Genomic DNA, 72089 nt, shown 5'->3' with positions numbered 1-72089 from the left:
AAGTTTTTGGTTTTCTCCGGGTTTTGTAATTCCCGCAAAAAGGTATGTTAATCCAGAGGTTTCGAAGAGATCGGGTGGAATGAAGCCTCTACCCCTGTGCCCAGGTCTTACCTGACCAAGACCCAAAGCCTGATAATTCTGCCTTCTGCCAACTTACTGCCATCATGTCTCTGCCTGCCGCATGAACTGACCACATCTCTACCTGCTACCTGTACTATGGACCGTGTTCGTACCTACTTCCAGGACTGATATTTTGGCTGTGCTGTCTTCCTGCTTCCTGGACCAATGCTTTGGCTGTGCTGGCAATATCTCTGCCTGTAGTGACTATGGACAGTATTCCATCCTGCTGCCTGAGCAATTTCTTTCTATGTCGCTGACCACATCCCTGCTTGCTGCCTGGACCAATGCTCTCTTCTGTGGACAATTGCACTACTAAAACCACAGGTCATTTTTTTTTTTTTACCCTTTGCTCAGCAGAATGTATTTTTGGGGAGTAATTTTTGGTATGTACATGCTATGAGTTAGAAGTCTGACTGGATGTAGGGCCTCTTTATCTGATATATGGACAACTTTGTATAAATAAAATACACTTTTCATTGTCTTTCCACATTTCCTGAAAACTTGTGGAAGAAAATGACATGTTCAAAAGACTCATTATATCTCATAGAATATACATCGGGGTGTCTGCCTTCCAAAATGGGGTCATTCTGTAGGTAATTCAATTGTCCTGGTGCTCCAGGGCCTTCAAAAGTATGATAGGTAGTCAGGAAATGAGATGTGTAATTTATGCCTCCAGAACACCTGTAGGTGCTACTTATTGATTTAATTATTTCAGGTACTTATATAGAGCCATCAATGTACGCAGCGCTTTACATATATATTGTACATCCACATCAGTCCCTAACCCTCAAGGAGCGTACAATCTAAGGTCCTTAACTCACATTCATACATACACATACAAGGGACAATATAGATAGGAGCTAATTAACCTACCAGCATGTCTTTGGAGTGTGGGAGAAAACCGGAGTACCCAGAGGAAACCCACGCAAGCACAGGGAGAACATGAAAACTCCATGCAGAAGGCACCATGGTCGGGAATCGAACCCATGACCCATTTGCTGCAAGGCAGACATGCTAACCACTAAACCACTGTGCTGCCCACTTGGTACTTGGATGTTGGGCCTCTGGGTGTGACCAAGCTGTGGAAAAGTATGTGGTATCCCCATACTCAGGAGGAGTAATAGAATGTGTTTCAGGGTGAAGCTGCAAGTATGCATATGCTGTGTGAGAGAAATAACCTGTTAATGTAAAAATTGTGTGGAAAAAAAAACAATTCATCCCACCCCTTCCTGTTGAAGATCCATCCCTTCCTCTTTAGGCTCCACCTCTTCCTTCCCATTAGAGCTCCACCCACTGCCAACATCCATGGGGCACTATTTCTCTCACTGTCACATATGAGGGGACACTATTCCTCCCACTGACACCAATGATGGGGCACTATTCCTCCCACTGACACCAATGATGGGGCACTATTCCTCCCACTGACACCAATGATGGGACACTATTCCTCCCACTAATACCAATGATGGGACACTATTCCTCCCACTGACACCAATGATGGGACACTATTCCTCCCACTGACACCAATGATGGGGCACTATTCCTCCCACTGACACCAATGATGGGACACTATTCCTCCCACTGATACCAATTATGGGGCACTATTCCTCCTACTGACACCAATGATGGGGCACTATTCCTCCCACTGACACCAATGATGGGGCACTATTCCTCCCACTGACACCAATGATGGGGCACTATTCCTCCCACTGACACCAATGATGGGGCACTATTCCTCCCACTGATACCAATTATGGGGCACTATTCCTCCCACTGACACCAATGATGGGGCACTATAGCACTATTACCCCCACTGACACCAATGATGGGGCGCTATTCCTCCCACTGACACCAATGATGGGGCGCTATTCCTCCCACTGACACCAATGATGGGGCACTATTCCTCCCACTGACACCAATGATGGGGCACTATTCCTCCCACTGACACCAATGATGGGGCACTATTCCTCCCACTGACACCAATGATGGGGCACTATTCCTCCCACTGATACCAATGATGAAGCACTATTCCTCCCACTGACACCAATGATGGAGCACTATTCCTCCCACTGATACCAATGATGGGGCACTATTCCTCCCACTGACACCAATGATGGGGCACTATTCCTCCCACTGACACCAATGATGGGGCACGATTCCTCCCACTGACACCAATGATGGGGCACTATTCCTCCCACTGATGCCAATGATCCTTAAATTGCTGTGCTGACACCTGCTCCAGCTCGGGCTTCCTCCCTCCCCCATCCACAGCCAGCATACCTGGCTGCAGCAGCACCATCTGCTTTGCCCAGATCCCGGCCACACACAGTTACCTTACTGATCAGCTGCCTTCCTTCTCCAGCTGCTCTCCTCCTCTTCACCGGCTCGGACTGGCCCCTCACATGATCGTTGTGCTGCTGCTTGGCTCCTCCTCTCCAAGCTCCGCCTCCTCGCTGGTGATTGGCCGCCTTTGTACCTTTCCTGAGCTATAGATCCAGTGACCAATCACTGGTGAGGAGGCTGAGCTTGCAGAGGAAGGGACAGGCTGCCATAGGCTTCCCAGTACTCTTGGGGGTGTGGCCAGATGAGAGGGGTGGCATGTCATCCCGCCCACATCCCAATCAAAATCCAGGGAGATGGAGACACTGGACAAGACACCCTCTCCACCCCTCCTACAGCAGCGCCTTGTAGACCGGATCAAAGTGGAACACAGAGCCGCGGACAAAAGTAAGACACAGAAGCCCCTGTCCCTTTCCCAGGGAAGTGTCCCTTCTGTAAGAAAGGGGGTGGCGGCACCACTGCGCCACCCCCCCCCCTGAAAAGTGCCACCCTAGGCAAAAGCCTTTTTTGCCTTGCGGAAAATACGCCCCTGTTGGTACCATAGCTTGTGGACTCTATAACTTCCACACAGACCAAATAATACACACAGATTGGGATTATTTTTATCAAAGCAATGTAGCTGTATACATTGTGGCCCAAATTTATGAAGAAAAATTACTTATTTACAAAATTGTATAACAGAAATGAAGAAAAATTAATTTTTTTCAAATTTTTAGTTTTTTTTAATGTGTAGCACAAAAAAAACCCCAGTGCTAATTAAACTCCACCAAAATTTGTGTGAAAAAAGGAACAAAAATTTAATTTGGGTGCAGCGTTGGATGACTGAGTAATTATCATTCAAAGTGTGAGCGCTGAAAGCTGAAAATTGGTCTGGGCAGGAAGGGGGTGAAAGTGTCCAGTACTGAGGGGGGTAATATAGACCGACCCCTAATAGTGATCCCAGGATTGCTGGAACCCGCCGCATTGTGAGATTTGTAGTCATGGATTTAGTGTGATGTACAATCATTTCTCTTGTTGCTGTTATCTAATGATTATTGTTTTGTATCTTTCATTATATAGGGGTATCTTCCAGTATATTACACAGTTGGGATCTTTTTAAGGTCATCAGAGAGTGACTATGAATGGCTTATCAACCGACTAAAATCGGAGCTCTTCCATAACACAGAGGTAACCGTCCTTCCTCACTACATCTCCAACAATGGCGAGGAGCAGTTCAGGGAGGCCGTCTCTCGGTGCACGTTCGGTATTTTGTATCACACCAAGAAAAAAGAACCAGACAACATTGAGGACAACATCGACTCTTTATATGATGAGGAGCTGAAATCTCTGTGTGATCGCCTAGGTAAGAGGTCATCATATACCGTATTTTTCGCTCCATAAGACGCACTTTTTTCCCCCAAAAAAGGGGGGGAAATGTCAGTGCGTCTTATAAAGCAAATATAAAGCGGCCGGTCCGGTATTTCTGCCGCCACCATGTCAGAATACCGGGCCAGCCGCTCAGCTGTTCTCTCCTGCAGGGCTTTACTTGTTCCTCGCTCCAGCGCTGCACAGTCTTCCCGCGCTGGCTTCTTTGACAGCCAAGTGCCCACTGCGCATGTGCTGCGCTTTGTGAATGGTCCGGTGTCTTCTGGGACACATGGCAGGTCCCAGAAGGCTCCGGGCCATTCACAAAGCGCAGCGCTTCTCGCACATGCGCAGTGGGCACCTGGCTGTCACAGAAGCCGCCCCGGGAAGAAGAGGAAAGGACAACTCCGCGAAAGTGGGAGCGGGTACCTGTAAATTCCGGCACCCACTCCCCCTCCCTCCCCAAAGGTCAGCAGTCTCTGGTCATCTCCTTTACTGTCTGCAGTCTCTGGTTATTCCCTGCACTGTCTGCAGTCTCTGGTCATCTCCTGTACTGTCCGCAGTCTCTGGTCATCTCCTGTACTGTGTCCTCAGTCTCTGGTCATCTCCTGTACTATGTCCGCAGTCTCTGGTCATCTCCTGTACTGTGTCCGCAGTCTCTGGTCATCTCCTGTACTGTGTCCGCAGTCTCTGGTCATCTCCTGTACTATGTCCGCAGTCTCTGGTCATCTCCTGTACTGTGTCCGCAGTCTCTGGTCATCTCCTGTACTGTGTCCGCAGTCTCTGGTCATCTCCTGTACTGTATCCGCAGTCTCTGGTCATCTCCTGTACTGTGTCCGCAGTCTCTGGTCATCTCCTGTACTGTGTCCGCAGTCTCTGGTCATCTCCTGTACTGTGTCCGCAGTCTCTGGTCATCTCCTGTACTATGTCCGCAGTCTCTGGTCATCTCCTGTACTATGTCTGCAGTCTCTGGTCATTTCCTGTACTATGTCCGCAGTCTCTGGTCATCTCCTGTACTGTCCGCAGTCTCTGGTCATCTCCTGTACTGTCCGCAGTCTCTGGTCATCTCCTGTACTGTGTCCGCAGTCTCTGGTCATCTGTACTGTGTCCGCAGTCTCTGGTCATCTCCTGTACTGTGTTCGCAGTCTCTGGTCATCTCCTGTACTGTGTCCACAGTCTCTGGTCATCTCCTGTACTGTGTCTGCAATCTCTGGTCATCTCCTGTACTATGTCCGCAGTCTCTGGTCATCCCCTGTACTATGTCTGCAGTCTCTGGTCATCTCCTGTACTATGTCCGCAGTCTCTGGTCATCTCCTGTACTGTGTCTGCAGTCTCTGGTCATCTCCTGTACTGTGTCCGCAGTCTCTGGTCATCCCCTGTACTGTGTACGCAGTCTCTGGTCATCTCCTGTACTGTGTCCGCAGTCTCTGGTCGTCTCCTGTACTATGTCCACAGTCTCTGGTCATCTCCTGTACTGTGTCCGCAGTCTCTGGTCATCCCCTGTACTGTGTCCGCAGTCTCTGGTCATCTCCTGTACTATGTCCGCAGTCTCCGGTCATCTCCTGTACTATGTCTGCGGTCCATTGGTTCAGAATATTTTTTTCTTCTTGTTTTTCGCCTCTAAAACCTAGGCGCGTCTTATGGAGCGAAAAATACGGTATGTGGCTGATTCATAACACAGACGGCTACATGGGCTGATGTTCCATCATGTATGATTCGGGTAGTAGGGTTCATCACTGCCCATCCCCCACACACAATCATGGCCAAACATCTTGTCCCCCCGGCATTTGTCAGATAACGCCCCACTTCACCCAGAAAATTGCTGCAATGACAAATGTTCCGGCATTCTGGTGTCATTTCTTGTGTTTGTATTGTATGACACCAAAAAGTGGAGAAACAACAAGCCAAATCTGACACCTTCCACGCAAAACTACAAAAATGGACCCCAAACATCCTACTACCCCAACTACTACACCTCCTACCACCCTAACTACTACACCTCCTACCACCCTAACTACTACACCTCCTACTACCCCAACTACTACACCTCTTACTACACCTCCTACTACACCTCCTACTACCCCAACTACTACACCTCTTACTACACCTCCTACTACCCCAGCTACTACATCTTCTACTACCCCAGCTACTACACCTCCTACTACCCCAACTACTACTATCCCTACTACACCTCCTACTACCCCAGCTACTACACCTTCTACTACCCCAGCTACTACACCTCCTACTACCCCAACTACTACTATTCCTACTACACCTCCTGCTACCCCAACTACTACTATTCCTACTACACCTCCTACTACCCCAACTACTACTATTCCTACTACACCTCCTGCTACCCCAACTACTACTATTCCTACTACACCTCCTACTACCTCAACTACTACTATTCCTACTACACCTCCTACTACCCCAACTACTACTATTCCTACTACACCACCTCCTACCCCAACTACTACTATTCCTACTACACCTCCTACTACCCCAACTACTACTATTCCTACTACACCTCCTACTACCGCAACTACTACTATTCCTAATACACCTCCTACTACTGCAACTACTACTATACCTACTACACCTCCTACTACCCCAACTACTACTATACCTACTAGACTTCCTATACCCCAACTACTACTATTCCTACTATACCTCCTACTACCCCAACTACTTCTATTCCTACTACCCCTCCTACTACACCTCCTACTACCCCAACTACTACTATTCCTACTACCCCTCCTACTACTGTTCTTACTACACCTCCTACTACCCCAACTACTAATATTCCTACTACATCTCATACTACCCCAACTACTACCTGTCATGTCCCTGGATAGTGAGCTTGGCATGAAGAGGCAGGCCTCTCGCACAACCCCGGCTCAAGGACCGCTGATCGTGAGACAGTGGCCGCAGGGGCACGGTGAGGTATGAGTGCCTGTGATCTGTCCAGTAATAGCTGGTAAGCAGATGAGCTGCAGAGCAGGCCGGAGGCAGAGAGCAGGATTCTAATTCAGCCGTGCTGGATGGATGGATCACCGAGAGCAGCGTTCTGAGGATGCAGGGTCAGAGGAGCCGGGTTCTGTATTTTTCAGGCAGATCAGGCTTAGGCGGCAGGAGGAAGCGTAGTCGGGTTACATTCTGGGTCAGCAGCCGAAGATCAATCAGACAGGAGCGGAGACAGAAGGGTAAATCCAAGGCAAGCCACAGGTCAGAGCAGGTAGCGGTCAAGCGGAGGTCAGGAACAAGCTGGTTCGGTATCAGAGGACAATCACAGGAATTGGAACACAAGCAGACATGAGACCATATGGCAATGGAACATCTACTGCAGTCAATTTAAATAGCCCTTTGGTGGCAGCATTAATGCATGAATGCGCATGTGTACATGTGCTTGCATATGTCCAAGCACCCACACATATGCTCGGCTCATAAGAACTCTGTGCATGCGCACATTTGTGCACTGCGGATCTTTGCCTGCACTATGGGCAGGCCTTTCCTGACATTGCCCCCTCCCTATGGTCAGCCTCCGGATGCCCAACTGGCTCCTTTTCTGTGGGTGATTATTATTATACAGTATTTATAAAGCGCCAATAGTTCGCTCAGCGCTGTACATTACAAAGGGGGACAGAACATGTGACAGAACAATACCAATACAATGCAATACATGAGGGGATTGAGGGCCCTGCTCCTTGGAGCTTACAATCTAGGAGGGAGGGGATGGTGGCACAGGAGGAGATAGCTGTGGGGGATGGAGTGGTAGGAGGAGTGGAGGAGGTCGGCAAGTTAGCAGGGGGTGGGGTAGGCTTCCCTGAAGAGGTGGGTTTTCAGGGTGCGCCTAAAGGAGAGGAGAGTAGGTGATAATCTGATGGGTTGGGGCAGGGAGTAAGATTCACAAATTAAGTCTGTAGTATGCACGGTATGTGCAGGTTCTCAGGAATTCTCCTCTGGCCCATACCCTTTACATTTAATCAGGTATTGTGTCTGCCCCCCCCCCCCCCTTTTTCTACAGTCCAAGACAGCCTTGACCTCAAATTCCTCCTCTCCGTCAATAATTATAGGTTCAGGGGGCCTTGACCTCCGATCAGAAAAGAGATCTGGAACTGCAGATTTAAGTAATGATATGTGGAACACTGGGTGGACCTTAAACAGATTCTGGTAATGCTAATTCATATGAGCCATCATTAATTTTGCGTCTTACCGGAAATGGTCCCACAAACTTAGGTGCTGGCTTCCTTGAAGGACATGGAATCTTCAGGTTAGTTGTGGCGAGCCAGACCTGGTCTCCTGGCTGCAGGGTCAGTTCTCCCCTTCTTATTTTATCAGAAACCGTCTTGTTATCCTCCTGGGCTTTTGTGACAGACTCCTGTAACAACTTATCGTTAGTATAGAAGAAACTCAAGGTGTCTTGAGCAGCAGGAACAGAAGTTTCAGTCACAAGGTAAGGCAGAAAGGTAGGGTGAAACCCATAGTTAGCAAAGAACAGGGACTGCTTGGTGGCTGAATGACTGGAGTTAATGAATGCGAACTCCGCCAGCAGCAGGAACGATACACAATCATCTTGGACAAATGAAGTGTAACACCGGATGTACTGCTCCAGGGTCTGATTAGTTTGTTCTGTCTGTCCTTTGGTTTGTGGGTGATAGGCCGAGGAAAAAGATTTCAATTTTCAGGGTTTCACATAGTGCTCTCCAGAATCTTGTCGTAAACTGCACCCCTCGGTCTGAAACAATGTTTGCGGGAATTTCATGAAGCCTGACAATTTATTTATTAAAGACCCGAGCAGTTTCAAAAGCAGAGGGTCTATTTCTCGGGGGCAGAAAATGGGCCATCTTTGATAATTAGTCTACTACCACAAAGAGGCGGTGCAACCTTCTGAAGGTGGGAGCTCCACTACATAATCGATACAGATCATCTTCCATGGTCTGTTGGGTACAGGCAGAGGTCTTTGCAATCCTCAGGCTTTATTTCGGGTACTGTTATTTCGGGTACAGATGGTGCATGCATTTACATAGGCTTTACAGCCTTTTCCCATATCTGGCCATCAGAATGTATATTACATTGTGCTAATTCTGCCGTCTTGGAGACTCCAAAGTGGCCCGCCAAAGGGTGGTCATGACAATATCAAGGACAAGGGTCTGCATCTTTTTGTGTACAAAACTTTGCTCACCTATCCATAGAAGGCCATCCTATTCTGTCTCTCAGTTTTACAATACACCTACCATTCGATTTTTAGACCGATCATTTCTATGTCTGTGGGCAAATATTCAAAATCAGCCAGGGATCAAATACGCATTAACTTCACTGTAAGGAAAAATATAAAGGATGACTGCAGTCCACTGCTCCCTACAGATCACATGACAGTACAATAGAGATAATTTGGAAAATACTACATCCATATCACTAGATAATTAGGAAAGAGGTACAATATGCAAATTAATTCTAAAACTACCTCATTGTGCCTCCCAATGACTTTAATGTGACTACAGACACTTGGAATGTTACTGTAGCACCCTCCTAGGTAGGTGTTAGGATTAGGTAAATTTAGTTTTGGCTCACTGTATCCAGTGGAGCTGCGGTTTGTTGTCAAACAAATTTAATTTGGCTCACTGTAACCAGTGTGACTATGTTGATTAGTCTGTTCTGTGTTCCAGTAGTTGCAGGATTGATTGCTTCACCCTGAGTAGTCCAGAAAGCTCTAGAAGCTAGTGGGCAGGAAGAGTCTAATCAGCAGCTAAATATTCATACAGCCCTGGCCAATCCCCGGGGAGGGTCACCCAGATGGTAGCAGGGAGTCTGTATAAATACTCTGAGACAGAGAGCAGTGAAGTCTTTTTCCCTACAAGGAAATCAAGCCTCTGGGGCCTGCAGGGTGCTAAGGGTGCCTGCAGGGTGCTAAGGCCTTCGGTGGGCTAACTGGAGGCATGTTTTGTTGGAAGCTACAGAGAACTGACTGAGGGATTGTTGCATGAGGATCTAGTCTGGTATCACAGGGTGGATGTGTCTTGAGGATCCTGGAAAAAGGCAACCCATTTTCCAAGAACTGGAAAGAGAGAACCTAGAGACCGTGGGCTGCTGCCATCCCTCGTGTGTTAGGGTCAGCTGTGCGTGTAAAAGGAACATAGTGTCCAGTGTTCTAAAGAGCTCAGTGTATTTATTCCTAGTGAAAGGACTTTGCTTGGACATTTCACCGGAGGAAGATCAATCTCCTCAAGTTGCTACAGGCTCATAGATTTGGAGTATCCCACTCAATTCCCTAACTCTATCCAAGTTACCCTAAAGTAAAAACACCAAAAAGAACACCCCTGGACTGTTCATTGAGCCAAAGAGTGACTGTGACCGTGTGCCTGGCTGTGAGGCAACTACTGGGGAGAGAACTCCATGCAATCTACTAAGCGGCTCCTGTGGGGAAAGTGCTCTGCTACCATAGATGCCCCATTACCATCACCAGAAATGGGAGGAAACAAATGACAAATGTATCTTCAAGAAAAATGTGACTAATAGATGATGATGATGATGATGATGATGATGATGATGATGATGATGGTGATGATGATGTGATGATGATCTGTATATACAGGAGGGAGAATGTAATGCTTCTTATGAATACTTTGTGTGTCTACAGGGCAGGATAATGTGATCATAGTAATGGATGATGTGGAGGACAGCAGTGATCAGGAGAAGATCCGGATATTGGAATGTCTTGGTAACACAGGAGAAATGCACCAAAATCTCTCTTTATTTAGTCAGCAGGTAAAACAGACATTGTTCTTATCTCTAATGGAGATCAATAAACATCTACAACAAGGTGATGCAGAAGGTAACATTTCAGCATTTTAAACTTACACATTCTGATTTTACTTATTTTTCATTCTTTGGATTTATATTTATTTGGTTTCTCATTAAAGGTAAAAATTCCTGTTTCCTTTAGGCCCCTTTCACACGGGCGGATCTGTTAGCGGATCCGCTTGCTCAGCGAGGGATCTCTCCACTGATTCCCACTGAGGAAGCGGAAGACAGCTCCGTCTCCACTTTACTGCTGCAGAGCAGACACAAACACTGCTCGCTGTCCTCTGTGTATGGGCAGTTGGATGGAAATGGACCGCCTGGCCATTTCCTTCTGACTGCCATCAAATCCAATGGAAAGAAAGGGAACAGATCCCCATCTGTCTTTGGAGGATCAGATTAGATGTTTTTGGGTGTAAACAAACACATGTCCATTTACACCCACCGCTCCATAGAGGTTCCTAACTGATCCGCCTGAAAACCTGGTAGGCAGACTTGATTGGATTGTCTGAAGGGCCCTACATGCTGACTATCAAATCTGTGAGTGCAGAAAATTATATAATCACGTATATATCTGTGATTTTGCATTTCCACGAACCATACCCGTGCCTCCATTGGCTGCGTCAGCTGTTGATCCCCGGGTCCTGGCAGGTGATTCCCCGCTGGCACCCGGCAATCGCCGAATATCACTGATGGGGAGAGGTCTGTATGTAAACAATACAGATCTCTCCCCTGTCAGCTCCAGCACACACATACACAATATTAAAACCGCACACAGCACACAATTATCCCTTTGATCGTCCCAGATGTTAACATCTTCTTGTCCATTGTCAGTGCTTTTTATTAGCACTGATCACTGTATTAGTGTCATTGGGGATGTCAGTGACACCAAGTCAGTTCCCCCCCAGTGTCAGAATGCCCGCTGCAGTCCCGCAATTAAATACCACCAAAACAAAACTCTAGTTGTGTGAACAAAATTATAAAATTTTAGTTTGGGCGCAGCGTTGCATGACCGCGCAATTGTAATTCAAAGTGTGAGAGAGCTGAAACATGAAAATTGGCCTGGGCAGGAAGGGGTAAAAGTGCCCGGTAAGGAAGTGGTTAATAGCAAACAATCAAAAATATTGTTTTTTTTCTCAAAATTGTCGGTCTTTTTTGTTTATAGCGCAAAAAATAAAAACGCAGAGGCAATCAAATACCACCGAAAGAAAGCTCTATTTGTGGGGAAAAAAGGACATAAATTTAATTTGCGTGCAGTGTTGCATGACCGCGCAATTGTAAAGTAACATAACAACGTATCACAAAATATGGTCTGGTCAGGAAGGGGGGGAAATCCTTAGGAGGGCAGGGGGTTAATAATAAAAGTTCTATAAAATCTTGGCCATTTTTGCACCTACAACTTACATTCTTCCTTCATCCCATCCACTTTCTCTCAGCCACTGCTTCCAGTACCAGGGATAGATGACGTGGATCCCTGCTGGGACTATACAGGCAGAGTAGGATGGATCACCTCACCTGTGGACATGTGCTGTTGACAGCAACTGCCACTCTTACAGCATGGAAAGTGATAGCGACAGTTGTGGATCTGGCATGCTATAGGGAGTCCTCTGTGTTCCTGAGCTTTTACTTTACAATAACCATGGGATGTATGAAATGTTCTGTGAGCTGGTCAGGGAACAAGTGGTGAGCAGGACATCTCAGACCTAGTGTGCCCTTCAAATGCCAACACCCGGGGAAGGACACAAGAGACTCAAACATGGTGCTCTGTGATGGTTTATTACATGGAGTCCTCCCATACTGCAGGAGCGCCATGACACTTATTTGCACATTTATGTTCCTCAATTTAAACTGAAAGTAAAACGTTTTTGTTTTGGATAAAGTGGAGAGGGATTAGAACCCTTGAAAGGTGAAAATGCTATAATTTTATATCCAAATACCCTCAAAGGTGTTCACATGCAAAGACAAATGCATTACTATATTCATATATCAGCCAAGGATTGAACCTCAAGACCATAATGAGAACAGAGAAAAACATTTAAATTGCTCTTAAAACCCGAACATCTATATGACTCAATAAATCATAATAAGGCCATATAATTTTTATCAATCTATATATCAAGCAGTCTAAAACCTAAATTCCCTTAACAAGTAGCAGGGCCCTGGACCCGGCATAAGTCATCAAATGGGCTATTATCAGGCATAACCAGGACTTTAATACATTACATATCTACATTCAGGAGACTGATCGGAATACACTGCCAAACAGGAATTGCTACACATGGATCAAAATTCATCTGGTCCCAGCTGAACGGCTGAATTTCAATCCATTTATGGCCAGCTTTAGCAGGGGATGTGTTGGACATCTGCAAAAAGACCACTGCGTCTACACAAAGGGAATATCCTCATTAGAAGAGATACAACAAAGATGCCATTATTTTGTAAGCTCTTATGAGTAGGGCCCTCTTAATCCTCTTGTATTGAAATGTTTTGTTGCTGCATTGTCTCCCTTTATATTGCAAAGCGCTGAGCAAACTGTTGGCACTATAAACTGTAAATTCTGTATAATAATAATATTATTAATAATATTAATGTATGATTATGGGGTACCTGTTTTATTAGATGTTCCTGGCTCTGTGCAGATATAATAAGCAGCACCTGTCATGTCCATTTCCATAGTACGGCTAGCTTTCTATTTTATTTATGAATCTTTCAAAAGTTTGATCCCACAAGAAAGAGCAAGGAAGATATGTTATTATAGATACTGCTTGAGAACGTACTTGAGGAAAGCCATATGTGTATATAAATGGGGTAGGAATCATACAACGTATATAGCCCATAATACTCATCTACCTTTTATGTGAGGTCCCCATTTTTCCTTATTAGGTGACTGAAATTCCTTCCAATAAAGGGAGCCCTCCTTCTCTTTGATCATAGGTTTTCTCTATACAACATAGAAATACACTCACCGGCCACTTTTTTAGGTCCACCTGTTCAATTGCTTGGTAATACAAATTGCTAATCAGCCAATCACATGGCAGCAATTCAATGCATTTAGCCCTCTAGATGTGATGAAGACGACTTGCTGACGTTCAAACCGAGCATCAGTATGGGGAAGAAAGGGTATTTAAGTGACTTTGAACGTGGCATGGTTCTTGGTGCTGGATGGGCTGGTCTGAGGATTTCAAAAACTGCTGATCTCCTGGGATTTTCACGCACAACCATCTCTAGGGTTTACAGAGAATGGTCCGAAAAAAGAGAAAATATCCAGTGAGCAGCAGTTGTGTGGAGGAAAATGTCTTGTTGATGTCAGAGGTCAGAGGAGAATGGGCAAACTGGTTCCAGATGATGGAAAGGCAACAGTAACTCCAAAATCTCTGAGGAGTGTTTCCAACACCTTGTTGAATCTATGCCATGAAGAATAAAGGCCATTCTGAAGGCAAAAGGGGGTCCAACCCGGTACTAGCAAGGTGGACCTAATAAAGAGGCTGGTGAGTGTAAACTATTTAGAAGTACTTTGGATCACCTTTATGGGTATTTATCCTGAATACCTATAAATGGTAAGAACAGTTCCATAAAAAAGAGACAATATTATCCCAATAAATTCAACTCCAACTGTAACATCCTCATGTAACACCTCTCTTCAGACTTGAAAATACACACCTTAATACCAGCTGTCTTCTGACAGTCACACAAATGGGTCCCTTTCTCTTTTTCACTGGCATTGGTAGGTCATCCTCACTGCTGGATAGAATGGTGTTCATGTTGTGACATCTGAATGCTCTTCTATGGAGTGTTCCACTATGAGCCCAGGTGATGGGTTCTCAGGAATGCTGGGTGTCATTCAATCTGAAAGAGGAGCATTGGATGGGGACATAGAGGGCAGTGCTGGATCATGGAGAGGGTAAGTAGTGGAATGCTTAGAGGGATAGGGGACACAGAAATGTAAAAATTATCCTGACCCCACAATCTGTTTTACACTAAAATGTTGATACTAAAGCTGGCCATATATCTAGCGAATTTCATCCAGAACTAGCCAACATTGAGTCAAGGGTAGCCATTTTGGCACTCTCCCTCCCCACATCCTTTAATCTGAAAATCATAAGGGTCATTAGGGAAATTGTTAAACAGCATCTGCATTCAATCAGATGTATGATCCAATGAGATGTATCATTCAGTCACATCCAGTCCCTGCTAGAGTATTCTGAGAGCCTCAGATGCTGAGTAATTTATCTTATCACTGGATTGAACGACAGAAATCTAAATGTGTATGGCTTACAATGTATTCTCTTTACTGCCAGACAAATTATTCCCAGACATTGGAAGACTACACATGTCATTTCAGTAGCAGAATGGGCAAACTTGATGAACTGATTGCAGGGAAAAAACTCATAGCATTGGATAGAGATCACATTGATAAATCTTCTAACATCTGATCATCCTGGATTATTTATGAAGACTCAACAATTGTAAAAGATTTAATCTCTTCTTCCTTTCCGTATACTGTACAAACATTTGGACCGTGTGGAAGTTGATCCCTATTGCCCTCCATTGCCATGTTATTGTTCCTCTGATCACACTCATATTAAACAGATTCTCAAACTAGAAGATGTTCCTCATAAAAAAAACCCCAAAACTCTGTCTGTAGTAATGGTGTTGTTTGTTCTATTTCCATTTGTTTTAGATCCTTTTGAAGAAAAAATAGACAAGATCAGAAAAATCATACGCAGTAAGTAGTCTGTGTGTTCAGTTGTGATCGGCTCTTTACATTTTTTTTGGACCTTATTGTGACTTTATTCTTTTACTTCACTTAGGTCCCCGCAGCATATTGGTAAGAATATTTACGATAACCATGTATAGAACAATTGAGTATAAAATGATAAAATGCAACCCTTCTACATATGTAATAGGAGATTCTCCACTCAAATCAGCTGCAAGACATTAAAATATTCTTTATTAATGTTAACAAAACACATTTAGCAGTTAATATGAGATGATCAAAGACCTGACAGATTTAGTGAAATATATGATGAGACTGTACATCAGCAGGAAGTGTAGAGATCGGGATTTCACATCAGTGAGGCTGTACACACCGGCGGCGGCTCACAACCCCAATGCCAACCTGGAGGGACCGCTGAGTGCATAGCCAGTTGTCAGCCACATGCAGCGTCCATCACCACCGTATGTAAATCAGAAGGGGTGATAATGTGTTTCAAGGGAGTTTCCTTCTTTGTCAAACCTCAAACCTGTGTATAGTCTCACTGATGTGACATCCCCGCCCCCACACTTCATGCAGATGTACAGTTACCTAGCTGTAAGTGAGATTTTTAACATTTTTATAAATAAAAAACAAATGAGAATTTTAATTGGGGTCCTGTGCTCCTGTCCTTTCTGTCTTTGAGTTTTGGTTGCATCAGCCTGGATCTGAAAAAGAAACGCTGCAGAACCCCCGGAATTCACACCACCTGGTTACCCCCTCAAGCCTTCTTGGGACACTCTTCTGTTGCCAGGCAAACATATTGGACATTGGAAACTGGGACTTGTTGTGTGCTGTGGCGGTTTGTGGCTTCTTTTTTTTTTTTTTCTTTACAAGATGAGGGGGTCCTGATCTCCCTGTTGCATTTGTTATACATTCTAGAATATAGTGAAAGCAAGAATATCCCATGGTGGATGAGAATATGAATGCTGCCGGAGAGATCTCACAATGAGAATTTCTAAGAGATGTAAGCAGCGAGGGGTGGACGGAGTCTTAGGGATTTATTTATAAAAATTTGCAGTGCAAATGTCTCATCACCCCGCAAAAGCAGGACCTTTTTTAGCGGGAATGCGGGGGAACACAGTTCCAGCACCTTCAGCACTGAATGTATGTAATGGCAAGGGATGCTTTGTTGTTCTGGAGAGTCCATTGATACTGGCTGCTGGGGATCTATTTTTACTGGAGGGGATCTATTTTTTGGGGGATATCTATTGTGCTGGTAAGGTCTGTTGTTGCTGGTGGGGGATCTATTGTTGCTGGGATGGGTCTTATGTTGCTGAAGGGTCTATTGTTGATGGAAGGGATCTACTGTTACAATTACTAAATTACTTAGCACCATTGTTCACATTGAAGTCACCAGGAGATGTCATTTTGGCAGGAATTAAGTGACGGGGTACCAGAAAGATAAATAATAGGTGCAGTGCAGTTCCACACTTGTTCCCCCAGAGTCAGTAAACAGTCCATGAGCTGGTTTTTAGTTGTTTTTATTAAGGGGTTAACAGCTTGGATGGCTTCTAGTGGTATATGAGATGTCCAAGGAACTGCAACAATTGAGGACACATTTCTTTTTTTTTTCCATAAAGTTTATTAATAAACTCAGAGCATACAATAGGTACAGGTAATACAAGGTATCAGTCGGAAATACAATAGGAGGTACAGCAAACAAAAAGATACATAGCAATACAAAGGCAAAGAATCAGACGTAAGTCATCCCAGGAAAAAAAAACGGGAAAAATGAGGACATGCAAATGCAGGAACATTAAAGGCATATCTGGTCTCAAGCCCTTATTCAGCATATTGGAATCACAGCACTGGCAGGTCCATGATATATAACCTCAGTTACCGAGCAGCAGCAAAGAGCAGGGCCAGTGAGTCAAAGGTATGCATTGGAAATGTATACAGTAGGTGTGGGGGGGGGGTGCAAGGGCTTGTAGGATAGGGCCTTTTACTTTTGATGAAACTGAGGTAACCCGCTACAGGTTGCCAGCGGTAAAGGGTTCGGGGAAGGAGATATGTAAAAGTAAAACATACGCGTAGCTGGATTGCAGACAGGGAGTAGGGCTCCTATGCGGAGAGAAGTGTACCAAAATGGAAAGGGAAGAATGAAAGCTAAACTCTGAGTAGGAAAGCAAGGAAATGGGGATTAAGAATTTAAGAATAAGCATGAAAAAGAAGGGAAGAGAGGGGAAGAAGAAAAAGAGGAAAAAAAGGGGGAGGGTGGGGGGAAGGAAGATGGGGGGTTGGGGAAGGGTCGGATGGGGAGGAGGTGTGGAGGAGTAGGAGGGTAGGTAAGTCACCTTTACTCTAGACTCCCAGGACATGAGAGATATGCGCAACCCTGGCAGAGAAGCTAGCTGGGCGTAGCAGGGTGCCAAGCGTAGCTTGCTCCAAGCCAGTACAGGACATCGAGACAAAGGACCTCAATCACAACCTTAAAAAAAAACAGACAGCCGATATATCACCAGAAACACTACGGGGTATCAGAGAGATTCCAAATCAATCAGCAAGGCCCATGAAAGAACGATATTCAGGGGTCGTTCTGAAGTGAATCCAACAGGACCACGTAATTTAGTAGGGTTATCCAGAGAAGAAGCAATCAGCTCTTCCATTTCAGCAATTCTGTTTAAACGTATGAACCAATCTCACACTGTGGGGGGGTGAACAGACCCCCTGAGAACCGGTAAGCAGAGTTTAGCCACGTTAAGCATATGCATAGCCAGAGATTTGAAATATAGACGTTTGGGAAGCGGAGTGTGGTGGAGGAGGAGTTGGGCCGGAGAGAACTCAATATCAAGAGTAGACACCGAAGAAGTAATCCGATGTACCTCCTGCCAAAAGGGCTGAACCATAGGGCAGTCCCAATAGATATGAAGAAGAGATCCAACAGGAGCCCCACATCTCCAACAATTACTAGGTCTGGATGGATCAAAATGATGGATCCTAGAAGGTGTATTGTACGAACGTGTCGCCAACTTGTATCCGTTTTCTTGTGCCGAAGCATTCAAGGAGCACTTATGAGAAAAGGTAAAGATTTGGTCCCAATCAGAGGAAGAAAAGTCAATGTTTAAGTCTCTTTTCCAAGCTTTGCAGGCGGGAAGTGAATCAGAGGTTCTGTCACCAAGAAGAAGCAGATAGGTAAATGATACTAAATGCCTCCGTGGTTCAGCCTTTGAACAGAGTGACTCAAAGGAGGTGAGAGGGTGGACCCATTTATGGTGATATGCAGGAGAGAGAAGAAAATGTCTGATTTGAAGATAGGCCCAAAAGGGAAAGGTGAGCTCACCCATAGTACTTGCCAGGGAAGAACAAGACTTCAGTTGACCTTTGTGAAAAAAGTGGTTTGCCAATACTTGACTGTGTGGCCAATGTGCCGATGGAAAGGACTTATGCATCCGGAGGGAAGTCCGGATTGAGGCGAAGAGAAGTTAGTGGGTTGGGGGCATCGGAAATGGAGGCCGATTTACAGGCTAAGTGAAAGGTTTTAAGGGAAGGACTGATTATTGGATGTAGGAGGAGGTCTTGAGGAATGTGTTTGGTCAGAAGCTATAGGATCGATGCCAAGGGGGAAGTGGAACAAGAGTGTTCCAGCTGGACCCATGCTTTGGTGGTAAAGTGAATATTCCAATCAATTATCCTAGTAAGATGGCAGGCCCGATGGTAAAGTTGCAGGTCAGGTAGTCCAATCCCCCCTTTGGATTTGGGGAGCACAAGTTGGGAGAAAGAAATACGTGGCCGTTTATGATTCCAGAGAAAAAGAGAGCACATTCTTCTTAATGAAACTAAAAATGCGGGTGGTAAATGGATAGGTAAGGTTTGAAATAGATAGAGGAGGCGCGGGAGGATATTCATTTTTAGTATAGCAGCCCTACCAAACAAGGAGAAGCATGGGCGATGCCACCTAGTTAGGTCTGCTCGGACGGCACCAAGGGTTGGAAGTTTTTGACATAAAGATCAGAGTGGTTACTTGTAAGCTGTATTCCCAGATAGGTAAGGGAGTCCCTTTCCCATTGAAACGGGAACTGTGACTGACAAAAGGAAACCAGGTTTGGAGGAAGAGTAATGTTTAAGGCATAGGATTTGGAATGATTAATTTTGAGGTTCGAGATATATTGAAAGAAGGAAAAATCCTTAAGTAGGTAATCCAGGGCTCCGTCAGAAACAAAAGAATGTCGTCTGCGTAGGCAGCAAGTTTGTATTCCTTGTTCGCCATGGAAATACCCCTGATATCTGGGTTTAAGCGGAGTTTGCGTGACAATGGTACTAGTGATATCACAAAAAGAAGCGGGGATAGGAGGCAACCTTGGCGCGTACCATTCCCAAGAGGGAATGGATGAGATAGATGCCCATTCACATGGACCTGAGCCGTTGGACCAGAATACAGTGCCATAATGAAATTGAGCATGGTGTCCCCTAAACCAATCACCTGTAGGGATGCCTTTAAGTAATCCCAGGACACCCTATCAAAAGCCTTCTTGGCATCTAGGGAAAGAATAAATCCTGGACTGCGAGAATCGTGAAGTCGGTGGAGAAGGTTAAGAGCCTTGATGGTGTTATCCCTTGCTTCCCTTCCCGGGATGAAGCCCACTTGGTCAAGGTCAATCAGGGAGGGTAACAAGGGAAGGAGACGGTTGGCTAGAATCTTTGCGTAGATTTTGATGTCTACGTTCAAAAGAGAGATGGGCCTATAATTGGTAACCAAAGTGACATCTTTACCTTCTTTGGGGATGACAGTGATATGAGCTTCCAGGCGGCGATGATGTTGCGTGGAGGGTGAAGAGAAAGTGTTGAAGGCAGAGAGGAAGGGTCCACTCAAAATATCTAGAAACTCCTTGTAATATGCCACAGAAAGACCATCAGGGCCTGGGCTTTTACCAGGTTTCATTTGCTAGACGGCACGGGAGAGTTCCTCCGCCGTGATATGATGTTCCAAATCCTGAACAGTATCATCAGGTACAGTGGAAGGACTATAGAGGCAAAGAAAGTCAGAGATTAGGGTGTCTATAGGCTTTGTAAGGGACCGCCCGGCGACACCACTAGCACTCCACTAATCAGGCATCCCCAGCGCACGGAGTCTAAGTCCCAGAGTACTTGTTCACCAGGGCCCCTGATGGTGGGGATGGACTTGGAGTACCCCGGGACCAGGTCGTGCCTACTGAGGACACCCGTCAGTGGTAGGGGTGTTCGCCAGGGGCTCCCACGGGAGAGAGCCTGATATGAGGAGGTCTGGAGACCCCGTTGAGAGGGATGGATGGATGGATGGCTGAGCAAGTGCAGAGTCAGGCAAGCCGGGTCGGTAACGGAGAGGACGGTACGGTACAAGGCAGCGGGCATAGAATAGTCGGGTCACACGCCAGGTCAGCAACAGCAGGTCAGATCCAATAGGGGGCATTCAGGAGAGAGGTCAGGCAAAGCAAGGGTCTGGGCAGGAGAATACAGCAGTGGTCAGGTTCAATCCGGGTCAGCAACTTACTTGGAAACAGGTTCAGATTCAGGATACAGGGTGCAGGACATGGAAAGACCAGAAGGCACCAAATGACAGCTCAGGGCCGTTTAAATATCACGCCCTGCGCTGCCATTGGTGCCCAGCGGGCGGCCGCGGCTTCTACTGCGCATGCGCGAACTCCCGGACCTAGAGCTCGCGTCCCTGCACAGGGTGGCATACTGCGCCTGCGCCGAGACCGTCGCGGCGGGGATCGAGGGGATCCCTGACATTGCCCCCCCCCTACGGGTAACCTCCGGATGCCCACCCGATCTCTCCACCACGGGTGGTCATGAAGAAACCTCCGGACAAGTCTGGGTGCATGGACATTATGGGCTGGTTCCCAAGAATTGTCCTCGGGAGCCATAGCCCTTCCATTTGATAAGAAATTGGGTCTGGCCCCCCCTTCTTCGGCACTTCAGGATCGTTTCCACCTCAAATTCTTCTTGTCCCTCCACCGGTATGGCCTCCGGAGGTCTGAATTCTCGTTGTGGGAAGGCATCCGGGATCACAGGTTTAAGTAAGGACACGTAGAAAACAGGATGAATTTTGAATGTTTCAGGAAGGATAAGTTCATATGTTACCTCGTTGATCATTCGCTTCACACAAAAAGGCCCCACGAATTTAGGTACCAATTTCTTTGAGGGACAAAGCATTCTCAAGTTGGTTGTTGCCAACCATACCTTATCTCCAGGCTTCAGCACCAGATCCCCCCTTCGTTTCTTGTTAAACGCATTCTTGTTGTCCTCCTGGGCCCGAGCGATGGCTTCCTGTAGTACTTTGTTGTTCGAGGAGAAAAGGGTTAATGCGTCTTGTGTTGCCGGAACTGGGCATTCAGAGACCAAATCAGGGAGGAAGACAGGGTGAAATCCGTAGTTAGAGAAGAACGGAGATTGCCCTGTTGCTGAATGGCTTGCATTGTTATAAGCAAATTCCGCTAATGGTAAAAGTGGTAACCAGATATCCTGAAGGAAGGACGTGTAGCAACGCAAGTATTGTTCTAGGGTCTGGTTGGTCCTCTCGGTCTGTGCGTTGGTCTGAGGGTGGAAAGCAGAGGAGAGGGATAACCTGATATCCAGGGCCTTGCACAGGGCCCTCCAAAATCTAGATGTGAATTGGACCCCTCGATCAGAGACGATGTCCTCCGGGATTCCATGTAACCTTACGATTTCCTGGATGAATATTCGCGCAGTCTCGGACGCAGACGGAGTCTTTCTTAATGGTACGAAGTGAGCCATCTTTGATAATCGATCGATGATCACAAAGATTGCAGTGTGTTCTTGGGACGGTGGGAGCTCGACTATAAAGTCCATCGCGATCCTTTGCCAAGGTCGTTCAGGAATCGGCAAAGGCCACAGCAGTCCCCAAGCCTTGTTCCTCGATGGCTTGTTTTTCTGGCAGATGGTACAGGATCTTACATAGAGTTTACAATCCTTGGCCATACTCGGCCACCAAAAAGAGCGTTGGAGAAGCTCCAGGGTCTTGGCTGGGCCAAAGTGTCCCGCCATCGGGTGGTCATGGCAATGTCCCAGGACAAGGGTTCGGACCTCTTCAGGGACCATGACCAACCCATCCTTCCATAGGAGTCCCCCCTTGTTCTGGAGGGACACACCAACTGGGATTGACGCGGCCGTGGATGCCTCCAATAGCTTGGACCGAAGGTCCGTCTGGAGCGCCAAGAAATTTCCTGAAGACAGAATAGTATCAGGTACCGGTTCTTCTTTGGAGTCTTCAAACATGCGAGATAGTGCATCGGGTTTCGTATTTTTAGATCCGGGCCTATACGTGATGTGAAAAGTGAACCTGGAGAAGAACAGTGCCCATCTCGCCTGCCGTGGGCGTAAACGTTTGGCGGTCCTCAGGTACTCGAGATTTTTGTGATCTGTGAAGATCAAGATGGGGTGCGAGGCACCTTCTAGCAGGTACCTCCATTCTTCGAGTGCTGTTTTGATGGCCAACAATTCCCGATCGCCGATATCGTAATTCTTCTCGGCTGGGGTAAGTTTCCTCGAGAAGAACGCTATGGGATGGAGTAATTCTTTGGTGCCCTTTCGCTGGGACAGGATGGACCCCACCGCATTCTCCAATGCGTCTACTTCCAAGATGTATGGCAGGGCAGCGTCCGGGTGGCCCAGAATGGGTGCCGAGGTAAAGAGCTTCTTCAAGGCCTCAAAGGCTTCCTGAGCCTCCGGCGTCCACCTGAACCGGGTTCCAAGCTTGGTTAAATGAGTTATGGGGGAGACCAGACCCGAGAAGTTCTTAATGAACTTCCGGTAAAAATTTGCAAAACCGATAAACCGCTGGACGCCTTTCTTGTCCTCGGGTACCGGCCACTCCAAAATCGCAGAGACTTTCTGAGGGTCCATTGCGACCCCCGCGGTGGAGATAATCAACCCCAGGAACGTAATGCTAGGTTGCTCAAAGCAACACTTATCTGCCTTGGCGTATAACCCTTGCTGACGCAACCGCCCCAACACCCTTGCCACGTGTATCCTGTGATCCTTCAGGGAGGATGAGAAAATCAGTATATCGTCTAGGTAAACGATAACAAAAATGTCCAGGTAATCCCTGAAAATATCATTTACAAAATGTTGAAATGTGGCTGGTGCATTGCACAGCCCAAATGGCATGACCAGGTATTCAAAGTGCCCAAACCGGGTACGGAACGCCGTTTTCCACTCGTCCCCCTCCCTTATGCGAACTAGGTTGTACGCCCCCCTTAGATCAAGTTTAGTAAAAATGACCGCAGCCTTCAGGCTCTGAAACAACTCTGGCACCAATGGTAATGGGTAACGATTTTTAATCGTGACCCTGTTCAGCTCCCGGTAGTCAATACATGGTCTCAGAGACTTGTCTTTTTTTCCACAAAGAAGATCCCCACCCCTGCTGGTGAAGTGGAGGGATGGATGAACCCCTTCTGGAGACTGTCCTCTATATATTCCTTCAGGGCTCCCAATTCAAGTTCAGATAGGGGAAAAATTTGCCCAAAAGGAATCTCAGTGCCGGGTAACAGGTCGATGGGACAGTCATACGGGCGGTGGGGGGGGCAGGGTATCTGCTCCCCGTTTACTGAACACGTCCAGGAATTCATTATATGCTGTGGGAATAGCCTGTTTCAGATCAGAGTCCCCCTCAGAGCATAGGAGGACCTGGGGGCCTGCCGGGCCTGAAGTGCGACAGTGTTCCTGACAGTATGGGGAAGGGAACAAGATTGACCCGGTTTCCCAGTCAATTTGGGGGTTATGGGCTCGTAACCAAGGGAGCCCCAAAATGACTGGGAAAAGAGGTGACGCAATGGCATCCAGGTGGAGGAATTCCCGGTGTTGGTTGGCAATGGTAGTGGCAATGGGAGGGGTTTCCTGATTAACCACTCCTGATTTTATCTGGGAGCCATCGGCCAAAAATATGTTTAAACCCCTCTTTCTGGGTTGGAGGGGAATTTTCTGCTGGCGAGCAAAGTCTAAATCCAGAAAACAACTGCACGCCCCCGAATCAATTATGGCTGTCACTTCCACGGTCCTTTCTGGAAGCTGAAAGGAGAGGGGCACAACTAAGTATTGGGAAGGACTGACATTGCCAATAGACAAAGAAGAAAAAGAGGTACACTTACTCATTTTCTGAGGGCAGGATCGTACCATATGACCGGCTTCCCCAGAGTAGAGGCAGAGGTTCTGAGAGCGTCTCCGCTGGTGTTCTTCTGGCGATAATTTGGGCCGAGCCAGGCCTAGTTGCATGGGTTCTGGAACATCTCCTGGAAGCGGATTCTGGATACTTGGTCTGGGTGGTTGGCTGGGGCCTAGGAATGGACCCCAGTTGTTTCTACGACCCTGGCCGGACCTCTCAAACCTGCGTTCCCGCAGTCGTCGGTCAATTTTTATCGTCGGGGCAATTAGATCCTCTAATGACTCGGGAACCTCTACCCGGGCCAGCTCATCCTTTAGGGGTTCTGATAGCCCCATGTGGAACTGGTGCAGCAAGGCAAACTCATTCCAGTGAGTGTCCCCCATCCAACGCCTAAATTCTGAGGCGTATTCCTCTGCCGCCCGGCGGCCCTGTCGGAGTGTGTATAAGATTGCTTCGGCAGAGGCTGCCCGCTGCGGGTCATCATATAGGATGGCCATCGCTTCAAAGAAATCCTTGACTGTTCCTAGGTGTGGGTCATTGTTTCCCCTTAACCGATGGGCCCAATCTTGGGGTTCGCCCTGCAACAGTGAGATTATAAATCCCACCTTCACTGATTCAGTCAAAAAGGTACGGGGTTGAAGTTCAAAAAATAGGAGGCAGGATTCACGGAATGACCTAAAGCGTGTGCGGTCCCCGTGGAAACACTCCGGTAAGGGTACTCGGGGTTCCGCCATAGGTAGCGGGGCGGAGGCCCCTGACGCCGGCTCAAGAGCAGCCGGGGGTGCAGAAACCGGGGCCTGTGGGGCTGGCTCAGATATGGAGCAGGTCTGGAAGCGGTTCTCCAGCTGCATACATTTATCCTGCAAGGCTGCTACGGCCTGCGTCAGGTTAGATAGATGCCTGCAAATTTCTTCCAGCGGGGAGGGCCCTCCTCTAGGCTCAGACATGGCCTTCTGGCACTGTAAGGGACCGCCCGGCGACACCACTAGCACTCCACTAATCAGGCGTCCCCAGCGCACGGAGTCTAAGTCCCAGAGTACTTGTTCACCAGGGCCCCTGATGGTGGGGATGGACTTGGAGTACCCCGGGACCAGGTCGTGCCTACTGAGGACACCCGTCAGTGGTAGGGGTGTTCGCCAGGGGCTCCCACGGGAGAAAGCCTGATATGAGGAGGTCTGGAGACCCCGTTGAGAGGGATGGATGGATGGATGGCTGAGCAAGTGCAGAGTCAGGCAAGCCGGGTCGGTAACGGAGAGGACGGTACGGTACAAGGCAGCGGGCATAGAATAGTCGGGTCACACGCCAGGTCAGCAACAGCAGGTCAGATCCAATAGGGGGCATTCAGGAGAGAGGTCAGGCAAAGCAAGGGTCTGGGCAGGAGAATACAGCAGTGGTCAGGTTCAATCCGGGTCAGCAACTTACTTGGAAACAGGTTCAGATTCAGGATACAGGGTGCAGGACAAGGAAAGACCAGAAGGCACCAAATGACAGCTCAGGGCCGTTTAAATATTGCGCCCTGCGCTGCCATTGGTGCCCAGCGGGCGGCCGCGGCTTCTACTGTGCATGCGCGAACTCGCGCGCCGCGGCCGGCCCGGACCTAGAGCTTGCGTCCCTGCACAGGGCGGCATACTGCGCCTGCACCGGGACCATCGCGGCGGGGATCAAGGGGATCCCTGACAGGCTTATTGGCCTCAGAAGGGCGACGTTCTGGAGGGAGATTGTATAATGTTTTGTAGTATTGCTCGAAGTGAGATGCTATATCCGCATTTGAGGTGGCCAAAGAGCCATCCGAGCCCCTAATCTTGTGAACTGTTAAACTCAACTTTTTTGTCTGGACGGATCTGGCTAAGAATCTCCCGCTTTTGTTTGCAAACTCATAAAAAAGTTTTTGCGACAGAATGAATCTGTGCTTAGCTGCTTTGCCTAGTTCGTTTAAGAGCTGTGTGCGGGTGTTCGTAAGATCAGATAAAGTCGAGGCGGCCTGATTATGTTTGTGCGCCTTTTCCAGGAATTTTATGCGATCTAAGAGTTGTTGTAAGCGAGTCTGTCTCTCTTTTTTACATTTTGTGGCCATAGCTATTAGGACTCCTCGAATGACGCATTTATGTGCCTCCCATTGAGTTACCGAAGAGGTATCTGGAGTTTGATTGTTCGAAAAGTAGTCCATTAATTGGGAGCGAACCTCTGCTTCATTGGCCAAGTCAGAAAGAAGAGAGGCATCCAAACGCCATATCTTAGAATGGGAATGTTTCTCCGGAAATCGTAATGTCATAGTGATAGAGTGATGATCAGAGAGGATCATCGGTTCGATGGAGGAAAGAGAGGTCAGCTTGCGTGATAAAGAGGTAATCGATTGTGGAATATTTGTTGTGTGGAGGGGAGAAAAATGTATAGTCTTTGACATTCGGGGGGAGGACTCACCAAGAGTCATGAAGTTGCAGATCTTGAAGTTGAGTTTGAATCTGTCTAATGGATTTATATGGCAAGAAAGAGCTTCCCGAGGAAGAGTCCAATAAAGGGCATAGAGGAACGTTAAGATCACTTCCCAAGATTAGGATACCCGTCTGGAAGGAGGAGAGTGAAGAGGTAATGGAGCAGAAAAAGGATACCTGTCTAGTGTTGGGTGCGTAAAGATTTGCTAAAGTGATGGGCCTATTGGCAAAATTACCTTTTAGAAACAGGAATCTACCATCCGGATCCGGAAGTGATTCCGATATAGCCAGAGGGAGGTGCTTTGCAATCAAAATGGCAACGCCTTTAGATTTAGCATGAGGGTTAGGAGCATGATAAACTGTCGGAAAATGGGAGTTGGTAAGCTTGGGTATGGCATCGTGATGGAAGTGCGTTTTCTGAAGAAAGACAATATCCTCTCTGTGTAAAAAGGTGCGAAAGCAGGAGAGAGCGCTTTTCAGAGGTATTCAGACCCTTCACATTAATAGACAGAACTTTCAGCGAAAGATATCTTGACAGGGAGTTGAGAGATGGCATGTCCAGGAGAGTAAAAAGAACCTAAAGGGATGGGAAAAGGGAGTAAGAAAAAAAAAAAGGGGAGTGGTGGAGGGGGAAGGGAAGAAGAAGGGGGGAGAGGGGAAGGAAAAGAAAAGAAATGAAAAGGAAGAGGAAATGAGGGGAGAAAAGAGAGAGAGAGATAACTGGCAGTGGGGGTAGACCAGCTGACCCACCAAAATGTGGGAAGGAGGAAAGAAGAACAAGAAAGAAGGGGTAAGAGGGAAAAAGAGGAACAATGAATGAAAGGAGATGAGAAGCAGAGGACAAGGGAGTAAAGACGGATGGAAAAAGTTCAGCGAGAGCTCTCAAAGCTCGCTGTGTGGGAAACGCGGTGGACTAAGATCCGAAATGAGTCCGCCGGGCCATGGACCTTAAAAAAATGCAAGAATCGGGGAGGGAGGGTGAGCACAATTTCGTTTGAATGAAGATATAGGTGGGGGCATAACCGCCATCATCCAGCATAATGGGTGAGGTAAGACACAGCAACCAGCTTAGGGATATCAGAAGGAAAATGTAACAAATGTCATGAGGGCAAGGAGACCGAATATATATCATTAGGGCGTATCGTGGTGGAAGCATTGTATGTAGGGAAATGAGAAAATGCACATCTAAGTGGAATGCAGTCGTGGCATGATCCTAAAGTTATGAGCAGAGTTGTGGCATCGTAGGTGTGCCGTGGTAGGGTCAGTGTGCGAGTCCATGCTGAAAATAAAACATCAGTGAAAGCCAGACGGAAAACCTGCATATCATTAGATGAAAAGCAAATCGTATCATAATCTGTTTCGGGCAAAAACAATGCAACATCGCAGAAACAGCAGGGCAACCATTCAGAAAAAAAAGAAAAAAATAAAGCAACCATCAAAGGAAACAGTTGGGAAAAATGAGACATAGTGCACCATTTCTTTTTGAAACCCTAAGGTATCTCTCATCTGTCCTAACTCTTCTCTTCCCGACTTCCTCCCAAAAACTCAAACCATCCATCTCCCACCCCGCTCCCGCAGGACTCCACGACATTCTAAATATCAAGTAGCACCTCGTGTCTGAAAAGAAAAAAATAGCTAGGCAAGGGGAGAGGGAAGAGGACGGGACCGGGGGGAGCTCAGCAGAAGCTCCAAATGATGGTTTCAAAACCTGTAAGAGTGTAACGAGGTGATACTTGATTTCAAACAGATATGTAACATAATAATAGTATGGAAATGACAGCCCGGGTCCAGGATCCCTTCCTCCCCCCAACCCAGTCCTCCTCCGCCATCCCACACCACCCCTGGAAAAAAGTATAAAGGCGAGCTGGAGTACGAAGCCTCTCACAGTAAACTCTGATGAAGAACAGTAGGGATCATGGTCAGGGAAATACAGACAATATGTAATGGAGGGCATGGAAATCACCCCTGACCACTGCAAGACCAACAAAAGACCCCTGGGAGGCCATACAACCAAACAGGGGCCGGGCATAGAGGGTCTGTAGATCCTTACTCTCCAAAGACTCTAAGCAGTGGACAAATCAGCATATACTGTACATTACAAACAGGGCTAGAGAAAGACTGTAGGACCATCCCCCAGGCTTCCATCAGAGGTAGTGAAAATGCAGCAATAAAAAGGTCGGTGACATGAAGGGTGCCTGCGGAGGTACATCAGGACTGGTGGTCCATTGGAGAAGCTGAGACGGAAGGTCTTCATGATCGATGAGGCGAATTTGGCAACATCTGCAGGGGCATTAAAAGACCTGGACCAGGGCGGATGGGTTAGAGAGCAGAAAATGAAAGGGTAAAGGTGTACAGTTAAGAGGCCAAATAGGACCCGAGGTGCTACCGGCATGGTCCTGGAGTCGGATGGGAGGGATCTGGTAAGATCATAGTTTGGATAAGTATTGCTGATGAGAGAAAGTCAGGGAAGAGATCAAAGAAAGGCCTTTAGGCATCATGGCGGGGTCTGTGATGTGCAGGAGAGACCATCGGGCTGTTGTTGGTAGTGGAGCCTCTGGCAGGAAGGCGGCGGAGATGGGGGCCTTGCCAATCCCATTGATTGTCAATTTTCGTTTTTACAATAGACCGGTACTAATCCCACTCATAGGGATGTTCCGTTGCAATAAACCGCTCTGTCTCATGTGTGCCCATGTAAAGCATGGCCAACAAAACTTCAAAATCAATGGGAAAACCTATCCCATTCAAGCTTTTTATAACTGCTCCTCTACATATGTAATATATTGTCTGTCCTGCCCTTGCGGCCTTTTGTATGTGGGACATACCATTAGAACACTGCGAAAAAGATTTGGTGAGTACCGTAGGTTAGTTGACGACGGCATCACCAAACACAGTGTTCCCCGCCATTTTTCAGAGTTTCATTCTAAATCTTCTTCGCATTTGCAGGTATGGGTCATTGAGGCCATACCAGACCACCTTCCCTTAGCTGAACGTTTTAAATTACTATGCCAACAGGAGACTTATTGGATCTTCACTTTAGATACCCTTGCACCCAGGGGCCTTAATGAAGAGATCGAGATACACACTATCATTTTAACAATTTACCCCCTTATACTTTTCTCATTTTTCATTGCCCACACCACCTGGTTTACTTCCCCCCCCCCCCCCCCTTTGTTTATTTGTCTACCCCATATCTACCCCTCATATTTTACACCGTAGCCAAAATGTTTCTTTTTCTATATGTAATTTAACATCCCATGTGTAATTGAATATCCCTTGTTTAATTTTCTATTCTTCATATGCTCTATTATGAATTCCATGGGCTCATACATATACACGCAAACGTTTTTTATTTTTTGCCCCTCCTCATATTTATACCCCTCCAAAAAATAAAGATATATGGTCTATTAATTTATATATAATATTATTTTATATTCATTTTTATTTTTATTCTATTATCATTATTTTTTTTTTTTTTTTTTATTTTAAATATATATTTTTTAATTCTTAATTTTATATTTTAACTTTAATTTTTAAATACACTCAATAATATATATTTTCTAATGTTTTGAGATTCCTTTTTTATTATATTATCCTTTTCCCTGCCTAGTTTCTATGTGTGCCCAAACTCATTAATACATTACTATTCATATATGCTTAAGCAGCTATTTATTTTGTCCAGACATTGCTATTGTAGTTCATCTCCCTCTTCTCCCTTCACACCCCCCCTCCCCCCTCCCCATTCTTGTCTTCACATGTTCCTCAGATTGTAGCTACCCATTATTCATGATCTCTCCTTTTATTGTTCACTATCTCGTATGTATTATATATTTACCAGCCCGCCCCCTTAGTTGCCCCACCCCCTTTTCCTTCCCCTATTTATTGGCTCACTTCAGTGGCCAATCAGGTCTGAAGAAAAGGCTGGTTGCCTTGAAACGTGTTACCGCCCCCTTGGACGATTCTCAGCAACATTTTGACGTCACTTCCGCCCGGCAGCCATCTTGGATGCGCCTCAAGCTGGCCCCACTATCTACGCTGATGTGAGAGATCAGCAGCGCCTGCCCTGGATCACGGTTCTCCTCTGCGCCGCGACTCCCGGTTACTGCGCCTGCCGTCCTCGCTTCCTTCTGTGGGACCTGCCTAGAGTGTCAGCCGCTGAATACCCTGGCACTGTAGCCATCCGCCCATGATGTGCAGCACAGATGACGTCCTCCTCTTCCTACTAAATTTGATGCCTGATACCTACCCACATCTTGTGCGTTTTTAATTTTGTGTGCAATAAACTGTTATAATCTTACTGCACTTAGTCTGGCGCACCTCTCTCTCTTTTATTCTTCTACTACAGAGTCCGGTTTACTCTAGAGAGTGCAAGCCTCATGACGGTGTCTACACTGCAGCTTTGTATGTGTATGTGTGTATATATATATATATATATATATATATATATATATATATATACACATACCATCTATTTTAATCCAGTACTGTTTTACCACAAGCCCCTCCTTTTTTTTTTTTTTTCCCCCTCCTTCCCCGCCCCCCCCCCCTTTTATTATTATTAAGACTTTTTGAGTGAACTTTATACCCACTACGATCTCTCTTGCGCCAATTACATATTCGTCTCATATACAGTATGTACACGCAGGTCCGGTGCTAGATTATTTTGCGCCCTAGGCAAGACCAGCTACCCCCCCCCCCTCCCAAAAAAAAAAAAAAATTAAAAACAGAAAATATTAAATCAACAAAACATAAAGATGCTAAATTTCTTTTCAAAAATAAATACCATAAGATGCCACCAGCACCAATACAAAATCAATGTCAGGGAGGAACTGTATCTGTGGCTGGCAGTGGCAGGGTGACAATGGCAGTGAGTGGAGAATGATGGATCCAAACTCTGACAGATCCCAGGCTGGAATTCCCCAGGCAATGGGGGGAGGTAAAACATTGTGACAGCAGGCAGCCCAGCCCTCACACACAGAGAGAACACCTGAACTGAGCGATGCCACACAGTGACAGATCTCACACAACACACCATTAACACTGACACAGATCAGCAGGCACTAGAAGAGCAGGCTGTGGGACCATGATGATGTCATCACTCACTGACACATTGCACATGTGATGGCCGGCCGGGTCATATTCACACAGACACGAAACATCAGAGTCACACATTGCCTTCCTCCGTAGGTGAAACTTTGCCTCTGCTGATGAATGGGAAGAGAAGGGCTGGCACTTCACAATGATCAACAGCCACCAGCCAACTTGCAGTAAGGGATTGCGTCTGAGAGGAACACTGGAAGGGGTGGCAGCTCAGTTGCTACACTGGCCCCAGACACCCGGCATCTTCCTCTGTCCTGTCTTCCTCCCCTCTGCTGCCCCTCCCCTCAGCTGGAGGATCATTCATGATGTGGTGGCGTTCCACACAATGAGAGTGCAGACCTGTGCTGTGCTCAGGCGCCCCTAGGTGGCAGTGCGCCTTAGGTGGCTACCTAGTTTGCCTAGTGGAAGCACTGGCCCTGCGTATACATATTTAAACATTGTAGTTGTCAAGTGGTATACTCGGTTTAAGGCTGAAGAAAGGAGCCATAACCCTTGTACTGTTTCTTTTTCAGCCGCCGGCTTTCACATGAAAGTGGTCCTAGTGGCTCTTGAGCTGCTGGATTGCTTTCCATAGTGGCGGAAGGGGGCCGGACGGCCGGCCCGAGAAATGATCTGAAGGTGCAACCTCCTCAAGATGGCGGAGATGAAAGATTCTATGGTCTTTGATCGCCTCTATCATGATGGTGGACCAGAACAACGTCATGATGTTACATCCAGTTGGCGGTGGAAGTAAAGAAATGTTTTTCTTTTTTAAAGCAACAGTTAAAAAAAAAAACATTTTTGTTTAAACCTGCTTTTAGAGGTTTCGTGGCTTTTTGACCTCAGATCTCTTCTTCATGAGGACCTGTCATGTATATTTCTATTACAAAGGATGTTTACATTTCTTGTATTAGAAATAAAAGTGAATTAAAAAAAAATTAAAGGACAGTGTAAAAAAAAATTAAAAATGAAAGTGCCCCCATTCCACCCATCATGCTCACGTGCAGAAGTGAACCCATACATCAATTGTGTGCGCATATGTAAATGGTGTTTGTAGCACACATATGAGGTATTGCTGCGATCCTTAGAGGAGAGTAATAAATCCAGCGCTAGACCTCTGTAACTCTAAACTGGTACCCTGTAAAAATGATTAAAGCGTCACCTATGGAGATTTTTAAGTTCCGTAGTTTGTCACCTTTCCAGAATTGTAAAGCATGACATGTTAGGTATCTATTTTCTCGCTGTAACATCCTCTTTTATATTTTACAAAAAAATTGGGGTGTATATTGAGTTTTGTTGATTTTAATTCACTTAAGTGTATTTTTTTTTTTAAAAACAGCATTTTAAAAAAGAGCTGCGCAAATACCATGTGACATAAATAAATTGCAACAATCGCCATTTCGTTCTCTAGGGTGTTTGCTAAAAAATATATAATGTTTGTGATTATACAGTAAGTCATTTTCTAGCAAAAAATGCAAATTTAGACTTGTAAACAAAGTCCCGGAAAATGTTTGGTCTTCAAGCGGTATAAACATTCCGGGTGTTATTCGTTACTTTTGTGTGATTGATGAAACATCTGCAAAGCAGTTTTTTTTAATCGCTACCCACCTGGCCACCACACATTAACAAACAGGTGGGATCTTCGTCGTTCTGCGTGGATGTTCCTGAACTCCCCTCAGAACATGGCCGTGCAGCTGCGTGCTCTCGGTGTGCCTGTGTCCCCTTGACATAGCGCAACCCCGCTCGTCAGGACAGCTCTCTGATTGGCCCTTCTGATCACATGATGGCTGTGTCCAATCACAGCCTTCATGTGATGTCAACACAGCTGCCATTCAGTTTATTGGCTCTGCCTCTCCTCACACAGAGCCCGCTAGTAAGGAGAAGCAGAGCTGATCTGGGATCACTGTGAGTTACACACAAACTGATCACCCCATAGTGTCCCCCACACAGCTGTCAATGCACCAGTGATCCACATCTGTCACACAGTACCAGTGATCCGCATCTGTCACACAGTACCAGTGATCCGCATCTGTCACACAGTGCCAGTGATCCACATTTCTCAAACAGTACCAGTGATCCGCATTTGTCATACAGTACCAGTGATCCGCATTTGTCATACAGTACCAGTGATCCGCATTTGTCATACAGTACCAGTGATCCACATCTGTCACACAGTGCCAGTGATCCACATCTGTCACACAGTACCAGTGATCTACATCTGTCACACAGCGCCAGTGATCTACATCTGTCACACAGTACCAGTGATCCGCATTTCTCAAACAGTACCAGTGATCCGCATTTGTCATACAGTACCAGTGATCCGCATCTGTCACAGTACCAGTGATCCACATCTGTCACACAGCACCAGTGATCCGCATCTGTCACACAGCACCAATGATCCGCATCTGTCACACAGCGCCAGTGATCTACATCTGTCACACAGCACCAGTGATCTACATCTGTCACACAGTACCAGTGATCCGCATCTGTCACACAGCACCAGTGATCTACATCTGTCACAGTACCAGTGATCCACATCTGTCACACAGTACCAATGATCCGCACCTGTCACACAGTACCAGTGATCCACATCTGTCACAGTACCAGTGATTCACATCTGTCGTGTACCAGTGTAAAATTCCACATCTGTACCAGTGATCATCCACTTCTGTACCAGTGATCCACATGTGCCACTACCTACCAGTGTAAAATCCACATCTGTACCAGTGATAAACATCTGTACAGTGAACATCAAAATGTCTAAAAAATGATACATCAGCGAGGAGGCTTTCCAGATGCTGAGTAGTATGGACAAGAGTAGCGGGGAACTCTCTCTGTCAGACTCAGATTCTGAGGTTCTGGAGATCTGAGGAGGAGAGAGTCCACACAAAGAGGTTCCGGAGATCTGAAGAGGAGAGAGTCCACACAAAGAGGTTCTGGAGATCTGAGGAGGAGAGAGTCCACACAAAGAGGTTCCGGAGATCTGAGGAGGAGAGAGTCCACACAAAGAGGTTCCGGAGATCTGAGGAGGAGAGAGTCCACACAAAGAGGTTCCGGAGATCTGAAGAGGAGAGAGTCCACACAAAGAGGTTCCGGAGATCTGAGGAGGAGAGAGTCCACACAAAGAGGTTCCGGAGATCTGAAGAGGAGAGAGTCCACACAAAGAGGTTCCGGAGATCTGAGGAGGAGCGGGCATCCACCAGTAGCGCAGTGGTGAGTACAAGCAGCGTAGCAATCCCAAAAGAAGTAGGCATCCACCAGTAGCACTACAAATCCTGGTGCCATGGCGAGTACAAGCAGGGCCACATTCCTGATGATAGGCCAGGCACTAGTAGCAGGGTTTCCCGTCCACAAAGAGGTACGTCCCATACTAGCCTCCTAGATGTACTTTTATATTCCACGTGGCTGCCTGCTAATTCGGCAGAACCTACAATTCCCCCTTTTGCTGCACAGCCAGGCCCTCAGACACAAGCAGAAAATGATATCCCAATTTGTTTTTTTCATTTATTTTGTACTAATGATCTGCTAAATTACATTGTGGATCAGTGTCACCTGTATGCCAGCCAATATATAGCCACAAATCCCAATTCATCATATGCCCGCCTATTTGTGTGGAAACCCCTCATCGTGGAGAAATTTAACATTTTTCTTGGGCTTACTCTGAACATGGGACTGACAAAAAAAATGAAGTCCTTTCCTGCTGGTCTACCCAACCTATACATCATATGCCAATCTATTTATCTTGTATGCCCAGAACACGCTATGAGATGACAATGAGGTTTTTGCCCTCCTCCAAATCATCCTGATTATGATAAGCTATTCAAAATTCAGCCACTAATCAACTTTTTTTTGCTTTACCTTCAAGGAAATGTTTACTCCCGACAAAAATATTTGTGTGGATTAATCCCTAGTCCACTTTACTGGAAGGCTTGGTATCAAACAGTACATCCCCAGTAAATGGGCCAAATATGGAGTAAAATTCTACAAGGCATGTGACAGGGCCACGGGATATACTTACAACTTCAAGATTTATGAGGGAAAGGACTGCCAGCTAGACCCCCCCTGGATGCCCTACCTATATGGGGACAAGTGGCAAAATTGTTTGGCAGCTTATAGAACCGCTGTTCGAGAAGGGTTACCATTTGTATATAGATAATTTCTATATAAGTCTCCCATTATTCCACTCTCTCTATTTGAAGAAAACTGTGGCCTGTGGGACAGCATGGGCCAACCACAAGGGCTTCCCACAACGACTGGTCACTACAAAATTAAAACGGGGAAATGGCCAGTTTGCAGAATTAAGTGATCCTAGCCCTAAAGTGAAAAGATAAGAAATGTCTATATCCTTTTCGCAATTCACGATGACACCTTGGTGGAACTTCAGCCATACTTAGCCACCAGGAGATGAATCTATTGGTATAAAAAGGTTGCCATATACTTGTTTCAGTTAGCCCCGTACAATTCGTATGCCATCTTTTGTAAGTGCACACAAATATCCCTAACCTACCTGAAGTATCAAGAGGATATTGTTACAGATCTTCTCTATCCACCTGGCCATGCCCCTGAACAAATTTGTTCTGATTCATAGACTCCATGGGAGGCATTTCCCCGATATCCCCCCTCTTACCCAAACAGGCCGCAGCCCCCCCAAAACTGTTGTGTATGTTTCAGTAACTACATTCGCCATGACACTCAATACTGCTGTACCCAATGTCCTTACCAGCCAGGACTCTGGACGCCTCACGGCGCTCACATGATCCCTAAACCCCGCCCTGCCCATTCCACCTCCCGGCTTCTGAAATGCTTAAAAGGTCAGGAGGCGCCGGCGTGAAGGGGTTAATGTTTAAACTTCAGCTAGCTAGTTGTTGAAGTACGTCCGGCGAGAAGGACGTGCGTCGGCGAGCTCCTGCTCCCCTGGCCCCAATCCGCTGCCATCTGGGCAGCAGCGGACCCTGACGGGGGCCCCACGATTCTCCGGTCCCTGCTCGTCAGCCAGGTAAGGCCACTGGACCTTTTTCCCTGACCTCCGGGTCTTGCGGCCTACCCGGCACCCGAAGCCGCGGCCTCGATTTTTGGCGCGGCCGACCCGGATCGCCGGGCATCAGCCCAGGCTGCTGCTGCTCTGTTCCCCGGTCCCCGCCGATCAGCCAGCCTCCCCAGGGCCCCCCTCACTGGCCCTGGGTCCATCCCCGACCACCGGGTACCAGCTCGCCCGGAGCAGCCACGTGCTCGTCAGCTCCAGTGCCCCCGCGCCCCATCCGGGCCCCTGAGCCTGCTGCCGATGTCCCCACCAACACCCTGAAGGGGCCACAGACACTCCGTCCCTCCAGCGGAGCTCCGGCGGTCCGAAGCGGCTTGAGGCCTACCACGGCACCCGAAGCCGCGGTGTTTCCTGCCGGCCGTGGCTGGAATCGCGGCGGGATGCCTCCGCTCCTTCGGGGAAGATACCTCCACCACCAACGGTCCTCCTAACATAGGAGGGATCCACCTCCACCCCGACGCTCCAGGACCCAGGACACCAGGTACTCCACCAGGGGCACCCACTACCCATCAGGGAGCCCAACCACCATCCCGCCGCCAGCCACCAGGGACACACTCAGGGATCCCACCATCCACCGGAAACCCTAACCACCAGGGACCCTAAACCACTATCCCTCCAGGGATCGCTACTACCCCACCAGGGATAGCACGGCCACCATCCCACCTGGGATCCCCTGCCCTCCACCCCACTTGGGACTACCAGCCACCTCCCACGGCGTTTCGGACACTGCTTCGCCATCCCTGACCAGCACCCCCTCACCCACCCCGACCTTTCCTGCACCCCGCTCACCCCAACATGCCGCCCGCGCTCCTCCTCCTCGTCCTCCTCTCCTCCATCCCTAAAACCGCCTTCCTCTACCCACCCACCCCCGCTAAGCAGCTCTATATCGCCCCCTCACTTCTCCCCTCTCCCCACTACGGCACCCACCACCTTCTCCTGTTACTCCACTTCCCCGCTGACCCACTTGCCACCACTTTCAGACCCAAGCGCTCCTACACTTCCCGTTCCCACGCCACCTTCCTCACCCTCCTCCTTCTCATATCAGCTGGAGACACCTCCCCGAACCCTGGCCCCTCACCACCTCACCCCCCCCCCTAGAGCCCCCCCTGCTCACGCCAGCCGACGCGACCCCCTCAACCTCATACATGTACCCCTCCTCCCCATATCTATCCCCCCTCTCTCGCTTGCACTCCTGAATGCCCGTTCGGTTTGCAATAAGCTTACCGCCATCCATGACCTCTTCATCTCCCGCTCCCTCATCCTCCTAGCTGTCACCGAAACCTGGGTACAGGCCACTGACTCCACTTCCCCTGCGGCACTCACCCATGGAGATCTCATCTGGACCCACTCACCAAGACTGAGCGATCTCAGAGGTGGTGGTGTCGGCTTGCTCCTATCACCGCTTAGCACCTTCCAGGTCCTCCCTAACCCACCCTCTCTTTCCTTCCCCTCCTTTGAGGCGCACTGCATCCGACTCTTCTCACCCACCCCCCTAAGGATCGCAGTGATCTACAGGCCTCCCGGATCCATAGCCCGCTTCCTGGACAACTTCGCCGCCTGGCTCCCCTTCTTCCTCTCCTCTGAGCTACCGACCATCATCCTCGGGGACTTCAACATCCCCATCAACGACAACAACCCGACTACTTCCCAATTCCTCCACCTAACCTCCTCCTTCGCGCTCACACAGCACACTCAATCCTCCACCCACTTCGGAGGGAACACCCTGGACCTTGTCTTCTCCCACCTCTGTACCCTCAACCAGTTCTCTAACACCCCCTTCCCTCTCTCCGACCACCACCTCATCACCTTCTCCATCTCCCCTTCCCCCAACTCCCCCCCTCAAAAACGCCAAACCATCACCAGCCGCAACCTCCGCAACCTGAACCCGGCCCCCCTCCACTCTGCCACCGACTGCCTACACGACAGCATCCTCTCACTGTCATGTCCTGACATAGCCACCACCTTGTACAATGACTCACTGTCAGCTGCCCTAGACTCTCTGGCACCCCTAACCACACGCATCATCAAACCCAGACCGCTTCAACCCTGGCAGACCGACAGCACTAAACGCCTCAAACGTCGCAGTCGCGCACTGGAGAGACTGTGGCGCAAAACCAGGTCCCCTCATACTTTCTCCCTCTACAAATCTGCATTTCTTATCTACACCTCCTCCCTCCACGCCGCCAAGCAGGCCTACTTTGTTAACCTAATCAACACCCTCTCCTCCTGCCCCCGCCGACTCTTCTCCACCTTCAACTCCCTGCTCTCTCCCCCCCCTCCTCCACTCAGTACCTCTCTCACCGCCCACGAGATTGCCACCCATTTCCACAACAAGATTGACGCTATCCGTAAGGACATCGTCAACTTGCAATCTACCTCCCCACCTAGCCTCCTCACCCCCGTCACCCCCTCATCTCCCCCCTCCTCTGCCCTCACAACCGCACTGCCCCCCACCTCTCCCAATGCCCCGCCCACCATAACCCCCCCCCGCACTGCACTCCCTCAGCCCTGTCACTACTGAGGAAGTTGCCAAAGTCCTCTCAGAAGCCCGCCTCACTACCTGCCCCCTGGACCCTATCCCCTCTCAACTCCTCCGGTCACCCCCCGCCTCCCTCATCCGCTCCCTCACCCACATCTTCAATCTCTCCCTCTCTAATGGCGTATTCCCCTCCCCCCTAAAGCACGCGCATATCACCCCCATCCTCAAAAAGCCCTCCCTGGATCCCGCGGACCCCAACAACCTCAGACCCATCTCCCTGCTGCCACTCACCTCCAAGCTCCTTGAACGCATAGTCTACAATCGCCTAAGCTCCCACCTTACAGACAATAACCTCCTTGACCTACTACAGTCCGGCTTCCGTCCCCTACACTCCACTGAAACTGCCCTCCTCAAAATCACTGACGACCTACTAAACGCCAAAGCCAAGGGCGACTACTCTGTCCTCTTTCTCCTGGACCTCTCTGCGGCCTTCGACACAGTTGACCACCCCCTCCTCCTTAATAAACTACTCTCCCTTGGCATCAGAGATACTGCTCTCTCTTGGTTATCATCCTACCTATCCCGACGCTCCTTCAGTGTCACCTACATTGGTGCCACCTCCCCCTCCCTCCCCCTCTCTGTTGGGGTCCCCCAAGGCTCTGTCCTTGGACCCCTTCTCTTCTCCATCTACACCTCCTCCCTGGGCAAACTCATACACTCTCACGGCTTCAACTATCACCTCTACGCTGACGACACCTAAATCTACCTCTCCACCCCTCTCCTCACCCCCACTATCTCCGCCCGCATCACTCACCTCCTAAATGACATCTCAGACTGGATGTCGCTACATTTCCTCAAGCTCAACCTCTCCAAAACCGAGCTCCTCATCTTTCCCCCTGCCAACACCCCCCCCCCATCCTATTCATCATCACAAACAACTCCACTATCACTCCCGCCCCGCAAGCCAAAGTCCTTGGCGTCATTCTTGACTCGAACCTCTCCTTCCAACCGCATGTCAAATCACTTACAAACACCTGCAGGCTCCACCTCCGCAACATTGCCAAGATACGTACCTTCCTCACCCTTGACACCACCAAACTTCTAGTACACTCCCTCATCATCTCACGCCTTGACTACTGTAATTCTCTTCTCACCGGCCTACCCAAGTGCAGGCTCTCCCCGCTCCAGACCATCCTGAACTCAGCGGCTAGACTCATCCACCTCACCACCCGCTCCACCTCTGCCACCCCCCTCTGCCTCTCCCTCCACTGGCTCCCGATTGCCCAACGCATCAAATTTAAACTCCTAACCCTGACCTACAAAGCCATTCACAACACTGCCCCTGACTACCTCACCAACCTGATCACCAAGTACCGCCCTACCCGTACCCTTCGCTCCTCACAGGACCTCCTTCTATCCTGCTCCCTGGTCTCCTCCTCCCATGCATGACTGCAGGACTTCTCCAGGTCCTCCCCCATCCTCTGGAACTCACTGCCCCAATCCATCAGACTGTTGCCTTCCCTCTTCACATTCAGGCGCTCCCTCAAAACCCATCTCTTCAGGGAAGCCTACCCCACCCTCACCTAACGGCCATTCTCCCTCTTTCCTCCCACCCCTCATTCCCCTCAGCCACTTCCTACTGTACCTTTACCCCCTCCCTCCTAGATTGTAAGCTCGAAAGAGTAGGGCCCTCTTACCCCTCGTACGTTGTTTGTTGTTGTTGTACTGTGCCATGTATTGTCCCCCCCTCTATTGTACAGTGCTGAGCAAACCCTTTGGCGCTATATAAACTCGTAGTAATAATAATAATAATAATTTGCTGGGCAATGGGAAGCCAGTGGAGGGATTGGCAGAGAGGGATGGAGGTCAGTGGAGGAATTGGCAGAGAGGGGTGGAGGACACTGAGTGGAGGCCAGTGGAGGGATTGGCAGAGATGGGTGGAGGCCAGTGGAGGGATTGGCAGAGAGGGGTGGAGGACACTGAGTGGAGGCCAGTGGAGGGATTGGCAGAGAGGGGTGGAGGCCAGTGGAGGGATTGGCAGAGAGGGGTGGAGGGATTGGCAGAGAGGGGTGGAGGCCAGTGGAGGGATTGACAGAGATGGGCGGAGGCCAGTGGAGGGATTGGCATAGAGGGATGACAGACATGGAACGGTTAGTAAGGTGAATGAGTCTGGAAGCAGCATTCATGATAGACTGAAGAGGGGATAGTCTGCGATGAGGTCGGCCAGTGAGGAGGGAGTTACAATAGTCAAGGCGAGATATAACAAGGGAGTGAATAAGTTGCTTAGTGGTTTCCGAGGTTAGGAACGGGCGTATCTTGGAGATGTTGCGGAGGTGACGTCTACATGATTTGGACAGGGATTGGATTTGGGGCTGAAAGGACAGATGGGAGTCTAGGATTACACCTCGTACCCTGGCATGAGGGGAGAAACTGATGGTTGTGTTATTGATCTTTATGGATAAGTCGGGGGAGGGGGCACGGGCTGGTTATGGATTTAGTGTAATGTACAATCATTTCTCTTGTTGCTGTTATCTAATGATTATTGTTTTGTATCTTTCATTATATAGTGGCATATTTCAGGATATCACACAGTTGGGATCTTTTCAAGGTCATCAGAGAGTGACTATGAATGGCTTATCAACCGACTAAAATGGGAGATCTTCCATATCAAAATAACCGTCCTTCCTCACTACATCTCCAACAATGGCGGGCAGCAGTTCAGGGAGGCCGTCTCTCGGTGCACGTTCGGTATTTTGTATCACACCAAGAAAAGAGGACGAATCAACATTGTGGACGTCACCGACTCTTTATATGATGAGGAGCTGAAATATCTGTGTGAGCGCCTAGGTAAGAGGTCATCATATATGTGGCTGATTCATAACACAGACGGCTACATGGGCTGATGTTCCATCATGTATGATTTGGGTAGTAGGGTTCATCACTGCCCATCCCCCTCACACAATCATGGCCAAACATCTTGCCCCCCCCCCCCCCCCCGGCATTTGTCAGATAACGCCCCACTTCACCCAGAAAATTGCTGCAATGACAAATGTTCCGGCATTCTGATGTTCATTTCTTGTGTTTGTATTGTATGACACCAAAAAGTAGAGAAACAACAAGCCAAATCTGACACATTCCACACAAAACTACAAAAATGGACCCCAAACATCCTACTACCCCAACTACTACACCTCCTACTACCCCAACTACTACACCTCCTACTACACCTCCTACTACCCCAACTACTACACCTCCTACTACCCCAACTACTACACCTCCTACTATCCCAACTACTACACCTCTTACTACACCTTCTACTACCCCAACTACTACACCACCTACTACCACAACTACTACACCTCTTACTACACCTCTTACTACACCTCCTACTACACCTCCTACTACCCCAACTACTACACCTCCTACTACCCCAACTACTACACCTTCTACTACCCCAACTACTACTATTCCTACTACACCTCTTACTACCCCAACTACTACTGTTCATACTAAACCTCCTACTACCCCTACTTTTACTGTTCGTACTACACCTCCTACTACTCCAACTATTACTATTCCTACTACCCCAACTACTACTATTGCTGCTACACCTCCTACTACCCCAACTACTACTATTCCTACTACACCTCTTACTACCCCAACTACTACTGTTCATACTAAACCTCCTACTACCCCTACTTTTACTGTTTGTACTACACCTCCTACTACTCCAACTATTACTATTCCTACTACCCCAACTACTACTCTTCCTGCTACACCTCCTACTACCCCAACTACTACACCTCCTACTACAACTATTACTATTCCTACTACCCCAGCTACTACTATTCCTACTACCCCAACTACTACTATTCCTACTACACGTCCTACTACCCCAACTACTACACCTCCTACTCCTCCAACTATTACTATTCCTACTACCCCAACTACTACTATTCCTACTACACCTCCTACTACCCCAACTACTACTATTCCTACTACACGTCCTACTACCCCAACTACTACTATTCCTACTACACCTCCTACTACTATTCCTGCTACACCTCTTACTACTATTCCTACTACTATTCCTGCTACACCTCCTACTACTATTCCTACTACCCCACTACTACCCAAACTACTACTATTCCCACTATACCTCCTACTCCAACTACTACTATTCCTACTACACCTCCTACTACCCCAACTACTACTATTCCTACTACACCTCCTACTATCCCACACTACTACTATTCCTACTATACCTCCTACTACCCCAACTACTACTATTCCTAATACACCTCCTACTACCCCAACTACTACTATTTCTACTACACCTCCTACTTCCCCAACTACTACTTTTCCTACTACACCTCATACTACCCCATCTACTATTATTCCTACTACAGTTGCAAGAAAAAGTATGTGAGCCCCTTGGGATTACGTGGAGTTTTGCATGAATTGGGCATAAAATGTGCTCTGAACGTCATCTAAGTCACAACAATAGAAGAACACAGTCTGATGAACATAATACTACACAAACATTAGATGTTGCCGTGGTTTAATTGCACATAACATGTAAACATTCACAGTGCAGGGAGGAAAAAGTATGTGAGGCCCTAGCCTAATGACTTCTCCCAGAGCTAATTGGAGCCAGGAGTGAGCCAACCTTGACTCCAATCAGTGTGATGATATTGGATGTGTTGCTGACAGCTGTCCTGCCCTTAAAAAACACACACCTGTTTTTGGTTTACTGGTTTCAAGAAGCACTGTCTGATGTGAACCATGCCTCGCAGAAAAGAGCTCTCAGAAGACCTACGATCAAGAATTGCTGACTTGCATGAAGCTGGAAAGGGTTACAAAAGTATCTCCAAAAGCCTTGATGTTCATGTGTCCACGGTAAGACAGACTGTCTACAAATGGAGAAAGTTTAGCACTGTTGCTACTCTCCCTAGGCGTGGTCGTCCTGTAAAAATGACTGCAAGAGCAAAGCGCAGAATGCTGCATGAGGTAAAGAAGAATCCCAGAGTGTCAGCTAAAGACCTACAGAAATCTCTGGCACATGCTAACATTTTTGTTGACACATCTACAATAAGGAAAACATTAAACAAGAATGGAGTACATGGGAGGACACCACGGAGGAAGCCATTGCTGTCCAAAAAGAAGATTGCAGCACGTTTGAAGTTTGCAAAAGAGCACCTGGATGTTCCACAGCACTACTGGCAAAATATACTGTGGACAGATGAAACCAAGATTGAGTTGTTTGGGAAGAACACACAACACTATGTGTGGAGAAAAAAAGGCACAGCACACCAACATCAAAACCTCATCCCCACTGTAAAACATGGCGGAGGAAGCATCATGGTTTGGGGCTGCTTTGCTGCCTCAGGGCCTGGACGGATTGTTGTCATTGATGGGAAAATGAATTCCAGAGTTTATCAAGACATTTTGCAGGAAAACGTACGACCATCTGTCCGCCAACTGAAGCTCCGCAGAGGATGGGTGATGCAACAGGACAATGACCCAAAGCATACAAGTAATTCAACAAAACAATGGCTGCAACAGCACAGAATACGCCTTCTGGAATGGCCCAGTCAGAGTCCTGACCTCAACCCGATTGAAATGCTGTGGCATGACCTTAAGAGAGCGATTCACACCAGACATCCCAAGAATATTGCTACACTGAAACAGTTTTGTGAAGAGGAGTGGTCCAAAATGACTCCAGATCGTTGTGCAGGTCTGATCTGCAACTACAGGAAACGTTTGGTTGAGGTTATTGCTGCCAAAGGAGGGTCAACCAGTTATTAAGTCCAAAGGTTCACATACTTTTTCCTCCCTGCACTGTGAATGTTTACATGTTATGTGCAATTAAACCATGGAATCATCTAATGTTTGTGTAGTATTATGTTCAGCAGACTGTGTTCTTCTATTGTTGTGACTTAGATGACGTTCAGAGCACATTTTATGCCCAATTCATGCAAAACTCCACGTAATCCCAAGGGGTTCACATACTTTTTCTTGCAACTGTATACCTCCTACTACTCCAACTACTACATCTCCTACTACACCTTCTACCACCCCAGCTACTACTATTCCCACTACACCTCCTACTACCCCAACTACTACTATTCCTACTACACCTCCTACTACCCCAACTACTACTATTCCTACTACACCTCCTACTACCCCAACTACTACTATTCCTACTACACCTCCTACTACCCCAACTACTACTATTCCTACCACACCTCCTACTATCTCTGCTGCCGCACTCATCCCATGTAAATATTCTTCCATGGATGTATGTATTGGATGTAACGTGATGTCTTTATACACAGGGCAGGAGAAGGTGATTGTGGTTGTTGATGATGTGGAGGACGCCAGTAAGAAGGAAAAGGCCCGGATCCTGAAGGCACAGCCCAGTATTGGAAGTTTGGCCAGGGATCTCTTTGTATTCAAAGAAGTTGAAAAAAACAGAACAGAACAAAGTCTAGTGTAAAGTAACACAGAGGATATAACACACAGCACACATACACTGTTTTTGGAAATGTATTTGTCCATTCATTAGGAAAGATGGAATATTACCTCAATACTGTACTAATTAGTGATGGTCTGAACACCCCCCCCCCCGTTCCGTTCGAACATCCGAACCTACAATATGTTTGACTTCAAACTTTGAAGACAAACCGAACACCCGAGCGTTATCTTCCTGCATCTGAGTATGTGGTGAGATCCCGCTCAGCTCCTACAATCCGGCATAAGGTCTATGATGAAGTCAATGATTTTAGTAGTGAGACCTTCATTCATGTTCCAGCGGTCGGTGGGGTTCCCCTCTGTCAGCTGAATATAAAAAGAATTGTCGGCATTGTTCAACAATAAAAAAACAGCATGGGGCCCCCCTCCCATCCATACCAAGCCCTTCAGGCCTGTGGGTTTTGAACCCCACGCCAAAATGTTTTTAAATGGTATGGGGATCCCCCCAAAATCCATACCAGACCCTTATCTGAGCATGCAGCCAAGCAGGTCAGGAAAGGGGGTGCAAGTAAGCCCCCCCTCCTGGACCATACCAGGCTACATGCCCTCAACATGGGGGGGGTGCTTTAGGACGGGGTGGCTCTCCCCCCAAAGCACCTTATCCCCATGTTGATGCGGCCAGGGTTGTGGGGGTCTGTGGGTGGGAGGGTTATCGGAATCTGGAAGCCCCCATTAACAAGGGAGGCCCCCTGATCCCGCCCCCCATGTGAATGAGTATGTGGTACATGGTAGTAAAAAATGACAGGAGACGATCTCTGACAAGTCCTTTATTAAAAATAAAAAATGTCCCCTGAAGTAGATCCAACATCAATCATGATACTTGCTGTCACTACCTGAAAAAAGAAACCCCCCCCTCCCCCCCACAACACAGGCTCCCGGCCCTCTGACAGCTGCGCCCCTGATGACAGTTCTTATATACATCATAAGGGGGCAGGGTCACCCCCGCCCCCTTGTGACATTACCCTATTCTGTGACTGGCCAAAGCATTGCACCTGACCTGTGGTTGGGTGCAGAGGCGTCCCTAGGGTTGGTGTCACCCAGTGCGATAACATTTGGTGACACCCCCTCCGACGATCCCCGCAGATTGGATCGGATCTGCGGATTGAGCATAATGGATCGGACTCCGATGCATTATGCTCAATCCGCAGATCCGATGCATCCTGCAGGGATTGTCGCCTTTCTTTACAACTTACCTTTTCTTGGAGCGGGTCCGGTGTCACCCCGTATAGATTGCACGCCGACAAGGATCTATTGCATTCTGTTGTTTTTTTCTATTTTATTCTAATATATTTTATTCTAATTCAGATTTATTCAATTCAGATTTTAGAAGACAGTTATATTTTTCTCTATGCTAGTCTATTCTATTGTTTTTTTTCTTTTCCATTCTTTTCTATTCTTATCTTTTCAAATCTGAATTTATTCTATTTGAAATTTGAATTTCATAAGATAGTTGTATTCTATTCTATTGAATACTATTCTATTGCTTCTTCTATTCTAATCAATTTTATTCTAATTCAGATTTATTCAATTCAAAATTCAAATTTCGGAAAACAAATATATTTTTTCTATTTAATTCTATTTTATACTATTGTATTTTCTATTCCATTATAATCTATTCTAGTTTGAATTTATTCTGTTTGAAATTGGAATTTCAGAAGATGGTTATATTCTATTTTACTCTATTCTATTGAATTCTATTCTATTGTTTTTTCTCTTCTATTCTTTTCTAATTTAAATGTATTCAAATTCAAAATTCGAATTTCGGAAAACAGTTATATTCTTTCTATTCTACTCTACTAGTTTTTTCCATTGTATTCTTTTCTATTCTATTTGTTTATATTCTAATCTACTGAAATTGGAATGTATTCTATTCATAATTAAAATTTTTGAAACAGGTATACTCTATTCTATTGTTTTTCTTATCTATTTTATTTTCTATTCTATTTTATTCTAGTGCTTCATTTTCTATTCCATTATTTTCCTATTCAAATTTGAGTTGCATTTGATTCAAATTTCATCCCTTTTGTGCGTAAAGATGAACATAAGCTTTGGCCCAGTGTCGGTATGTAAACAGAGATTGCACCATATATGTGAGATATCATTGTGAACATCAGATGGAGGGCAGTTATTCTAGCACTAGACATCCTGTTTAAATCTAATATGATAACCTATAAAGGCTTTTAAAGCATCACCCATGGATATTAAAGATTTACGTAGTGTGTGTGCACATTTACAACATGTCATGATTGGTATCTATTTACTCGGTATAACATCCTCTTTTATATTTTATCAAACAATTGGAAAATACATTGTTTTTTGTGCATAAAAATTCAAAAAAAGTTTTTGTTTTTTTAATGCGTTTGAAAAATCGCTGTGCAAATACTGTGTGACATAAAAAATTGAAACACCCACCGTTTTGTCCTCTAAGGCCTCTGATTTAAAAAAATATATATAATATTTGGGGGTTCAAAGTAATTTTCTAGCAAAAAAAAGTTTTTTTTTTCATGTAAAGAAAAAAGTGTCAGTGGTCTTCAAGTGGTTAGAAGAGTGGGTGATGTGTGGCATAAGCTTCTCATGTTGGCCCTGAAATGCCAGGATAGTAGAAGAACCCCCCAAATTATCCCTTTTTGGAAAATACAGTCCAAGATATTTGCTAAGGGGCATGGTGAGTATTTTGCAGATCTCTTTTGTTGCCACAAGTTTTTGGAAAAAGTATTCTTTTCTTTTCTTTAAGAAAAAACCCCATGTGACAAAAGAAATGTGATCTAAAAAATACTCACCGTGTCTCTTATCAAATTCCTTGGGGTGTCTACTTTCCAAAAAGGGGTCATTTGGGGGGGGGGGTTGTTTGTACTATTCTGGTACTGTGATAGATAGTGAGGATGTGATATGAGAAAATATACCCCCTGAAGGCCTGATGGCAGTCATTGTGTTTTGGGGGGCCTGTGTGGCTAGATTGCCAAAAAGTCTCTCTTATGTGGTGTCTCCATACTCGGGAGAATTAGCAGAATGTGTTTTGGGGTGTTATCGCACATATAGCCATGGCATACGTGAGCAATATATCATTTATAGTAAATGACAACTTTGTTTATAAAAAAACAAAATGTTTTGTCATTTTCCCCAGATTTTTAGCAAAAAATAAAATCTTCCATGGACTCAACATCAGGGCCTGAACTTGCTTGTCTGATGTGGGGGTGCAGTAAAAAATGTCAGGGGGCAGAGGATGTGAGTTCAGTAGGGCAGTGTAGAGTGGTTCAGTAAGGCAGAGAGTAGGGTCAGCAGTTTGTAGGATAGTGTACAGAGACCATTAGTGTGTAGGACAGTGTACAGTGGGCAGAAGATGGAGCAGCAGAACAGTGTGCAGGGGGTCAGCAGAGAGTGTACAAGAGTCAGTATGGCAGCTTACAGGGGTCAGCAGGGTGGAGAACAGGGATCATCAGGTCAGCAGTGCAGAGGACAGGGGTCAGTATCGCAGTGCAAGGAGGTCAGCAGGGCAGAAGACAGTGGTCAGCAGAGAAGAGGACAGAGCACGCAGTAGAGCTCCCCCATCATCTCCGCACCACACACAGCCTAGGCACTCAGATGTCCTCCTTCCCACCCAGCACAGAGCTGAGATTGGATTCCCTTACAGATGCAGCTTGTAGCTGGCTACTGCAGCCGCCATTCTGATCGGGGAATTTCACAAGTCATCACCGCAACATCGTAGCCGGGTGCACACTGGGCAGATTCAGGCTGTGTTTGTAAGGAAATCTGAGCGATGTGCAGTGTGGGGAGGAGGAGATCTGTTGCTCCGAGTGCAATGTGTGTTGTGTGGGGAGGAGGAGATCTCTTGTTCCGAGTGTCCTGTGTACTGTGCGGGGAGGAGGAGATCTGTTGCTCCGAGTGTCCTGTGTGCTGTGCGGGAAGGAGGAGATCTGTTGCTCCGAGTGTCCTGTGTGCTGTGCGGGGAGGAGGAGATCTGTTGTCCTGAGTGCCCTGTGTGCTGTGCGGGGAGGAGGAAATCTGTTGCTCCCAGTGCTCTGTGTGCTGTGCGGGGAGGAGGAGATCTGTTGCTCTGAGTGTCCTGTGTGTGGTGCGGGGAGGAGGAGATCTGTTGCTCCGAGTGCCGTGTGTGCTGTGCGGGAGGAGGAGATCTGTTGCTCAGAGTGTCCTGTGTGTGGTGCGGGGAGGAGGAGATCTGTTGCTCCGAGTGCCGTGTGTGCTGTGCGGGGAGGAGGAGATCTGTTGCTCCGAGTGCTCTGTGTGCTGTGCGGGAGGAGGAGATCTGTTGCTCCGAGTGCTGTGCGAGGAGGAGGAGATCTGTTGCTCTGGGTGCCCTGTGTGCGGTGCGGGAAGGAGGAGATCTGTTGCTCCGCGTGTCCTGTGTGCGGTGCGGGGAGGAGGAAATCTGTTGCTCCCAGTGCTCTGTGTGCAGTGCGGGGAGGAGGAGATCTGTTGTCCTGAGTGCCCTGTGTGCTGTGCGGGGAGGAGGAGATCTGTTGTCCTGAGTGCCCTGTGTGCTGTGCGGGGAGGAGGAGATCTGTTGCTCCGAGTGTCCTGTGTGCTGTGCGGGGAGGAGGAGATCTGTTGCTCAGAGTGTCCTGTGTGTGGTGCGGGGAGGAGGAGATCTGTTGCTCCGAGTGCCGTGTGTGCTGTGCGGGGAGGAGGAGATCTGTTGCTCTGAGTGCCCTGTGTGCGGTGCGGGGAAGAGGAGATCTGTTGCTCTGAGTGCCCTGTGTGCGGTGCGGGGAGGAGGAGATCTGTTGCTCTGAGTGCCCTGTGTGCAGTGTGGACAGTGCCAGGTCAAGATCATCTAGCGCTTAGGGAGAGGATGCAAACTGCCCCCCCCTAATGTGTGTGTCATGTCTCAGCATAAATCCCTCCCTCTTAAAAAAAAATAACTTGGCATTGATCAGCATGCTCACCCCTAAATATAAATTCCTTCTGTAAGCCACAATTCTCCCAGAACAATGTAGAAATCCCCCCTCCTTCCAGTCCAAATCTCCTCTCTAAGTACAAATCGTTACCCCTCAATTCCACCTCCCAGATGAAATCCCCTCATTCCCCCCCCCCTCCTAGCACAATTCTTCCCCACCCAAAAATAATCACCCCTCCCAGCACACATCCTCTTTCTCCTAAAAATTCCCATCCTAGCACAAATACTCCCCACCTAATCTCCCCTCCTAGCACAAATCCTATCCCTAAAATTCAGCTTCTAGAATAACCCCTCCTAGCACAAATCCCCCCTCCTAGCAGAAGTTCCTCCATCCTAGCACAAATCCCTCCTCCTAGTACAAGTCCCCCCTCCTAGCATAACCCCCTTAAAATTACACTTCTCAGCACATATCCTCCTTCCTCACCCAAATGCCCTCAAATATCACCCAAAATCCCCCCTCCTAGCATACCCCCCAGTTTTCCCCTACTAGTACATATCCCCCCAAATCCCCCCTTTTAATAACCCCCATTCATCCTCCTAGCACATATCCTCCTAATCTCCCATCCTAGTACATATCCCCCAATCACCCCTCTTTTCTCTTCCTAGTACATATTCCCCATCCAGTACATATCACCCCATATTTCCTCCTAGCAAATATCCCCCCAATCCCCCATCCTAGTACATATCCCCCTCAATACCCCCATCCTAGTACATATCTCCCCAAATCACCCCTCCTAGCAAATGCCCATCCCCCATTCCTCCTCCTACGATTTATCATCTTCCTTTCATTAACCTTCCCAGCAAAAATAGCCTCTCATCTCCCCATCTCTACAAAGCTCTCAGCCCAAGCACAAAATTATTACCTCCCCCAGCATTGTGTTCCCACTACTGTTCTCCCACCTGTAAGTCACCCCCCCCCAAGTTACAGCTTGAAGATAATCACTACAGAGCCCAGAGGGGGTGCGGGCTGTGCTGTGCTCTCCCCTCTCCTGTCAGAGCAGCTCCTCGGTACAGTAGATGACAGGGGAGTACATTTAGATTGAAGAAAAGAGACAGGAGGCGCCGTCTGAGTGTAGTAATAATTCTGTATTTAATAGCAAAGGATTAAAAACACTCACAAAGGAAGTAATAAAACAAGCTCATCTGTGTATATGGGAGATGGCCGTTCCTCAAAAACATCCTGCAGGCGCCCCCGGTGGTTGGTGCAATAGCAGCTGGCTGATGGAGATGGTGGGAGACATTGCAGTGGTCAATCCTACAGAATGGTGGTGTTGTAGAGCTGATCCAGCGACGTTTGTGCAGGAAGGAACTTAGTATCTAGCCTGGTACACACCGCCAGGATGTGACATCACAGGAAGAGGCAGAGGGTCAGTGGGAAGGAAGAGCACAGACGTGGGAAACTCAGGCTACATGCTCAGATCCTCTAGCTCCTTCTATTGGCCTGGTGGACCTTGGGGAAGTAGCAGCTTAAATAGAGGACACTGCCAGGCGTGGAACAACAATGCTCAGCGGAGGCTTAAAGACACAGTAACATGGAAAGAAGGCATATAAATGTGGAACATGATCTCAAAGCACGAAACTATAAAAAAAAATATAAAAGATGATATTATAAAGAGAGGACTGAATCATAAAACAGAAAATTATGAAGGATATATATGTGTATAACGGTGTACACGTACTGTTATTAGCAATGATGATAAAAATGGTAATCAATGTAAAATTGCACATACGGTAGTGTCAGTAACAAAAAGAAATCGGGCACTGGAAAAAAAAAGTGAAAAAGTAATTACTCCCTAAACCTCCTGCTGCATAACCCAAGTGGCAAGTCCTCCAGGTCCTGAAGCTGCAAAGCAGCACCACAACCTCCACACTACCACCACCATGTCTGACTGTTGGGATGATGTTCTTTTATGAAATGTTGTGTTACGTTTACACCAGATGTAACGGGACGCACACTTTCCAAAAAGTCAAATAGTCCAACTTTTGTCTTATCAGTCCACTGAATATTTGCACTAACGTTTTGGGGATAATCAAAATGATTTTTGGCAAATGTGAGACGAGCCTTTGTGCTTTTGGTCAGTGGAGGCTTTGGCCTTGGACTGCTTCTATATAAGTGATTTCTTGATTCAATAGGTCTGGCAGTAATCAGGCCTCATTGTGGCAAGTGAAATTTAACTCAGCTTTCCAAATGATGTGATTAATCACAGTTAATTAGTGATTTAGCAAAGGGGGGGGGGGTAATTTTTCATATAGGGACAGGCAGGTTTGGACAGCTTTTTTTTCCCTTAATCAATTAGATCATAATTTAAAAATGTGCATTTTGTATTTACTTGGGTCATTTGTGTCATATTAAAAATGTGTTTGATGATCTGAATCATTTAAGTGTGACAAATATGCAAAAAAAAAACCACAATCAGGAAGGGGGCAAATACTTTTTCACAGCACCATATGTGTCTTTGCATACATAGAGGCATTTTAGAAGAGGAAGAGGAATGTTTACAGGCAGAGAACGTTTACAGGCAGAGAACGAGAAACATTCAGGAGAGGAGCTTTTGGGCAGAAAAAACATGGAATGCACACAAACACACATAACGCTAGGTACATTTAGGTGCGTTCCCACGTTTGAATGAATTAAAAACTTGGGTGCCTCCACAAATAAGGAGGAAAAAATTAAAAAAGAGACAGCCGTGGGAGAGTTCCTTCTGGTGTAGGGGTTCAACAGGTAACTGGATAACATATAGGAGAAGAAGGTAACATGCAGTGGTGACCCTCTGACATCTGTGACATCGGTGGGGTTGCTCAGCTCCCTAATGGGGGATCCGACAACCTGGAGTGATTATTGCTCACACAATATTCCTGTATAAAACACTGTCAATGTGCGGTGCCACAAAACACGTTGACGGTGTTCATTACTATTCTGTGAGAAATAAATATCACATTTATGAATAATCCATATGTGTGGATTTGTAAAAACCTTAAAATGTTTAAAAAAAAAGAAAAACAAATTTTAAAATTGAATAAAAAAATGATTTCTTTAATTTTTTACATACTCTTACCAGTCAGTGCCCCTGATCAGCCGTCATAGGATGACACTGTACTGCACTGGTTGCAGTACAAATGGAAAAAAATGTATTGAATGTCTTTATTTTCCAAAAGAAAAGTGACAAACATTTACAGCTTCAAAAAACTCGTCATGGCACTTACTAAACACCTTGGACCGTCTACTTTCCAAAAAGGAAAGTTTTGGGGGGATATTTGTACTGTCATGGCATTTTTTTGAACGTCATGAAATTAGATTGTCCGTCAATACATCAGGATTGATTGATTTTCAGATATATATCCTTCAGAAGTCACCTAATTAGTAAACAGAGTCCCCCTGTGTGTAATTTAATCTCAGTATAAACACAACTGTTCTGTGAAGCCCTCGGAGAACATTAGTGAACAAACAGCATCATGAAGGCCAAGGAACACACCAGGCAGGTCAGGGATAAAGTTGCGGAGATGTTTAAAGCAGGGGCATTAAAAGACCTGGACCAGGGCGGATGGGTTAGAGAGCAGAAAATGAAAGGGTGAAGGTGTACAGTTAAGAGGCCAAATAGGACCCGAGGTGCTACCGGCATGGTCCTGGAGTCGGATGGGAGGGATCTGGTAAGATCATAGTTTGGATAAGTATTGCTGATGAGAGAAAGTCAGGGAAGAGATCGAAGAAAGGCCTTTAGGCATCATGGCGGGGTCTGCGATGTGCAGGAGAGGCCGTCGGGCTGTTGTTGGTAGTGGAGCCTCTGGCAGGAATTCTCGGAGGAGTGGAAGGGACCGATCGGCGGCGGCGGAGATGGGGGCCTTGCCAATCCCATTGATTGTGAATTTTCGTTTTTACAATAGACCGGTACTAATCCCACTCATAGGGATGTTCCGTTGCAATAAACCACTCTGTCTCATGTGTGCCCATGTGAAGCATGGCCAACAAAACTTCACAATCAATGGGAAAACCTATCCCATTCAAGCTTTTTATAACTGCTCCTCTACATATGTAATATATTGTCTGTCCTGCCCTTGCGGCTTTTTGTATGTGGGACGTACCATTAGAACACTGCGAAAAAGATTTGGTGAGTACCGTAGGTTAGTTGACGACGGCATCACCAAACACAGTGTTCCCCGCCATTTTTCAGAGTTTCATTCTAAATCTTCTTCGCATTTGCAGGTATGGGTCATTGAGGCTATACCAGACCACCTTCCCTTAGCTGAACGTTTTAAATTACTATGCCAACAGGAGACTTATTGGATCTTCACTTTAGATACCCTTGCACCCAGGGGCCTTAATGAATAGATCGAGATACACACTATCATTAAACAATTTACCCCCTTATACTTTTCTCATTTTTCATTGCCCACACCACCTTGTTTACTTCCCCCCCCCCCCTTTGTTTATTTGTCTACCCCATATTTTACACCGTAGCCAAAATGTTTCTTTTTCTATATGTAATTTAACATCCCATGTGTAATTGAATATCCCTTGTTTAATTTTCTATTCTTCATATGCTCTATTATGAATTCCATGGGCTCATACATATACACGCAAACGTTTTTTATTTTTTACCCGTCCTCATGTTTATACCCCCCCAAAAAATACAGATATATGGTCTATTAATTTATATATAATATTATTTTATATTCATTTTTATTTTTATTCTATTATCATTATTTTTATTTATTTTTATTTTTTATTTTAAATATATATTTTTTAATTCTTAATTTAATATTTTAACTTTAATTTTTAAATACACTCAATAATATATATTTTCTAATGTTTTGAGATTCCTTTTTTATTATATTATCCTTTTCCCTGCCTAGTTTGTGTTTCTATGTGTGCCCAAACTCATTAATACATTACTATTCATATATGCTTAAGCAGCTATTTATTTTGTCCAGACATTGCTATTGTAGTTCATCTCCCTCTTCCCCCTTCACACCCCCGCTCCCCCCCTCCCCTTCCTTTTCTTCACATGTTCCTCAGATTGTAGCTACCCATTATTCATGATCTCTCCTTTTATTGTTCACTATCTTGTATGTATTATATATTTACCAGCCCGCCCCCTTAGTTGCCCCACCCCCTTTTCCTTCCCCTGTTTATTGGCTCACTTTAGTGGCCAATCAGGTCTGAAGAAAAGGCTGGTTGCCTTGAAACGTGTTACCGCCCCCTTGGACGATTCTCAGCAACATTTTGACGTCACTTCCGCCCGGCGGCCATCTTGGATGCGCCTCATGCTGGCCCCACTATCTACGCTGATGTGAGAGATCAGCAGCGCCTGCCCTGGATCACGGTTCTCCTCTGCGCCGCGACTCCCGGTTACTGCGCCTGCCGTCCGCGCTTCCTTCTGTGGGACCCGCCTAGAGTGTCAGCCGCTGAATACCCTGGCACTGTAGCCATCCGCCCATGATGTGCAGCACAGATGACGTCCTCCTCTTCCTACTAAATTTGATGCCTGATACCTACCCACATCTTGTGAGTTTTTAATTTTGTGTGCAATAAACTGTTATAATCTTACTGCACTTAGTGTGGCGCACCTCTCTCTCTCTTTTATTTTTGTACTACAGAGTCCGGTTTACTCTAGAGAGTGCAAGCTTCACGGCGGTGTCTACATTGCAGCTTTGTATATATATGTATACACACATCTATATATATGTGTATACCGTTTATTTTAATCCAGTACTGTTTTACCACAAGCCCCTCCTTTTTTTTTTTTCCCCCCTCCCTCCTTTTATTATTATTAAGACTTTTTGAGTGAACTTTATACCCACCACGATCTCTCTTGCGCCAATTACATTTTCGTCTCATATACAGTACGTACACGCAGGTCCGGTGCTAGATTATTTTGCGCCCTAGGCAAGACCAGCTACCCCCCCCTCCCCAAAAAAAAAAAATTAAAAACAGAAAATATTAAATCAACAAAACAGAAAGATGCTAAATTTCTTTTCAAAAATAAATACCATAAGATGCCACCAGCACCAATACAAAATCAATGTCAGAGAGGAAGTGTATCTGTGGCTGGCAGTGGCAGGGTGACAATGGCAGTGAGTGGAGGATGATGGATCCAAGCTCTGACAGATCCCAGGCTGGAATTCCCCAGGCAATGGGGGGAGGTAAAACATTGTGACAGCAGGCAGCCCAGCCCTCACACACAGAGAGAACACCTGAACACCACCCATCGTGCTCACGTGCAGAAGTGAACCCATACATCAATTGGGCGTGCATATGTAAATGGTGTTTGTAGCACACATATGAGGTATTTTTTTTAAGTCCGCAAACGTGCAAACTACAACGAAAAACCCGTAAGTGATCACAAAAAATGTGCAAGTGCGAACACCACACGAAAAAGTGCACTTAGGGGTGTGTTTGTCCTACCCCCGGAAGGGTTGGACCGTTACCCTGATCCCCCGTGGCACGAAGCTCCTGACAGGGACAAGGTTCCCATTTGGTCCTCCTGGCCAAAAGGCCTGGTGGACCACCGTTCCTTATGCCCAGCCGAAGCCGGACATCCAGTACTAGGCAAGGGGGCTCTCCCGAAGAGAAAGCCCCCTAGGGATCAGGGGAGGAAGGAACCAAAAGGCCACACATCCTCCCCCTAGACTTCAGGGTAGGCCCGAGGACCCACACCCTCCATCCGTGAAAAACACACACATAAGTAAAGTAAAAAGTGACAAAACGTGGGAGTGCATAATAAATAAGGTAATAAAGTAAAGAAAAAATAAAAAAGTGGTACCGTGCCGAATTGTGCACAGACCAGGCCCTGAGGCCCGTAGCAAAAATTGCCCTGGACTTAGCCAAAAGACCTGGTCCTTAGGGCACTGTGCAAAAAGAGGTGAAAAACAGTGGCCATGTGTCATCTTCACACCGTGGGGTCCCACACCCAAGTGTTACTAGTGACACCCCTGAGAGCGTCTTCCCCAGGGGGCACTGAGTTTGCGGACTTTTTGCGTCCCCAGCCCCTGACCAGACCAAGGTAGATCCGTCCAAATCAGGAGGTACTGGGTCTTTCCAGTCTTCCCAGAGGAATTACTCCCAAGGCCCCAGAACGTATCATGGCGCTCCCTGGTTTCTGTCCCTCCGGTACTAGCCTTCCGGACCCCCATCATACCAGTGAGGGTACTATACAACAACCATCCCCGCAAAGCTAGAATGGCCGGGAGCACCCCCACTGGACACTGATAAGAACAGATACTACACTTGATCTTAGCCAAAAGGCCGAGAAGCGACACATATGAGGTATTGCTGAGATCCTTAGAGGAGAGCAATAAATCCAGCGCTAGACCTCCTCTGTAACTCTATACTGGTACCCTGTAAAAATGATTAAAGCGTCACCTATGGAGATTTTTAAGTTCCGTAGTTTGTCACCTTTCCAGAATTGTAAAGCATGACATGTTAGGTGTCTATTTTCTCGCTGTAACATCCTCTTTTATATTTTACAAAAAAATTGGGGTGTATATTGAGTTTTGTTGATTTTAATTCACTTAAGTGTATTTTTTTTTTTAAAACAGCATTTTAAAAAAGAGCTGCGCAAATACCATGTGACATAAATAAATTGCAACAATCGCCATTTCGTTCTCTAGGGTGTTTGATAAAAAATATATAATGTTTGTGGATTATACAGTAAGTCATTTTCTAGCAAAAAATGCAAATTTTGTAAACAAAGTCCCGGAAAATGTTTGGTCTTCAAGCGGTATAAACATTCCGGGTGTTATTCGTTACTTTTGTGTGAATGATGAAACATCTGCAAAGCAGGTTTTTTTTCATCGCTACCCGCCTGGCCACCACACATTAACAAACAGGTGGGATCTTCGTCGTTCTGCGTAGATGTTCCTGAACTCCCCTCAGAATATGGCCGTGCAGCTGCGTGCTCTCGGTGTGCCTGTGTCCCCTTGACACAGCTCTCTGATTGGCCCTTCTGATCACATGATGGCTGTGTCCAATCACAGCCTTCATGTGATGTCAACACAGCTGCCATTCAGTTTATTGGCTCTGCCTCTCCTCACACAGAGACGGCTAGTAAGGAGAAGCAGAGCTGATCTGGGATCACTGTGAGTTACACACGAACTGATCACCCCATAGTGTCCCCCACACAGCTGTCAGTGCACCAGTGATCCACATCTGTCACACAGCACCAGTGATCCGCATCTGTCACACAGTACCAGTGATCCGCATCTGTCACACAGTACCAGTGATCCGCATCTGTCACACAGCACCAGTGATCCGCATCTGTCACACAGTACCAGTGATCCGCATCTGTCACACAGTGCCAGTGATCCGCATCTGTCACACAGTACCAATGATCCACACCTGTCACACAGTACCAATGATCCACACCAGTCACACAGCACCAGTGATCCACATCTGTCACAGTACCAGTGATTCACATCTGTCATGGTGTACCAGTGTAAAATTTCACATCTGTACCAGTGATCATCCACTTCTGTACCAGTGATCCACATGTGCCACTACCTACCAGTGTAAAATCCACATCTGTACCAGTGATAAACATCTGTACAGTGAACATCAAAATGTCTAAAAAATGATACATCCGCGAGGAGGCTTTCCAGATGCTGAGTAGGATGGACAAGAGTAGCGGGGAACTCTCTCTGTCAGACTCAGATTCTGAGTATGAGCCAGTTGAAAGCAGTGGGAGGAGAGAGTCCAAACAACGAGGTTCTGGAGATCTGAGGAGGAGCGGGCATCCACCAGTAGCGCACTGGCGAGTACAAGCAGCGTAGCAATCCCAAAAGAAGTAGGCATCCACCAGTAGCACTACAAATCCTGGTGCCATGGCGAGTACAAGCAGGGCCACATTCCCGATGATAGGCCAGGCACTAGCAGCAGGGTTTCCCGTCCACAAAGAGGTACGTCCCATACTAGCCTCCTAGATGTACTTTTATATTCCACGTGGCTGCCTGCTAATTCGGCAGAACCTACAATTCCCCCTTTTACAGCACAGCCAGGCCCTCAGATACAAGCAGAAAATGATACCCCAATTAGTTTTTTTCATTTATTTTGTACTAATGATCTGCTAAATTACATTGTGGAGCAGTGTCACCTGTATGGCAGCCAATATATAGCCAGCAATCCCACTTCATCATATGCCCGCCTATTTGTGTGGAAACCCCTCATCGTGGAGAAATTTAACATTTTTCTTGGGCTTACTCTGAACATGGGACTGACAAAAAAAATGAAGTCCTTTCCTGCTGGTCTACCCAACCTATATATCATATTCCAGTCTATTCATCTTGTATGCCCAGAACACGCTATGAGATGACAATGAGGTTTTTGCCCTCCTCCAAATCATCCTGATTATGATAAGCTATTCAAGATTCGGCCAGTAATCAACTTTTTTTGCTGTACCTTCAAGGAAATGTTTACCCCCGACAAAAATATTTGTGTGGATGAATCCCCAGTCCACTTTACTGGAAGGCTTGGCATCAAACAGTACATCCCCAGTAAATGGGCCAAATATGGAGTAAAATTCTACAAGGCATGTGACAGGGCCACGGGATATACCTACAACTTCAAGATTTATGAGAGAAAGGACTGCCAGCTAGACCCCCCCTGGATGCCCTACTTATATAAGGACAAGTGGCAAAATTGTTTGGCAGCTTATAGAACCGCTGTTCGAGAAGGGTTACCATTTGTATATAGATAATTTCTATATAAGTCTCCCATTATTCCACTCTCTCTATTTGAAGAAAATTGTGGCCTGTAGGACAGCACGGGCCAACCGCAAGGGCTTCCCACAATGACTGGTCACTACAAAATTAAAACGGGGAAATGGCCAGTTTGCAGAATTAAGTGATCCTAGCCCTAAAGTGGAAAGATAAGAAATGTCTATATCCTTTTCGCAATTCATGATGACACCTTGGTGGAACTTCAGCCATACTTAGCCACCCGGAAATCAATCTATTGGTATAAAAAGGTTGCCATCTACTTGTTTCAGTTAGCCCCGTACAATTCTTATGTCATCTTTTGTAAGTGCACACAAATATCCCTAACCTACCTGAAATATCAAGAGGATATTGTTGCAGACCTTCTCTATCCACCTGACCATGACCATGAACAAATTTGCTCTGATTCATAGACTCCATGGGAGGCATTTCCCCGATATCCCCCCTCTTACCCAAACAGGCCGCAGCCCCCCCAAAACTGTTGTGTATGTTTCAGTAACTACATTCGCCATGACACTCAATACTGCTGTACCCAATGTCCTTCCCAGCCAAGACTCTGGATGCGTCATGGCGGTCACATGATCCCTAAACCCCGCCCTGCCTATTCCACCTCCCGGCTTCTGAAATGCTTAAAGGGTCGGGAGGCGCCGGCGTGAAGGGGTTAATGTTTAAAATTTTATTTGCTGGGCAATGGGAAGCCAGTGGAGGGATTGGCAGAGAGGGATGGAGGTCAGTGGAGGAATTGGCAGAGAGGGGTGGAGGACACTGAGTGGAGGCCAGTGGAGGGATTGGCAGAGATGGGTGGAGGCCAGTGGAGGGATTGGCAGAGAGGGGTGGAGGCCAGTGGAGGGATTGGCAGAGAGGGGTGGAGGACACTGAGTGGAGGCCAGTGGAGGGATTGGCAGAGAGGGGTGGAGGGATTGGCAGAGAGGGGTGGAGGCCAGTGGAGGGATTGACAGAGATGGGCGGAGGCCAGTGGAGGGATTGGCATAGAGGGATGACAGACATGGAACGGTTAGTAAGGTGGATGAGTCTGGAAGCAGCATTCATGATAGACTGAAGAGGGGATAGCCTGAGATGAGGATGGAGTTACAATAGTCAAGGCGAGATATAACCAGGGAGTGAATAAGTTGCTTAGTGATTTCCGAGGTTAGGAACGGGCGTATCTTGGAGATGTTGCGGAGGTGACGTCTACGTGATTTGGACAGGGATTGGATTTGGGGCTGAAAGGACAGATGGGAGTCTAGGATTACACCTAGTACCCTGGCATGAGGGGGGGGGGGGGGACTGATGGTTGTGTTATTGATCTTGATGGAGAAGTCGGGGGAGGGGGCACGGGCTGGTTATGGATTTAGTGTAATGTACAATCAATTCTCTTGTTGCTGTTATCTAATGATTATTGTTTTGTATCTTTCATTATATAGGGGCATATTTCAGGATCTTACACAGTTGGGATCTTTTCAAGGTCATCAGAGAGTGACTATGAATGGCTTATCAACCTACTAAATTCGCAGCCCTTCCATATCACAGTCTCCACCGTCCTTCCTCACTACATCTCCAACAATGGCGAGGAGCAGTTCAGGGAGGCCGTCTCTCGGTGCACGTTCGGTATTTTGTATCACACCAAGAAAAGAGGACGAATCAACATTGTGGACGTCACCGACTCTTTATATGATGAGGAGCTGAAATATCTGTGTGAGCGCCTAGGTAAGAGGTCATCATGTATGTGGCTGATTCATAACACAGACGGCTACATGGGCTGATGTTCCATCATGTATGATTCGGGTAGTAGGGTTCATCACTGCCCATCCCCCACACACAATCATGGCCAAACATCTTGTCCCCCCGGCATTTGTCAGATAACACCCCACTTCACCCAGAAAATTGCTGCAATGACAAATGTTCCGGCATTCTGGTGTCATTTCTTGTGTTTGTATTGTATGACACCAAAAAGTGGAGAAACAACAAGCCAAATCTGACACCTTCCATGCAAAACTACAAAAATGGACCCCAAACATCCTACTACACCTCCTACTACCCCAACTACTACACCTCCTACTACACCTCCTACTGCCCCAACTACGACACCTCCTACTACCCCAACTACTACTGTTCATACTAAACCTCCTACTACTCCAACTATTACTATTCCTACTACCCCAACTACTACACCTCCTACTACAACTATTAGTATTCCTACTACCCCAACTACTACTGTTCCTACTACACTTCCTACTACCCCAACTACTACACCTCCTACTCCTCCAAATATTACTATTCCTACTACCCCAACTACTACTATTCCTGCTACACCTCCTACTACCCCAACTATTACTATTCCTACTACACCTCCTTCTACTCCAACTACTACTATTCCTATTACACCTCCTTCTACTCCAACTACTACTGTTCCTACTACACTTCCTACTATCCCAACTACTACACCTCCTACTCCTCCAAATATTACTATTCCTACTACCCCAACTACTACTATTCCTGCTACACCTCCTACTACCCCAACTATTACTATTCCTACTACCCCAACTACTACACCTCCTACTACAACTATTACTATTCCTACTACCCCAACTACTACTATTCCTACTACACTTCCTACTACCCCAACTACTACACCTCCTACTCCTCCAACTATTACTATTCCTACTACCCCCACTACTACTATTCCTACTACACCTCCTACTACCCCAACTACTACTATTCCTACTACACTTCCTACTACCCCAACTACTACACCTCCTACTCCTCCAACTATTACTATTCCTACTACCCCAACTACTACTATTACTACTACACCTCCTACTATCCCAACTACTACTATTCCTACTACACCTCCTACTACTATTCCTGCTACACCTCCTACTACTATTCCTACTACACCTCCTACTACCCCAACTACTACTATTCCCACTATACCTCCTACTCCAACTACTACTATTCCTACTACCCCAACTACTACTATTCCTACTACACCTCCTACTACCCCCACTACTACTATTCCTACTACCCCAACTACTACTATTCCTACTACACCTCCTACTACCCCAACTACTACTATTTCTACTACACCTCCTACTTCCCCAACTACTACTATTCCTACTACCCTAACTACTACTATTCCTACTACACCTTATACTACTCCAACTACTACTATTCCTACTACACCTCCTACTACCCCAACTACTACTATACCTACTACACCTCCTACTATCCCAACTAATACTATTCCTACTACACCTCCTACTACCCCAACTACTACTATTCCTACTACACGTCCTACTACCCCAACTACTACTATTCCTACTACACCTCCTACTACTATTCCTACTACACCTCCTACTACCCCAACTACTACTATTCCCACTATACCTCCTACTCCAACTACTACTATTCCTACTACACCTTCTACTACCCCAAACTACTACTATTCCTACTACACCTATTACCCCAAACTACTACTATTCCTACTATACCTCCTACTACCCCAACTACTACTATTCCTACTACACCTCCTACTACCCCAACTACTACTATTTCTACTACACCTCCTACTTCCCCAACTACTACTATTCCTACTACACCTTATATTACCCCAGCTACTACTATTCCTACTACACCTCATACTACCCTATCTACTACTATTCCTACTACAGTTGCAAGAAAAAGTATGTGAACCCCTTGGGATTACGTGGAGTTTTGCATGAATTGGGCATAAAATGTGCTCTGAACGTCATCTAAGTCACAACAATAGAAGAACACAGTCTGCTGAACATAATACTACACAAACATTAGATGTTGCCATGGTTTAATTGCACATAACATGTAAACATTCACAGTGCAGGGAGGAAAAAGTATGTGAGGCCCTAGCTTAATGACTTCTCCCAGAGCTAATTGGAGCCAGGAGTGAGCCAACCTTGACTCCAATCAGTGTGATGATATTGGATGTGTTGCTGACAGCTGTCCTGCCCTTAAAAAACACACACCTGTTTTGGGTTTACTGGTTTCAAGAAGCACTGTCTGATGTGAACCATGACTTGCAGAAAAGAGCTCTTAGAAGACCTACGATCAAGAATTGTTGACTTGCATGAAGCTGGAAAGGGTTACAAAAGTATCTCCAAAAGCCTTGATGTTCATGTGTCCATGGTAAGACAGACTGTCTACAAATGGAGAAAGTTTAGCACTGTTGCTACTCTCCCTAGGCGTGGTCGTCCTGTAAAAATGACTGCAAGAGCACAGCGCAGAATGCTGCATGAGGTAAAGAAGAATCCCAGAGTGTCAGCTAAAGACCTACAGAAATCTCTGGCACATGCTAACATTTTTGTTGACACATCTACAATAAGGAAAACATGAAACAAGAATGGAGTACATGGGAGGACACCACGGAGGAAGCCATTGCTGTCCAAAAAGAATATTGCAGCACGTTTGAAGTTTGCAAAAGAGCACCTGGATGTTCCACAGCACTACTGGCAAAATATACTGTGGACAGATGAAACCAAGATTGAGTTGTTTGGGAAGAACACACAACACTATGTGTGGAGAAAAAAAGGCACAGCACACCAACATCAAAACCTCATCCCCACTGTGAAACATGGCGGAGGGAGCATCATGGTTTGGGGCTGCTTTGCTGCCTCAGGGCCTGGACGGATTGTTGTCATTGATGGGAAAATAATTCCAGAGTTTATCAAGACATTTTGCAGGAAAACGTACGATCATCTGTCCGCCAACTGAAGCTCCGCAGAGGATGGGTGATGCAACAGGACAATGACCCAAAGCATACAAGTAATTCAACAAAACAATGGCTGCAACAGCACAGAATATGCCTTCTGGAGTGGTCCAGTCAGAGTCCTGACCTCAACCCGATTGAAATGCTGTGGCATGACCTTAAGAGAGCGATTCACACCAGACATCCCAAGAATATTGCTACACTGAAACAGTTTTGTGAAGAGGAGTGGTCCAAAATGACTCCAGATCATTGTGCAGGTCTGATCTGCAACTACAGGAAACGTTTGGTTGAGGTTATTGCTGCCAAAGGAGGGTCAACCAGTTATTAAGTCCAAAGGTTCACATACTTTTTCCTCCCTGCACTGTGAATGTTTACATGTTATGTGCAATTAAACCATGGCAACATCTAATGTTTGTGTAGTATTATGTTCATTATGACTGTGTTCTGTTGTTGTGACTTAGATGACGTTCAGAGCACATTTTATGCCCAATTCATGCAAAACTCCATGTAATCCCAAGGGGTTCACATATTTTTTCTTGCAACTGTATACCTCCTACTACTCCAACTACTACATCTCCTACTACACCTGCTACTACCCCAACTACTACTATTCCTACTACACCTGCTACTATTCCAACTACTACTATTCCTACTACACCTCCTACTACCCCAACTACTACTATTCCTACTACATCTCCTACTACCCCAACTACTACTATTCCTACTACATCTCCTACTACCCCAACTACTACACCTCCTACTACCCCAACTACTACTATTCCTACTACACCTCCTACTACCCCAACTACTACTATTCCTACTACACCTGGTACTATTCCAACTACTACTATTCCTACTACACCTCCTACTACCCCAACTACTACTATTCCTACTACACCTGCTACTACCCCAACTACTACTATTCCTACTACACCTCCTACTACCCCAACTACTACTATTCCTACTACACCTCCTACTACCCCAACTACTACTATTCCTACTATACCTCCTACTACCCCAACTACTACTATTCCTACTACACCTCCTACATCTCCTACTACCCCAACTACTACTATTCCTACTATACCTCCTACTACCCCAACTACTACTATTCCTACTACACCTCCTACTACCCCAACTACTACTATTCCTACTACACCTCCTACTATCTCTGCTGCCGCACTCATCCCATGTAAATATTCTTCCATGTATGTATGTATTGGATGTAACGTGATGTCTTTATACACAGGGCAGGAGAAGGTGATTGTGGTTGTTGATGATGTTGAGGACGCCAGTAAGAAGGAGAAGGCCCGGATCCTGGAGGCACAGCCCAGTATTGGACGTTTGGCCAAGGATCTCTTTCTATTCAAAGAAGTTGAAAAACAAAACAAAACAAAGCCTATTGTAAAGTAACACAGAGGATATAACACACAGCACACACATACACTGTTGTTGTCCATTCATTAGGAAAGATGGAATATTACCTCAAAACTGTACCAATTAGTGATGGTCTGAACACCCCCCCGTTCCGTTCGAACATCCGAACCTACAAAATGTTTGACTTCAAACTTTGAAGACAAACTGAACACCCGAGTGGTATCTTCCTGCATCTGAGTATGTGGTGAGATCCCGCTCAGCTCCTACAATCCGGCATGAGGTCTGTGATGAAGTCTATGATTTTAGTAGTGAGACCTTCATTCATGTTCCAGCGGTCGGTGGGGTTCCCCTCTGTCAGCTGAATGTAAAAAGAATTGTCGGCATTGTTCAACAATAAAAAAACAGCATGGGGCCCCCCTCCCATCCATACCAAGCCCTTCAGGCCTGTGGGTTTTGAACCCCCATGCCAAAATGTTTTTAAATGGTATGGGGATCCCCCCAAAATCCATACCAGACCCTTATCTGAGCATGCAGCCAAGCAGGTCAGGAAAGCGGGTGCAAGTAAGCCCCCCCTCCTGGACCATACCAGGCTACATGCCCTCAACATGGGGGGGTGCTTTAGGACGGGGTGGCTCTCCCCCCAAAGCACCTTATCCCTATGTTGATGCGGGCAAAGGCCTTTTTCGGCCAGGGTTGTGGGGGTCTGTGGGTGGGAGGGTTATCGGAATCTGGAAGCCCCCATTAACAAGGGAGGCCCCCTGATCCCGCCCCCCATGTGAATGAGTATGCGGTACATGGTAGTAAAAAATGACAGGAGACGATCTCTGACAAGTCCTTTATTAAAAATAAAAAATGTCCCCTGAAGTAGATCCAACATCAATCATGATACTCGCTGTCACTACCTGAAAAAAGAACCCCCCCCCCCCCCCCCCCCCCCCCCGCAACACTGGCTCCCGGCCCTCTGACAGCTGCGCCCCTGATGACAGTTCTTATATACATCATAAGGGGGCAGGGTCACCCCGCCCCCTTGTGACATTACCCTATTCTGTGACTGGCCAAAGCATTGCACCTGACCTGTGGTTGGGTGCAGAGGCGTCCCTAGGGTTGGTGTCACCCAGTGCGATAACATTTGGTGACACCCCCTCCGACGATCCCCGCAGATTGGATCGGATCTGCGGATTGAGCATAATGGATTGGACTCCGATGCATTATGCTCAATCCGCAGATCCGATGCATCCTGCAGGGATTGTCGCCTTTCTTTACAACTTACCTTTTCTTGGAGCGGGTCCGGTGTCACCCCGTATAGATTGCACGCCGACAAGGATCTATTGCATTCTGTTGTTTTTTTCTATTTTATTCTAATATATTTTATTCTAATTCAGATTTATTCAATTCAGATTTTAGAAGACAGTTATATTTTTCTCTATGCTAGTCTATTCTATTGTTTTTTTTCTTTTCCATTCTTTTCTATTCTTATCTTTTCAAATCTGAATTTATTCTATTTGAAATTTGAATTTCATAAGATAGTTGTATTCTATTCTATTGAATACTATTCTATTGCTTCTTCTATTCTAATCAATTTTATTCTAATTCAGATTTATTCAATTCAAAATTCAAATTTCGGAAAACAAATATATTTTTTCTATTTAATTCTATTTTATACTATTGTATTTTCTATTCCATTATAATCTATTCTAGTTTGAATTTATTCTGTTTGAAATTGGAATTTCAGAAGATGGTTATATTCTATTTTACTCTATTCTATTGAATTCTATTCTATTGTTTTTTCTCTTCTATTCTTTTCTAATTTAAATGTATTCAAATTCAAAATTCGAATTTCGGAAAACAGTTATATTCTTTCTATTCTACTCTACTAGTTTTTTCCGTTGTATTCTTTTCTATTCTATTTGTTTATATTCTAATCTACTGAAATTGGAATGTATTCTATTCATAATTAAAATTTTTGAAACAGGTATACTCTATTCTATTGTTTTTCTTATCTATTTTATTTTCTATTCTATTTTATTCTAGTGCTTCATTTTCTATTCCATTATTTTCCTATTCAAATTTGAGTTGCATTTGATTCAAATTTCATCCCTTTTGTGCGTAAAGATGAACATAAGCTTTGGCCCAGTGTCGGTATGTAAACAGAGATTGCACCATATATGTGAGATATCATTGTGAACATCAGATGGAGGGCAGTTATTCTAGCACTAGACATCCTGTTTAAATCTAATATGATAACCTATAAAGGCTTTTAAAGCATCACCCATGGATATTAAAGATTTACGTAGTGTGTGTGCACATTTACAACATGTCATGATTGGTATCTATTTACTCGGTATAACATCCTCTTTTATATTTTATCAAACAATTGGAAAATACATTGTTTTTTGTGCATAAAAATTCAAAAAAAGTTTTTGTTTTTTTAATGCGTTTGAAAAATCGCTGTGCAAATACTGTGTGACATAAAAAATTGAAACACCCACCGTTTTGTCCTCTAAGGCCTCTGATTTAAAAAAATATATATAATATTTGGGGGTTCAAAGTAATTTTCTAGCAAAAAAAAGTTTTTTTTTTCATGTAAAGAAAAAAGTGTCAGTGGTCTTCAAGTGGTTAGAAGAGTGGGTGATGTGTGGCATAAGCTTCTCATGTTGGCCCTGAAATGCCAGGATAGTAGAAGAACCCCCCAAATTATCCCTTTTTGGAAAATACAGTCCAAGATATTTGCTAAGGGGCATGGTGAGTATTTTGCAGATCTCTTTTGTTGCCACAAGTTTTTGGAAAAAGTATTCTTTTCTTTTCTTTAAGAAAAAACCCCATGTGACAAAAGAAATGTGATCTAAAAAATACTCACCGTGTCTCTTATCAAATTCCTTGGGGTGTCTACTTTCCAAAAAGGGGTCATTTGGGGGGGGGGGTTGTTTGTACTATTCTGGTACTGTGATAGATAGTGAGGATGTGATATGAGAAAATATACCCCCTGAAGGCCTGATGGCAGTCATTGTGTTTTGGGGGGCCTGTGTGGCTAGATTGCCAAAAAGTCTCTCTTATGTGGTGTCTCCATACTCGGGAGAATTAGCAGAATGTGTTTTGGGGTGTTATCGCACATATAGCCATGGCATACGTGAGCAATATATCATTTATAGTAAATGACAACTTTGTTTATAAAAAAACAAAATGTTTTGTCATTTTCCCCAGATTTTTAGCAAAAAATAAAATCTTCCATGGACTCAACATCAGGGCCTGAACTTGCTTGTCTGATGTGGGGGTGCAGTAAAAAATGTCAGGGGGCAGAGGATGTGAGTTCAGTAGGGCAGTGTAGAGTGGTTCAGTAAGGCAGAGAGTAGGGTCAGCAGTTTGTAGGATAGTGTACAGAGACCATTAGTGTGTAGGACAGTGTACAGTGGGCAGAAGATGGAGCAGCAGAACAGTGTGCAGGGGGTCAGCAGAGAGTGTACAAGAGTCAGTATGGCAGCTTACAGGGGTCAGCAGGGTGGAGAACAGGGATCATCAGGTCAGCAGTGCAGAGGACAGGGGTCAGTATCGCAGTGCAAGGAGGTCAGCAGGGCAGAAGACAGTGGTCAGCAGAGAAGAGGACAGAGCACGCAGTAGAGCTCCCCCATCATCTCCGCACCACACACAGCCTAGGCACTCAGATGTCCTCCTTCCCACCCAGCACAGAGCTGAGATTGGATTCCCTTACAGATGCAGCTTGTAGCTGGCTACTGCAGCCGCCATTCTGATCGGGGAATTTCACAAGTCATCACCGCAACATCGTAGCCGGGTGCACACTGGGCAGATTCAGGCTGTGTTTGTAAGGAAATCTGAGCGATGTGCAGTGTGGGGAGGAGGAGATCTGTTGCTCCGAGTGCAATGTGTGTTGTGTGGGGAGGAGGAGATCTCTTGTTCCGAGTGTCCTGTGTACTGTGCGGGGAGGAGGAGATCTGTTGCTCCGAGTGTCCTGTGTGCTGTGCGGGAAGGAGGAGATCTGTTGCTCCGAGTGTCCTGTGTGCTGTGCGGGGAGGAGGAGATCTGTTGTCCTGAGTGCCCTGTGTGCTGTGCGGGGAGGAGGAAATCTGTTGCTCCCAGTGCTCTGTGTGCTGTGCGGGGAGGAGGAGATCTGTTGCTCTGAGTGTCCTGTGTGTGGTGCGGGGAGGAGGAGATCTGTTGCTCCGAGTGCCGTGTGTGCTGTGCGGGAGGAGGAGATCTGTTGCTCAGAGTGTCCTGTGTGTGGTGCGGGGAGGAGGAGATCTGTTGCTCCGAGTGCCGTGTGTGCTGTGCGGGGAGGAGGAGATCTGTTGCTCCGAGTGCTCTGTGTGCTGTGCGGGAGGAGGAGATCTGTTGCTCCGAGTGCTGTGCGAGGAGGAGGAGATCTGTTGCTCTGGGTGCCCTGTGTGCGGTGCGGGAAGGAGGAGATCTGTTGCTCCGCGTGTCCTGTGTGCGGTGCGGGGAGGAGGAAATCTGTTGCTCCCAGTGCTCTGTGTGCAGTGCGGGGAGGAGGAGATCTGTTGTCCTGAGTGCCCTGTGTGCTGTGCGGGGAGGAGGAGATCTGTTGTCCTGAGTGCCCTGTGTGCTGTGCGGGGAGGAGGAGATCTGTTGCTCCGAGTGTCCTGTGTGCTGTGCGGGGAGGAGGAGATCTGTTGCTCAGAGTGTCCTGTGTGTGGTGCGGGGAGGAGGAGATCTGTTGCTCCGAGTGCCGTGTGTGCTGTGCGGGGAGGAGGAGATCTGTTGCTCTGAGTGCCCTGTGTGCGGTGCGGGGAAGAGGAGATCTGTTGCTCTGAGTGCCCTGTGTGCGGTGCGGGGAGGAGGAGATCTGTTGCTCTGAGTGCCCTGTGTGCAGTGTGGACAGTGCCAGGTCAAGATCATCTAGCGCTTAGGGAGAGGATGCAAACTGCCCCCCCCTAATGTGTGTGTCATGTCTCAGCATAAATCCCTCCCTCTTAAAAAAAAATAACTTGGCATTGATCAGCATGCTCACCCCTAAATATAAATTCCTTCTGTAAGCCACAATTCTCCCAGAACAATGTAGAAATCCCCCCTCCTTCCAGTCCAAATCTCCTCTCTAAGTACAAATCGTTACCCCTCAATTCCACCTCCCAGATGAAATCCCCTCATTCCCCCCCCCCTCCTAGCACAATTCTTCCCCACCCAAAAATAATCACCCCTCCCAGCACACATCCTCTTTCTCCTAAAAATTCCCATCCTAGCACAAATACTCCCCACCTAATCTCCCCTCCTAGCACAAATCCTATCCCTAAAATTCAGCTTCTAGAATAACCCCTCCTAGCACAAATCCCCCCTCCTAGCAGAAGTTCCTCCATCCTA

The 72089-nt window shown here is 46.5% G+C and overlaps 1 protein-coding gene and 1 pseudogene across 1 annotated transcript; one reads left to right on the top strand and one right to left on the bottom strand.

The window, feature by feature from the left end:
* The first annotated feature begins 32621 nt into the window (after window positions 1-32621).
* Window positions 32622-67608, top strand: LOC149435957 (uncharacterized). Its single transcript, XM_089662221.1, has 6 exons — window positions 32622-32716; window positions 34831-35179; window positions 42054-42333; window positions 45825-45937; window positions 62068-62350; window positions 66634-67608. The coding sequence occupies exons 1-6, from the start codon at window positions 32622-32624 to the stop codon at window positions 66795-66797; spliced, it is 1284 nt and encodes a 427-aa protein (XP_089518347.1). The 3' UTR covers window positions 66798-67608.
* Window positions 58075-58190, bottom strand: LOC149435958 (U2 spliceosomal RNA; annotated as a pseudogene).
* Window positions 67609-72089: the final 4481 nt, after the last annotated feature.

This window comes from Staurois parvus, unplaced genomic scaffold (assembly GCF_062004578.1).
Source record: "Staurois parvus isolate SC_StPar_1 unplaced genomic scaffold, SC_StPar_1.0 ptg001442l, whole genome shotgun sequence".
NCBI classification, from domain to species: Eukaryota; Metazoa; Chordata; class Amphibia; order Anura; family Ranidae; genus Staurois; species Staurois parvus.
This window is presented reverse-complemented; position numbering and strand designations above follow the sequence as displayed.

What these genes read in the sequence shown, in the direction of transcription:
- LOC149435957 (XM_089662221.1), top strand. Translation starts at nt 32,622, where the DNA reads ATGGCGGAGATGAAAGATTCTATGGTCTTTGATCGCCTCTATCATGAT. An exon ending in ATATCTGTGTGAGCGCCTAG is followed by an intron (nt 42,334 to 45,824) that starts GTAAGAGGTCAT and finishes CTTTATACACAG; the next exon opens with GGCAGGAGAAGGTGATTGTG. An exon ending in GTTTGGCCAGGGATCTCTTT is followed by an intron (nt 45,938 to 62,067) that starts GTATTCAAAGAA and finishes TTCATTATATAG; the next exon opens with GGGCATATTTCAGGATCTTA.